At 54.3% G+C, this 69,884-nt stretch overlaps 1 protein-coding gene across 6 annotated transcripts; it reads right to left on the reverse strand.

Annotated features, from left to right (window-relative positions):
* Positions 1 to 7,011: 7,011 nt before the first annotated feature.
* On the reverse strand, positions 7,012 to 37,764 carry AXIN2 (axin 2). 6 transcript variants are annotated; one of them, XM_073883231.1, is made up of 12 exons: positions 36,101 to 36,408; positions 33,971 to 34,896; positions 26,175 to 26,315; positions 18,152 to 18,254; positions 15,585 to 15,725; positions 14,940 to 15,454; positions 14,459 to 14,650; positions 13,934 to 14,167; positions 13,395 to 13,490; positions 12,018 to 12,185; positions 10,589 to 10,680; positions 8,427 to 8,560 (listed from the first exon to the last, which is right to left on the reverse strand). In XM_073883231.1, the coding sequence occupies exons 2-11, from the start codon at positions 34,783 to 34,785 to the stop codon at positions 10,629 to 10,631; spliced, it is 2,457 nt and encodes an 818-aa protein (XP_073739332.1). In that variant the 5' UTR covers positions 34,786 to 34,896; positions 36,101 to 36,408; the 3' UTR covers positions 8,427 to 8,560; positions 10,589 to 10,628. The 6 variants fall into 6 exon arrangements, with proteins under 6 accessions (XP_025745766.1, XP_025745765.1, XP_025745768.1 ...); XM_025889981.2 differs by lacking the exons at positions 10,589 to 10,680; positions 36,101 to 36,408 and adding an exon at positions 37,645 to 37,764 and having other exon boundaries at positions 7,012 to 8,560; XM_025889980.2 differs by lacking the exons at positions 10,589 to 10,680; positions 36,101 to 36,408 and adding an exon at positions 36,986 to 37,441 and having other exon boundaries at positions 7,012 to 8,560.
* Positions 37,765 to 69,884: the final 32,120 nt, after the last annotated feature.

Genomic DNA, 69,884 nt, shown 5'->3' on the forward strand with positions numbered 1-69,884 from the left:
TCTGCTTCTCCAGGAGGGGCTGGTTCCCACTGCGCCTGGCCGGGGAGCGGGCTCAGATGGAAGGCAGCTGTGCCCCTCCCCCAGCACGCGCCCCTCCTCCTTCTCTCACCCCCTGGGCTTTTTTGGGGCTGGATGAATGAACAACAAAGGCCTGTGGCCATCTCAGGCATGCCAAGAAGTGGGTGTCATCTGGAGGACGCTGCAGCCCAAACCTTTAATGCTGACAAACCATGTTGATCAGAAGACTAATTGCTTCTTGCTGTCTTCAGCCCGCCAAGTGCTTGACAATGACTCACAAATCATTTACACGATAGATTGTCGCAAGAGATTTTACCCTCGTGGAAACAGGCACCCAGGCACCCACTGCCTGGTCCGGGATGGGAGCTGAGGCTCAGTAAACCAGTGAAGGTCCCTGCCAAGACAGAAACCCTCCCCTAAAAATCCGTAAGAACTACCCCTCATCACTGCAACCACCAACGACCTGGGAGCTGACCCCTTCCCTTTGGGATTGCAAACCTGTGCCACACTCAGAATCCCAGGGAGGAAGAGATTTGGACAGCTCGTCTAGTAAGGATGCAGCCTCCAGGTCGGAAGAGGTCCAAAAGCCATGGAAGGTATATTGGCTTTATATTCTCCACCTGGAAATCTTTGGGGGTTGAAATTCCGTAATATCTCCCAGTGACCTATTTCATGGTTTTATATCTTGGTAGCCACGATAGTTTTTGGAAAGACAGCTACATCTCCTGCTTTTCATTCTGTTTTACCCTGGGCATCGGGGGAAAAGGCTTAGATTCTGGCTTCATCTTCCGGTGGGCGAAGACTAGCAACCTGCATTCTCTGGTTTGACCCAGGCTGAGTAGAAATGGAAGGAGAGGTGTGAGGAGGAGTCAGGATGGAGTGTGCCCAGGATAATGGGCTTAGTCTGCTCAGGTCTGGGAAGGGAGGTGGGCAGGGAGAATGGAGTGATGAGGGGGTGTGTGTAGCGATGAAGTGATGGGTGGGCAGAGGGAGAACGGAGACCTTGTGCATGGTCACGGTGCATTTCTCCTTGAGGAGATCGTGGAAGTTTCTCTCATTGAAAGATTTGTGCTTCTCTTTTCCTGTTAGGACAGACAAAATGATAGGAGTCACAGTGTGATCAGCCAGGAGACAGACACCACCCTAAGTATGTGTTATGGGTTGAATTGTGTCCTCCCAAAGAGTTGTGGTGAAGAAGTCCTAACACCCAGGACCTCAGAATATGGCCAGAGACACCGTCAGGGGCACAGCCCCGTTGTCAGGAAGCTGCCAGTCACTACATATCCAGGAGCTAGTGTTGGGACACTGCAATGGGGTGTCTCCCAGCTCCACACCTCTCAGGACCCGGGATGCTGGGAACAGACGTCCATGTGGCTGCAGTAAAGCCCCGTGACTCCGTGGCTTTGCCTGTGGGCAAACAAAAAACAAAGGAAGACGCCCCTCTCTCCTAGTGAGTAGATCTAAATGATGGAACCCACTTGGAATCTGGACACAAAGCAGTCTGGAAAATTAGGGTTTAGCTTTCCCGTCTCTGTAGTATAAGAAAGCTCATGAGAAGCAAAGAGGAAGGAAGGTTGAGTGGGCGATCCAAAGCACCTACCACAACTGGAGTCTCCCAGATTAAATGCCAGATGCCCCGTGAAGTTTGAATTTCAGACAAACCGATAGGTTTCCAGTATAAGTATGCCCCAACTACTGCATGGGACATACTTATACTAAAAAATTATTCATCATTTATATGAAATTCAAATTTAATTGGGTGTCTTGTATTTTAATTTGCTAATTGGGGCAACCTTACCCACAACACTGTTCATGGCTGGTTTCCAGTGTCTTTTTGTTGAGATCACTGGGAGACGGTGGGAGAGAAAGCCAACCTCAAAGTCTGTGCCCATCGGATCCTCCCCCGATCCCCTCCATGTACCATGTCTGATACAAAGAGCGTGAAAGGCTGAGGGGCTCCCAGCAACATAGTGTGGTCCAAAGTTGAGTTTGGGGAAAATGCAGCAAAGTCAGATGGTGGGTTAAGAAGGGTCGTGTGTGCTCACAGGATATCTGGAGGAGTCTTACCCGGCACTCTCTGTATCACCCAGGGTGACTTTTTATCTGTAAAGCTCCTTATTTTTTTCTTTTAAAGATGTTATTTTTAAGTCACCTCTACACCCAATGTGGGGCTTGAACTCACAACCCCACGAGTCACATGCTCCACCAACTGAGCCAGACAGGTGCCCCTATCCGTAAAGCTCTTGTACATCAAAGTCTGAGACACAGACACAGACCCTGGCCTCAAAGTGGCTTACAACTCAGGGGAGGAGGAAGAAAAAAATAGAAGTGAGCACAGGCTGAGCACGGGAGAAAGCACCTGGATTCTGGAGGGGAGGCTGGGGCGGGGGCAGGGAGGAGCGTGGGGCGGTGGGGGGGGGCACACCAGGGTTTGCGCATCACCGGTGAGAGAAAGGAGGGGAAGGGCTGAGCAGAGTCAGTTATAAAGACTGGACGGTGGGGATCAGCGGGTGATCGTAGCAGCGGACGTGTACGAGGCCAGACTCACTGCCAAGAACTGCGTGTGCCTTAGCGACTTTCATCAGCCTGTGAAGGATGCTCGTGACTCTCCTCAGTTTACAAAGTGGCAGACCCAGGTGGAGGGATGTTCATTGCTCAAGGCGACCCAGCTTGAAAACGGAGATCATGCCAGAAAGGCAGGCGCGGCTCAGACTGGGGGGAGCCTTGACTGTGCAGGCTTGAGATTTAAGGGGCTGGTATAACCGTGGCTCGAGGGCCAGCTGTGAGTGAGGCACCGGAGAGGCAGAGACAAGCCAGTGTCTCAGGCCGGCAAGAAGCGGCCAAAGCCCTAAAAAGGACCTTTGATCCAGAAATTCTACATGGAAAACCTTCATCCTAATAACTGAAGACGATTTAGCTATGAATACTGAGTGAGTGGTTAGCTAGAAAGATTTCATTACAATGTGACCTATAATTGCAGAATTTGTAAACTATATAAATGTCCAACCATATGTGATTAGTTAAATAAATGCAGCCATACATTTAAGTCATGTTGTAGAGCAATGCAGAAGAACATTATGGATACGGAAATATGCCAGTGACATGTTACTGAGTGAAAAATACAGATTACAAAATAATGTGCACCAAGTGGTCCAATGTGTGTGTGTGTGTGTGTGTGTGTGTGTGTGTTTTAACCTGGAAGGATACCGTGAAGTGTTAATAGTGATTATTTTCATTATAGGTGATACTAAAATTGCTATTGGCAATTTCTATTTTCTTTTTTTGCGTCAATTCTATAAATATCGAGTGCCTACTAGGCGCCAAGCACTGTGCTGGCTGTTACATACGTAGTGGTAAATAGAAGCATGTCTACTCCCTGCCTCATGGGTGAATAAGTGGGCAACGAAATCCTTATTGTCTAGTGACAAAGGAGAATGTGCTGTGAACAGGCGAAGGAACTTCTGTATAGGGAGGACCAGATGAGGACATATGTGGACCCGATGGTCAGGGAGGACCTCTGACATTTAAGTCAAGACCTGAAGGCTGAAAGGCAGACAACCTCAAGAAGGGCTGAGGAGAAAGACATGTATCACATGACCTCACTGATATGAGGAATTCTTAATCTCAGGAAACAAACTGAGTGTTACTGGAGTGGTTGGGGGTGGGAGGGATGGGATGGCTGGGTGATAGACATTGGGGAGGTATGTGCTATGGTGAGTGCTGTGAATTGTACAAGACTGTTGAATCACAGATCTGTACTTCTGAAACAAATAACGCAACATATTTTAAGAAAAAAGGAAAAGAAGAAGATAACAGGAGAGGAAGAATGAAGGGGAGTAAGTCAGAGGGGAAGACGAACCATGAGAGGTGATGGACTCTGAAAAACAAACTGAGGGTTCTAGAGGGTAGGGGGGTGGGGGGATGGGTTAGCCTGGTGATGGGTGTTGGGGAGGGCACGTTTTGCATGGTGCACTGGGTGTTGTGAACAGACAATGAATCATGGAACACTGCATCAAAAACTAATGATGTAATATATGGTGATTAACATAACAATAAAAAATTAAAAAAAAAAAAAGAAGGGCTGAGGGAGGGGGTGTGTTCCCAGCAGAGGGAACAGCATATGCAAAGGCTCTGAGCAGCAGAGCAATGTTAGGGGAAGTTAAAGGTTGGTGTGGATGAAGCACGGGAAATTTATGTTTTCAGAACTGGGCGTTATCCAGCGGGAGGACCCCCTTCCTGGGACAAGCCATAGAATACAGTAGAGGCTCACTCTCATTATCAGATTTTTAGAAAATTGGGTTGATGACGTGGAATAATGATGCTAAGGAAGGTGTGAATCCCTCTTTGGAATCATCTACATTATTTGGGGAGTTCCTCTACAACCAAATGATTTTTTAAAGGTTAAAAAAAAAAAAAAAGGACTACTATTCTTTCCCAAAACGAACAACAAGGAAAACCAACAACAACAAATCTAACCTCATTATTCAAATAGACTGGAATATTTTCTTTGGGGTAATTGCCAGTTTCCTTCTTTGACAGAACAATCTTGATCCCCACATATTCGGGGGCAGGGGGAGGGTAGAACAGGATCCTTTCCCCAAAACCCCACATTTCAAGCCTCCCTACAGGAACCGTCTGTCACCCTAGGTGAGAGTCCACACAGAATTCCCAAGTACTGTATAAAGTCATAGCTTTAATGAAAACTTAAAGATGCTCTGGGGCCAAGGCTCTGCTCTAGCTGAAAGCCCCCCACCAGGCAGCCTACCGGCCCATTTGTCCACCACCCTCTTGGTTTTGTGCCAGGGGCAAGGGAAGTGGGATGCCAGAGCCCAGATGTTGCAGCAGGAATGGGGAAGGATGGAATTTCCAACTGAGGAGCTAATAATAACAGAGGCGGTAAGGATGGAGCCAAAGTACCCGGAGATCCAGAGAGAGATCCCGAGCCTCCGCACCTCACTTGGCCGTCACTGAGCAGCACTGGAAGTGAGCACATTTATTATGCCCACTTAGTAGAGGCAGAAACTGTGCCCCCCCCCCCGTCTGTGCCCCACCTCTGATTAGCTGGTTAACAGTTAATCTGAGAAATAAGGCCAGAGCACAAGGAAGCACCAGGGAATGAGCACTAAGTGGGTGATTCAGACTGGAAGCTGGATTTCAGGAAGGGGAGGATCTAGGAGCACCTGAGCAAGTGCAACTCCTTCGGGAGAGGCCGGATCGATGCAGGTCCTATCTGGTAGGTGGGACTGGGGTGGGTGGCTGCTGGAGCGGGGCGGGGGGGGGGGGGGAGGGGGTTTCTAAAGGGCGGGGTGGGGGGGTAAATGATTTGGGGGGCAGGGAAGAAAGCGCAGACAGCCCAAACCACGTTTTAGCTTTTTCTTTTGAGTCACAGGTACCTTTAAGAATCTAATAAAACGGGGCTCCTGGGTGGCTCAGTCGTTAGGCGTCTGCCTTCGGCTCAGGTCATGATCCCAGGGTCCTGGGATCGAGCCCCGCATGGGGCTCCCTGCTCGGCAGGAAGCCTGCTTCTCCCTCTCCCACTCCCCCTGCTTGTGTTCCCTCTCTCGCTGTGTCTCTCTCTGTCAAATAAATAAAATCTTAAAAAAAAAAATCTAATAAAACTAGCAACCTTTCCTCAGAGAAAAGCACAGGTGATTCCACAAGGAGCCCATCCAGGGCCAGGTGAAGCACGCCTGATTGTTAAAATGTGAGAGGCAGAGAAATGGGCCCTCTTAGAAGGGCTGCAAACGTGAACGGTCCATTGCCTGGGCTGGCTCGCTTTCTCGCAGATGCCCACGGTCCACTAGACTTTGAGCCGCAGGCCTGTGTTTTAATCCCATTATTTTCATGGGATGACTCAAAAGGCCTGAAGATTAAAAGCCCTAACGCCCCACCCACACCAGGTTCAATCTCTTCGTCCTTTCGGGTTGGAAAGAACCTTGCAATTTGGAAGTGGGTTTGGGATACCTCTGCTGTGAGCCCCCATTCCAGGCCGGGAGGGGCGGGTGCAGCAAGCTGCATCATTAGGACCAAGATCAAGGACTCTTGCAGCCCGGTGTCCCATTCCCTCACGCCCTGGCCTGCCCCGCCAGCAGCTGCCCCATGCCTCCTAACCCTGACGCCCTGAGGCTGGCTCCTTTCCAGCCGGCCCCTCACCCCACGCGGCCAGGACCCTGGCCTTACTGTCCAACGGGGACAGAAAGCTAGCCAGATTTGCTGCAGACCCCACCGCAGGAAAACTCCGTCCGTGAGAAGCCAAGTCCAACAGACCCCTTCTTTCTTAAAATGGGTTCCTTACAGGACTCTTTTAGGTAGCTAGGCCTGCTCTCCCAGATCGGAAACACAGCCCGACCTCCGAGCGCTCAGCACACAGGGAGGTAAACCAAGTTTGAGTGAACAACGGTCAGCCGACTTCCATGGCCACACGAAGTAAACAGTCCGGTGAACCATTAGGTTTTCCTGCCGAACCACCCTTTTTTCCCACCCCTTTTCCAGCCTGGACCCTCAATAATGCCAGCCCCTTGCTGAAGGCATCAGCTGAGGTCACTCGGAGCTACGGAGAGGGTGGCTGGTTAGCACTGAGCTCAAGGTTCACCAGCTCCACTGGACATTCCAGACCCACGCGCCATTTTTCTGGACATTTTCTCCCAGTATTGCTGGGACTAACCCACCTCCGCTCCTTATCTCCTGGACCTACCTGGCCAGATGAGACCTGCCTTCGGGGAAGAGGCTGCACGGGGGCGGCAGAGGAAAGGGGAGGGGCAGAAGAAGCTGTCTACAGCCCGCCCTAGGACAAGATCATCATCAGCCAGTCAGCCAGGTGACTCTGAAGACAGAGTTCTTCAAAAACCCCAGGGCAGGGCCAGGTTGGGCGAGAAGAGGTCAAGGTCAGCCAGAGATGGGCTCAGGCCAAGGTGGGAAAGCGCAGGTGTTCACACACAAAAGGCCACCTCTGCCCTGCTCCCACCCCGGGGGGACTCAAAGACGAAGCGGACATTTTGAAAAATATAAAATTTTAATAAAGGCTACATCTCTTAATTACAATAATTATTGTACCAAGTAATTTTCCTTAAATGAACTCTTTATAATGCATAATTTACAGTATAAGTAGAACAAAATGCCATGGCAAAAGTCATTGAGTACAAGACTTGTAGTAAAAAGGCATAAAATATATTTATACATAAACCCCTTTCAAAAAACAAGGGAAAGTTGGAGCCCTCAATATAGGGCGACACACGGAGCGGCACACCGTGCAGGTACAGGTACTGTACTGATTTCAAGTCAAGCACTAGAGATAGTGGATTAATACTCTTCTGTTGTACAATATATACAGACGTATAGTACAGGTAACAATGGCAAAAACAGAATGTACAGATTAACTTAACACGAAAACCCGAACGTCAAAATGGAGGTGTCTGGAGGAAAGGGTGCTGCTAGGTCTTCCCACAACTGTCCGCTTCTTTGCAGGGCAAGGGGGGAGGGGTGGTTGCTTCCAGAACAGCGGTGGTCCAAAGACTAGTTAAAAAAAACCAACCAACCAACCAACCAACCAAAACTCCAAGGAATTGTTTCAATGCAAGCACGAGTTGAACTCCAAGGTTCTGGCGGGCCTCAGCCACTGGGAAGTGGGCCTTGGTGGGGAGTTAGGAGTTACTGAGGAAATCTGGGGTCCCCAAAATGAGGCTCCCTCCCACCCCACAATGGATCCCATCCCACACGATGACCCCAAATGGCGGTGATGTTGCAACATAAATCACTCCTCAAGACCTTTATGACAAAATAGAGCAGCATAGGAAAAAAAAAAATGCACCAATTTTCTGCGTGTGTCAATGGTAGGGCACCATTTTAAAGTCTATCTTCACTTGGAGAAATGCAGGGCAAAGCATAATTAATTCCCCTTTTAATGAAGAAATCATTAATGCGCCCCTAGCTCAACTCCCAAGTTTGGACAGGACAATTAAAACTTCCCCTCTCCCCCTACCGTGTTTAAAGCAGCATATCCATAAACTGGGGACGGGGGTGGGGAATCAATTGTTCAATAAATAGCAGTAAGGATTCCTGTTCAGGTAAGCTATACACAGTTTCTCTTAGTTTATGGATTTCAGATCCCTAGGCGGTCATATATTATGTATGGCAGTCTCTCAAATACAGTCAGCATCTTCAATAGCCAAGAGTGGTCATGTTTTTAATAAATAGTTCAGGCTTTTCTTATCTCAGTACCCAGCTCGTGAATAATGAAAACCAACCTCCCTGCCCTCCCCACCCTCCCCACGTGGCCAGTGGCCAATTCTTCCCGAGCTTTTTGTCTTCTTCATTGGTTTAGTTTTCCTTCAAAATGTCTCGTCGCGGGCCGTCCCGGCCAAGGCCGGTGGCGCGGGCGGTGGCCCCGCACTTGCGCCGGGGCCCGGCCGCCGAGCCTCAGTCGATCCTCTCCACCTTCCCCAGAATCCTGCCTTCGTACATGGGGAGCACCGCCTCATCGTCCCAGATCTCCTCAAACACAGCTCCACAGGCAAACTCGTCGCTTGCTTTTTTGAAGTAATACCTTAAAAGGAAAACCCAAAGAGCATCTTGGTGAAAAGTGCGCTCTCCACTTTGCTTAGGAGAAAGGTGATGTCAGCACGGAGGGCGGAGGGGTCCTGAGGGTTCTGCCGCAGCAGGTGTGCGTGTGAACCTCTTGGCCGCCTCTGATCTGCTCCGGCCGCCAGGGCGCAACCAAGCGGCCTCCCACCTGCGGTCTTGGGCCCAGACTGCTGCCCCCTCCCCAACACACACTCTGCGGAGAACAGCTGCCTGCTTCCTCCTCCCCTTATGGGGAGGGGGGAGGGGGTTGGGAAAGGCGAGGCACACCTGGTCCATTTGCAGCAACAGTCGGCGGGGGGGCTCCTCCAAGAGGCCCAGCCACCCTGAGCCTGGAGAAGTCTGTGGAAGGCTCACACGTCTTCTGTCCTTCCCACCCGGCAGCACCCACAGGCCCGCTCCTCCGGCCCGTCCCTCCCACAGCCATGGGGACAGGCTGCTTCCCTTGCTGGCCGCGGCAGGAGGCTGGCCAGCGCCATCTTGCTTCCCAGGGTTGCAGACAGCCCCGGCCCTAGCTACTCTCCCCTCTTCTCCCTGTCCCCCCCCACCCCTCCCCTCCAGGGTCAAACACTAAAGACCCTTCTATTATGCCCCTTGATTAAAGGTTCCTTTTATCCCACCCCAGACTTCTTTCTTCTACGGCTGTTTAATTGTGTGGACGCAAATGACCGGCCTCTCTCAGGAGGGCCACATTCAGAAACAACTGCTGTCCTCCAGGCAGGCCCACTCCCCGGCCCCTTCCTTCGCCAGCCCCTTCCAGGGAGACCCCTCAGACGGATTCAACTCGCCCCTGCAAGCTGTCACCTTCAGCCAATAAAGGCCACTCGTGGAGGGAGGGTCCCGGTCCTCTGGGGGGAGGAGGACAGCTCTCTCAAAAAATCTGTGTCTCAGGGTTACAGTTGTTTTTTTCTCTTTTTCATTTAAAAGGAAAAAAAAAAAAAAAAAAAGAATTCCCCTCGGTTAGAGCTCAACTTCTTTCCTCTTTAATGAAAGGAAGCCAAATACTTTCATAGGAGATAAGGCTAAATAAAGTGAACCAGCTGGGTTTAGTCAAGGTTCCTTGTTGTTAGTGTTCCCAGCGGGGCCACAGCACCAGGGTGAAGGGCACGGCCCAGGCGGGGCAGCGGGGAGAACGCCTCCTATCCAGCGGGTTGGGGTACTTGGGGAGCCCGAGCAGGGACGGGGAGGGGCACGGCACACAGGGGACCCCGGACAGTGGCGGGGGGAGGCCCCCTCCTGATACGAGGCTCCAGTTCTGACGCCACCCTCGCTCGTGCCCCTCAGCCCCCCAGCTCCGACCCCTCGGCTCTACCAAGTCGGGCTTCCATGGCAGCCCGGAGCGCACATACAGTGACCTTCGTCAGAACTGTAACCTCTTCCAGAGAGGAGAGAGGCCACATTCCCTCGGCCCCAGCCCCAAGACTTCAAACGCACTGCGCTGCCCTCATCTTCTCCAAGAAACGGGCTTTTCCACTGCAACATGCTTTATGTGGCAAACTGCGCTTTCTTCTGACATCTGGCATCAATAGCGTCTGGCACGTCTGGATAGACTGTCCTCCTTTTGAACCCCTGCCATGTTGAGATTACTCAGTGCAGCCCAGGTCCCCCCACTCCGCGGCCCCATCCTCGCTGGGCTTTTTATTGGGGGGTGAGGGAGAGCACGCGGGAAGACAGGGCACCACCCCCGCTGGGAGGGGCAGGCCTGGCACCCGGTTGCCTCCACGTGCCCGCTCCGGCCGGAGAGCCAGTACAGAGCGATAAGACGGCTGGGAAGGGTCTGGCCACAGCCTGATCCAATCAGTAAAGAATTTGAGAGTCAACCATTTGTGCAAGTCTTTGTGCATTAAAGGGGAGGCCGGGGCTTCAAAGCCAGGCTTATTAAGTGTGCCTTAGGAAAAAAAATCAGAGCCAGATGTGGCCGGAGTGGCTGAGCGCGAAGCCCCCCCTGCAGCCTCCACTGGGCGCTCCAGAGCCCTTCTCCCCTGAAGGTCACCTGCAGTTCCACTCAAAGTCCAGCCGAGTCAAAGCTGAGCTCAAAATGAATCCCTGGAGGGGCACACTTGTGTAATTAGTTTCACCTTGTGTCTGTTCAAGATAAAAAAAAAAAAGAAGAAGAAGAAGAGGAAGAAGCAGCAGCATTAGGAGCCAGGCCTGCTCCCCAAACCCTCGGATACATTTTCAGAATCATCTCTGCCCTGGTGTCAAATGGAAAGCTCTAAAGCCCAGCTCCACGCCCTGCTCCTCAGTCACTTACAGGGTCTGAGCCCCCGAGCCCCAGGCTTTCCCTGCAGAGGGATCACTCTGGGCCCCTGGCCCAGCCAGCTCCCAGGTGGAGTGGCTGGGAGAGCCTCAAGGGCCTGCTCCGGAAGGGATGGGGTCTCGGGGTCTCGGGGCCTCGGAGGCGGGCTTCAGGGGCCGGGGCCCACCTGGCTGGTCGCTCGTGCTATTAGACCTCTCCCCTCCCATCTCGGGCTCGAGGTGGGGCGGGTTGGCACCTTCTGATCACCGACTGTGCCCCTCCTTAAAGTGAGTGCGCGGCACCTCGCGTGCCCCTCCCTGGTCCTGCACACTGCAACCCGAGATACGGCTGGAGCAGAGCCCACATATTCCCTTGGGAGGAAGGCCATCAAAAACGAGCAGCTAGGGCTCTGGATAAACGCAGGTGGAGTCATCACCCCCCCCCCACCCCACCCAAGTTCAGGGGGAGGTGACCAAGAAACGGTCCCCGCTCTAGAATCCTCTCTGGGGCCCTAGAAGACCAGGCAGGTGTCTCCACCGCGCAGACAGGGAGGAGGGCTGGGGGGAGGGCGAGTGTCCAGCCCCGGCCAGTTGGTGCCCACGCATGCGGCCTGCCCCCTCTCTGTTACGGACGCAAGAGCATTTCTGCTTCACATGACCCGTTCCACACCGCGAGGCAGCTCTTCACGGAGAAAGGCTGAGGAAGGAGAATGCTGTCTCCATTTCCAGGCCCTGGCCTCTGCCCTTCCCCAAGCCTTCAGTGTGGACACTCTCTCCTAAGACCCAAGCCTCCTCATCGGTCAGTCTGTCCGTCCGTCTCTCCCTGACACACACACCGCTCTCTGCCTTTCGGGAAGGGCCTCAGTGAGATGGCCCAAGCCCAGCTCTCCTGGTCAAGCCCCCGTTCTCCTTCAGAGTCTCGTTCACCTGGGTAGAAAAAGCCCATCCAGGTCCCCCCAGAGCCCTCCCAGCGGTCTCCCTGCTGCTGCTATTTCTGTCGGTGGCGAGGGGAGAGAGGAAATGAGAAGTAACAGAAGCGCCAGGCAGCCCAATGGCCTCCCTGAGCGCCCCCCTGAGCCCCCTCCCGATGGCCCCTCCGGGTCTGGCCAGGCCAAGGAAGCAACTCTGGCTCTTGGTTCTGGACAAACAAAGCGCGGAGCAGCAAGAAGCCGCAGGGCTCTTACCTATAATTTCCCTTTTTGCTGAGCTGCTCTTTAAAGTGGCCCAGGGTCAAGCTCTGAGCCTTCAGCATCCTCCTGTATGGAATTTCTTCTCCACAGAAAAAGTATGTGACGACCAACTCGCTGGCCTGGAGTGCATGGACCCCCGCCAGCTTCTTTGGCTCTTTGTGACTGAGAAGGAAGATGGAATGCAACAAGTTCAGCATTTGAAGGCGGCAAGCGCACACACCACACACACGCACGCAGGCTCTCGAACACGTTCTCCGGAGAGAAAGCAAGTCTGCAGCTATGAGCTCAAAGGGGGCCTGGGTGTGGGCCCCCACTCCCCCCCCCTTCCCATGTCACAGAGGCAGCTACTCTGGGGGCCCACAGTCCAGGTCATCTGCATGGGGCACCAGGAAGGGACAATCTCCTTTGGGTTGTACACACTGCTATTGTTCCCCTCACTACCACCAAATGGGGTCTCTTTCGGGATGGCACAAGTGGGGTGCTTGCCAAGGAAGAAGCAGGGAGAAGCTGCCACAGAGCCATGGGTTCACTCAGCCCAACAAGGGAATGCTGTAGAGACAAACCCAGAGCATCCCCTGGACGGCATGGATGCCAGAGCCCACTGGGATGGTTAGCTCGGTCATTTCGACCTCCCTCGTTTATTCCGAGTTTGCAGAGTGGCTTTAAATAAAAAAAAAAAAAAAGCTGCAGGCCTTTAAATATGGCTCATTGCTCAAGATGAACGAGCAAAGGAAGAAAAGTTGAATTATTTAGACCATTTTAGGCCCCCGTAGCCGATTTCTTTCTAAATACATCATCCTGGAATTCAACGGAGCCAGGCTTCTCGGCCCACTTGGCAAGAGCGTAACCTTATGGAAAGAATCATGGCACTACTGGGGAAGACACGGCGCTCTCCCCAAGCAAAACAACAAAGACTGTCCTCGGTCTCTGCAGTGATGGAGAAGCACCTTCCTGCTCCGTGCGACGACACGTTTCCAACTTGCTAGCTCACAAGCTGACTGAGGGCAACGTTTCCACTCGGGGTTGGGGACCCCCTTTTATCCATCTGCTCACGGCTGCATGTCTCAGCTTTTGAGGAGTGTGTACCCGGGAAGCCCGGGTACATCGTACCCCATCGTCCCTTCAGGAAGCAACACCTGTTGTCCAAGTCACAACGCATTTCCCAGCACGGGCAGGGTTCCAAGATCCTGATTTATGGCCAAGATCCTGACTTATGCAATAGCTGCGTTTACTGTTCCTAGTGGCTACTGTTCAAATCAAGGGGATTTTATGTACTAGGAAAAGTTTTCACAAATCCCAAGGCCAGGGAGTCAATGTCCTGAAATATAAACCATGAGGGGGCTCTCAGCAATGTCAGGTAAAGACACTCACTCTTCGGAAGCCAGGCTGGGGTTGGAGAAGGGCGCGGCTCCCGTCTGACCAGTGGCCGAGTGGTTCCTGTCCCTCTGCTGACCGCCTGCACAGCATCTGAAGACACAGCAGAAGCGGAGGACGGACAGTAAGGCAAGTGGGGAGCAGACAGAAAAGCCAAACACTCTGGGCCCTCACCACAGACCCAGCTTCCATCCACAGGGAATAGCCATCCTAAGCCCCCTGGGAGCCTGGGGCGGGGCGATGCCAGCCCAGGCAAAGGGCCGAGGCCCTGGATCTGCCATCTGCCATTGCCTCTTACATGCTCATCTACCCAGCCTTGTGCGATTGGGGCATTTTTAAGGAACAGATGAAAATTCACTCTCCTCCCGGGCCTGCCTTGCCTAACAAGCAGATCCTGGCTGGCTCTTCAGAACAAACAGAAGTAAGTAAAAGGAACCATTTCTAGCAGAGGGGAAGGAGACGCGCACGTGGCCAGAAGCCGTCCCTCCTCCCTGAGGAGCGCTCGGGACCCTCACCTCCGCACCGTGACCACTCACCGCTGCTTCGGGGGCTTGGACACCTCAGCCAGCCGGCGGCAGGCCTCCTCCAGCTGTGCCAGCGTGTTGGGCGGGGCCAGGGGAGGCATCGCAGGGTCCTGGGTGAACGGGTGGGCTCGGGGGGCAGAGCGGGGGTGCCCGTTGCTGCCCCCCAGCAGGTGGTGCCGGCCGGCTCGCTCGGCTGGGGACGCACGGGCGGACTCCAAGGGGTAAGCCTTTTTTGTGCTTTGGGCACTGAGCAAGGAGGGAGAGAGAGAGCAGAAGGAAAGAAACTGGGTTAGAAAAACTGGAAAATGTGACTTCAGTAGAAACTTCTCTATCCTGCCTTCAGAGAGAGAAGAGGAAAAAAAAAAATGACCCTATCATCACATGGACAGGGGGCGGTGCCAAAACAGGGCATTTTTGTGGTCTGCTCAGTCCGACGTTTACCGTCAAGACGGCAGGAGCAAATGGTCCCATCTGTTTTCGGCCGACTGCAGGAACAGCCATCCCCACAAGACCTCCGCGGCGGCGGGTGCTGTTTACCTAGGGGGCTTGGGTTTGCTCTGCCGCTCGCTCTCCAGCATCCACTGCCAGACATCCTGCGACCTGTCTCCTTCCTCCCCGGGAAGCTGCAGGGCCCCAGCTCCGCCGGGGGCCCCTCCTTCCCTGGCGGGCAGGGCCAGGCCCGGCTCCACGCTTTTCCCATTTCGCTTGGGCAGGGCACTGCCTCTGTTGCTGTGGGGAACCAAGAACCACACCCAGCCCAGAGGCCCCCGTTATAGCTCTGGGACGCCTCGAATCCAGACAGGTCGGCGAGTGGCGGGGTGACACGAAAGACCCATGCACCTGCTTCCCCTGCCCCGCCCCCTCCCCCCCCCCGCCCCCGAGCCCGCGCCAGCGCCTCCCTCCTGGAAGCTAAATGCCTGTGACCTCTGAACCGCCCCCCTCCCAACCTCGCACCTGCCCGGGGCTCTGGGTGGGAGAGAAAGCCCCACGGGGACGCTCTGGTCCGCCCGACACTCACCCAAACTGCTCGGCCTGCACGGGCTCCAGAGCCTTGGGGTGGCTCCTGCACTTTGAGTAGCAGTAGTAGCCAGCGCCCCCGGGACAGAAGCAGCGCACCCTCTGTGCGGCCTCTGCCTCCATCTCCTCCCTGGTCTTGGGGAGGCCGTGGTGGTGGATGTAGTGGTGGTGGACATGCTTCGTCGTCTGCTTGGTCACGAAGCCCCTGGCTCCGAGGAGGGGGCAACCGGCCTGTGGGGCTGCCACGGGGGGCAACTTGCCCCCGGGCGGGAGCAGGGGGTGGTACTGCTGCTGCTGGTGGTGGTGGTGGTGGTCGGGGGAGCGGGAGCGGGGGCTGTAGCGGCCCACGCCTGGAGACTGGCAGCCGGGGGTCTTGAGGACCCTGGACAGGTGGTCGTCCAGAATGGTCTGCGGGTCCTCCTCGTAGCTGCCAGAGGGCAGGAGAGAGAGGGGGTGCGGGGCAGGCCCCCCGTCCCTGGGGCTCAGCGCCAGCTCGGAGGCCTCCTTCTCTTCATCCTGGAGGGGGAGGCGGCAGAAGGGGCAGCGGCCGGGTAAGCAGGAAGGGCCGGCCCGGGCCGCCAGTGGGTCAAGGTGAGGGCTGGCGTGCGGACGCGGGGACTGGGGAAGGGCCAGGGCCCGGTGCTACCTCTCGGATCTGCTGCAGGCGCTCCTCCAGGCTGTGGCGGCTCTCCAGCTCCAGCTTCAGCTTCTCGAGCCTGGAGATGAGCTCGGCCGCGAAGGTGGCGGGCTCCACGGGGGTCATCTCCTTGGGCAGGCGGTGGGTTCTCTATGGGGCACGGGGAGGGAAGACATGAGGCATGTTAGGCGGGGCCGGCGGCGCCTCCGCCGGAGCTTCCCGGGCCTGGCGGCCTCGGCCCTAGGCACAGCCCCTGCCGCACGGACGGACAGACGGACGGACGGGCGGGCGGAGAGCGGCAGGCACAGCGCCCGGGCTGCTCAGGAGCTTTATGCGCCGGCGCCGCGGCCTCACGGAGAGCCATGGTCCCCACCAGCGTTCGCCTTGGGCAGGAGCAGTTGGTCGCGCTCCGAGAGGCCCCGCTTGTTCTCTCTGTGGTACGACCAGCCCATCAGGAGCTACTCTGAAGTAGAGAATCTTCAAAGACTGTTGTCAAACATCAAAAAAAAAAAAAAAAAAGCAGCCTTCTGCGGTGGGGAGGGGAGAGGGACCAACTCAAGGAATAAAAAGTAGAGTCTAAACAGAAAGGGAGCTGGAAATTTGAAAAAAAAAAAAAAAAAAAAAAACGATTGGAAGGGTGGGGGGGGCAGGGGAAAGAAAGGGAGTCACACGGCCGGATCAGAAGAAGTGGTAATTTATTTCGTGGCCGCACACTGCGCACCTTTGAGGTGGTGTTGTCTCAACACTGTCCTAGATCTGCCCGGCTCTCTGTGCCCCTCCTCCCCGGCTCTTTGTGCAGAAAATGAAGGAAGATGCTGCGGGCTAGCAGCAGAGCACCGCTGAGCTGGGCTGCCTGAAGCTGGTCTATCAAGGGAAAAGGGAACATCTCCAAATCAAGTACAGAATATAAAAAGGCATGGAGGGTGCCTGCCAAAAGCAGCCAACAGAGGACTCCCACCACCCGGCTCTCCGTCCTCCGCCAGTCCTCCGGCCACTCCCTCCCCTCGGTTGTCGGCTTCCCCCTGCCTCAATTTCCCTCTTGCTCTGCCCTCTCCTTCAGCATGGGTGGGCGGCGGCACAAAGCCGACCCGCAAAGGCCCGTGTTCCCCCTGCAGCTGAGCTGGGCTCACGATGGCGACCAGCAGCCACTGAGCCTGGAACTGCGTGGTGGGGGGGGGGGGAGAGAAAGCCCAAGCCCCCCCCCCAGCCCCCCCGCCCCCCCGGAGCCGGCTGCTCTCATGCAGGCTGGCTCGGCTCAGCCTGGATCAAAGCGCTGCCTTTTGGAGAAAGTCGATTTGCACACCCCAGGACAAAATCATCTCATTTACAAGCTTGGGCAGTAGAACTTTTATTCACACACATACTCCCCTGCACCCCCACAGCCCTGCCCAAAAACACTTGTATCCTCAATACTGCTGTATTTGCGGGGTAATATTATTGAGGAGGGGGATGCTGAAGGGCCCCAGGAAAGCACTGTAATATGCTAAATTTTCAGACCAAGTCAAGTCCTCCCTGGACTGTGTCAGGGGCTTTCAGAGGGGAGCTGCTCTAGTGAAAACAATCCAGTAATGCAACATGGGATTAGCAACTGGGTGTGTTAATTTTCTGAACGCAACGTCACTGATGGGCCAACTGAATCCTCAGAAGCCGGCCGGAAGGATTCGTGAGCGGAGATGCCGCTGGAAGCTGGGCACTCCCCTCCCCTCCCCAAGGAACAGTGTTCTATGCAATCTTGGGTGTCAGTGTATGGCAAGAAGCACAGCTCCCGAAACACAGACGAGGGGGCTCTGCTGAGTTTAGGGGGCCACACGCTGGCTGCCCTCCAGGACTTGGAAATGGAAGAGGAGATACCAGGAAAGGATCTTCACACCAAGCTGGCCTCTCATGTCAATCACAGGGGGAAGCTGCTCATGAGCTCCTACCTTCCAAAGGCTTCATTCATTCAGCATTCATTAGGTGGAGATTCAACAGGAGGTTCTAAGGCAAGTTCTGGGGTTGGGAACGGACAAGACGGGACAGCTGCCCTCCAGAGCTTTGGACGTCAACAGGAGAAACGTCCCAGGGATGCAATTTCCCTTCTGCGGGAGGCAGAGATTCCTCTAGCCTCCTCATTTGCTGATTCAATCAACACGTTTTAGTAAGTGCCTGTTACGAGCCAGCCACTGTTCTAATTGCTGTGGACAGGGCATTTCACAGAATAGACAAAACTCCCTGCCCTCAGGGGGCCTCCATTCTAGTGGGAACCCATGGAAGGAAGCACAGTTTAACTCCCGCCATTGCTTGGTTTCTGGAAGAGAACTGCTTTGGTCTCTTTTTTGAAAAGAATTTTCTTTTTTGAATTGAGAAAATGTAGAGGTTCAAGTAGGTCATCTTGAGCTTCACTCTGCTCAGCATCACACCCCAAGGAACCAGGAAGCACCTCTTGCCTGGTTCCTCCCTCTCTTCCCTTTCCCCTAGAACACCCCAGGCACCGCTGCTCCTCTTGCCGTAGACCTTCCCCCTCCACCTCCCATTCCTCTTCTGCAAGATTCAACATGGCCAAAAATACCTGCCTTCCCCCTCCGGACTATACTCACCGGGAAATGAGGTAGAGACACTTGGCCATTGGCCTTCACACTGCGATGCATTTCTCTCTGGAGCTGTTTCTTACTCCCCACACGGTAAGGAGGGATTCCATCTCTAAGGGAAGGGAAAAGACAGAACCCACAGCCTCGCGAGGATGCTTCCAGCGAGATCCCACCGACAGACGGGGCCCTTGCACGCCTCCATGCATGTGTGCCCCCGTCCTGGGCCCTATGGCTATTCCCAAGGGGAAAGACCAATCCAAGATCAAACTGCCAGACCCTCTGCTCATCGGTCACCTCTGTCAACTTAGCTCCCCCTCAGATTCAGGATAGACGGCTCGGAAAGAGCTTGGTAAGCTCCTCCCTCAAGCTCTGCCTTTGGAACTGGCTACATTCTAGCCAGCCCAAAGTGAAGGCTCCCCATTTTATCCTACAGGTAGCCCAAGCAGGAGAACCTGAGGCCCCTTTGGTCCTCCTTACAGTCGACTGTACTGCCCCAAATCAGGATGCCAGGGCCTTCTGGAGCACACCGGGGCAAAATACCACAGGAAGAGGAACCAGGCCCACAGAACGCCGAGCCAGGCATTAATGAAGGGGTGCGTCATTCTCCAACAGTCAAGCCCCCAACTCTTGCCAAATGTCTTCCTCTTATAAATCAGCCAAAAGAGTATCTTTGGGCTCCTTCCTTCCCTTGCCTCCAAACCCTGCCTCCCCCCAAACTAAGGAATTCCCAAGGACACATGACCAATGTGGGCATAAAGAGAAAGCCCCTACTATGTGGCACTCCAGGCAATTTCAAATATTTGAGTACCGACTATGTGAGACCTCGTTCCAGGTGCCGGGTGAGACAGCAGTGAAGGGAGGGGATAAAAATGCAGAAGCCTGCCCTCACCGAGCTTATATTCTACCGGGGGGTAAGTAAGAGGCGGAAAATATCAAAGCAAAATCTACAGCATGTTGGAAAGTGGTTAAGTACTGGGACAAAACACAGGGCAGGGAATGGGAAGAAAGGGTGGGGTGGGGGTGAGAGAGCTCCAGTTTAACATGGTGGGGGCTGCCAAAGAAGTCCTCGCTGCGAAGGTTACCCCTGAGCAAAGTCCTGCAGGCAGGGCGAGCCCCTATGTCCTTCACCATTGTATTCCAAAGAAAAAAAGGAAGCAAGTGGAGGAGGTAAGAAAAGTAAAGGAAAGCCTCCATCCACCCCAGCTTGTCTTTACTAAGACATGACCTGGAGTTGCCATGATTTTTTTAAAAGAAGAATTTTGTGCTTGAAAGCAGTCAAATGGTCAAGGTGTGACTCTTTTCCCACTGCTGTCCCTTCTAGCGGCCACTTATTGACAAAAGCTTCAGGGTTCCAACATTCCCACAGTGAATCATACTTGGAGGCTGTAAATATTGAAATTAGGTATTTGGTTATTTCCCTTTTCCTGGCGTTTTGTTCATCACAGAGTGGAAGGAAGAAAAACATCTTTGGCTCACCAGCCGTGGGTGAAAATCAGCAATTTCTAAAAATACCCAGGAGCAGCCAGGGGTAACTGGTTGACCTCTAGCTCCTCATCTGTAATGCCCTAGAATTCCAAGTGGCTGCATTTTCCAGAAATCTGTTGACCTAAGCCAGATCACTGGGCCACCATGGGGATGATATAGATCATGGTCAGTCAATACATCCGGGAGGTAGGTTTAGCCCAAGTTTGGCTAGGAACTAGCACAGAAAGGATCATTTTATTGAGGGTACAGGGGGAGAAAAGGGACCAATATCTAAAGCAGGGGGCGCCTGGGTGGCTCAGTCGGTTAAGCGCCTGACTCTTGATTTCGGCTCAGGTCATGATCTCACAGGTTGTGGGATCAAGCTCCGCATCGGGCTGCTCACTAAGCGGGGAGTCTGCTTGAAAGATTCTCTCCCTCTGTCCCTCCCCCTCTCCTTGCTTGTGTGCTCTCTCTCTAAAAATCAATAAATAAACCTTAAAAAAAAATATATCTAAAGCAGGAACATACACACGAGGGTGAGTCCTGTCCCAGAAAAAGGTCAAGAGGACCTCACATAGCACACCAGTTGACTAGTGCAGGCTAAGTCTCTCACAGCCGCCCACTCACTTGACCAGGCCCTCAAAAGCCAGGTAGGATAAAAGCGTCTAAGTCCAGAAACTTACTGAACCACCTGGTATACATTTACCAAACCTCAGTGTTTTCACCTTGGGATCACCTACAAGATGGAAGAAAAGTGGGTGCTCACGAGCATGCCTGGCTTGACCAGTAACCAGATTCCACATCAGGGGCTGAGTCCAACGTGAGGCTGCCCGCCCCGAGGTTATGTGTTCCCACTGCCGGTCAGACATATGTGACATATAATCCAACTTCATCCCAAATTCACCAAGTTTTACAGACGGTCAGAGACCCGCTGTAGCTCTCCTGGGGTCGATCAGTAGCAGTTAGACCCAGGATCCAAATCTGAGCCACTGCCAGGCTCCAGAACAGGTGTCCTTAACTCAGCAACCTACCCTCCCACCCCGCCCGGAGGAGCCAAGCTTCCTGAGGGTCCGGTTCCTAGGCCCTGTGAAATAACATGACATTCTGAAGGGGCAAATGGAAGATTTGGGGAAAATTCTGGAACATCCTACCCCACCACTTGGTACTCACCGGCTATGGGGCATGCCAGGTGGTTTCCAAGGCACAGTGAGGATCCCCTTTCCCTTGTCTCTTGCCTAATGTTCACTGTGGGGTGAGGGTGACCATGGGGGTGTCCCAGGTTGGGTCTCACACTGATCTAACCAACTTCCGTTGCCCCAGGGCTGCCCCATGAATAACGTCCATGCCGTTCTCCTCACCAGCAACACCTCTGCGGACTTCGAAAGAGTGGCTGGCCCCTGCCCCAGGGCTCTTCCTGACAATCTTGGGCGGGCAGTAGTCAAGCCCCCCATGGACTTCACTGTGACGCATGCAAAGCTTGAAGAGTCCTACAGGAGTTCCCCATCCACCTCCCCCAAGACTCTGTCCTCAAGTCTCTGTAGCCTCTTGCTCTTCCCCTTTCCACCCAGATGGAAAGCAGTGGGAAGGTTTTTATACCTCTTTTGCTTTTTCCATACAAAGCAGAAGAAAGAAGAGAATTGGGGAAGTCCGTATAGAAAGGGGGAGGCAGGGAGAAGCAGGTGCCTGGCCGACTGAAGGTGAAAGAAACAAATGATTTCGGCACCACCCGCAGGGCAGGTAAAGGAGCCAAGTGCGGGACAGGAGACCTGTGACCAGGGCAGAGAAGACACAGCTCAACCTGCAGAGGCTCAGCAAGGCGTTATTTAACAGGTGCCTTCATGGAAACAGGGCTTTACCTCCCCACCAGCCAAGAATCTTCTTCCAAATAGCCACGTGTGCCGGACGAGGGCCACTCTTCCTACTCAGGCTCTCGAACTTTACGACCTGTCTCCCAGACGCTCAGCACGGTGAGCTGCCGAGCGCCTGAGTTTTGGTCCCCATACCGTCCTCCTTTACTTACAAGCACTTTAGCTAACAAGCCCACTGCTGGGCCCAGCTGTGTTCCGGGGAGCACTGGTTTTGAAGCGTGGACTCCGCTTTGCTGCCATTAGAGCCAAGCCAATTAGCTTAGCCTTTGGACTCCGCTGGGCCCAGCCTAACCTGAGCACCGTCCTCCCGAGGCTTAGCAGTAACCGACTCCCTCACACACGTGTCCACTCCCATTCCCATCTGGCAAGCACTCGGAAGGCAGCCTCTGATCGCTGCCAACATCAAAAGCCTGGTTTTGTAAGATCAGATCAGATCTGAACTTCACCTGGGTGCCTTCCCTGGTGCCCAGAGTAAACCCATGAATAAGATATAAGGAAATACAAGTAAATAAATAAAAGAACCTGTGCCACCCTTCCGCAGGAACCTCAAGGAAGTATCTGGCGCTGGTTTTGTGACACCCGGAGCGGGAGAGACCTCCACGCCAGGCCGATCCTGACTCTGAGAGCAACTTTGCACAAAAAGAGAAGGCCGAGAGACGCCCCCTGCGTCACAGGCATAGCTTCCACGCTTCCTGGCTGCCCCAAACACAGGAGCCACCCTTGGGCAGCGCAGAACCCGCTGTTTGCCACGGTTTCTGCCCCCGGCTGCATCCTCCTGGGCCTGATGCCCTGGAATGGCCCCATGAGCCTCTGCGCCCAACACTCCAAGGGACTGGGCCTTAGGACTTGGCTGGAGTCTGGCAGCTAACTTCCTCCCCCCCCCCCCGCCCCCCCCCCCAAATAGAAAGTGATTTCTTCTGAGAAGGCAAGTTTCAGACTAACAGGCTCATAAAACAGCCTTCTCAGAGGCCTACTATGAAGGCCGGAATCCCCAGGCAGCTTTCACAGGCTTTTTACTTAGCGGGAAAGCAGAAGTCAGCAGTGGGCTTTGGGAGAAGGCAGGGATTTCTTTCGAGCCCCCGCCAACTCTGACCCTCCAGGCCTCCCGGCGCAGGGCTCCCTGGAACAAGCGAGTGCAGGCCGGCCCTGCCCAGCTTCGACTCGGGCCGCCTTGCAAAGGCCCCCGGGACTTAATTGGTCCTGTCGCAAATGGGACGATTGCTTCCCGGGCTTGTGTCTAATGAACTCCAACCTTCTGGAGTCTATTGAAGGCCGCCTGTGACCCCTTCTCCCCCTCCCCGGCTGGGTCCCCTCCCCAGCCCCTGGCAGCCCCCCTGGCAGCCAGAGCCGCCCATTGTGACGGGGGAAAAACAGCCAGGGCTCTTTTCAGGCTTTATGGGCGCTCCTATTCACTTGTTCAAGGAGATTTCAAAGGGGCCTGCTACCCTCTTATCCCTGCTAAGCTTCCCCCGAAGAACAATGGGCTGAAAGCGGTTCAGTTCAGCTTTTCATCCCCCCACACACTTTATTTCTCGCCTGCTCCGTGCTCTCATCTGTGCGAGGCCATTGGCAGAGCTGTGAAGAGGGGTCTAATCCCGGCCCTGGGATTCCTGGGCGACCCCCCGACACTGGGTAGATCACACACAGCCAGGGCCAGCCGGCCAGAAAGCGGCTCGCCCAGCCCGGGCTCTCGGTGCACGCCAAGCCTATGGGGCGGGGGCGGGCAGGAGGGCCCAGGCCAGGGACCCCCAGGGCCTGGCAGCCCGAGACCCACAGGAACCCCAGCCGTCCAGATGATGGGCTCTTATTCCAGAGACCTCTTTGTCCCCACGGTGGTCTGCAAGAAGCAAGCTGCCCTGGACAACCAACGCCGGAGAGAGGAGGATCCCACACTGATGAGAAATTCGCCCCGAGTTGGTATGAACCTGCCTGAGTGGGTACAGCTGCACCGGCCGCTCAGGATAACCTGCCCACTTGGCCGGGAGAAGGCTCCGAGACCCCCAACACTGACGCCAAGAAGGTCAGGCCCAACACTGAGGCCCAGGAGCTCCGACCCTTCCAGGCGCGCTCCCTCAGCCTTGATGTCCTGGTTTGCCCACACCCATCCAAGGCCGCTGACAACGCTGAGGTCCTGCCACTCGGGACCCAGGGGTACCCAGTGTGCCCCAAAGAGAAAGCGGCACATCGAGGGGCTGGCCCTTTTCTGTCTCTATAGCCATGTGCACTTTACTGGCCCCCGCCCTACCCCGGCGACCTAGAACGGCTGCCCGGCCAAGGTAACCCCCCCAACCCTGGACAGGGGCTAGCCGGGCCTTCCAGTCCACAAATGTCTCAGCTGACGCAGGAAGGGTGAGAACTTTAAAGTCATCTCTAAAAAGAAAAATGGAGCAAGTTCTTCTGGGAAGGGAATAATGAAGGGAGGTGGGGGGAGGCCAGTGCTGGGGAGAAGTTAGAACTTCTTCCCTCCTACCCCTCCCCCAAACCATTAAAAAAGAAAGCAGTGTGATTCCCTAATAAATAAAAGAAGCTCAAAGTGGCTCAAAGGTCTCATTCCCAACTGGTCCTCCCCACACCCCCTGCTGGAGATGTTCATGCCTGCGGGGCGGGGCGTGACAGGCCAAGGGGGAGGGCTTTGAGTGAGGGCTCCATCCTCCTGCGCCAGCACTGGGCCCCACTGTCCCAGCTGTGAAAGTCACAAGTGACCGCCTACCTTTCTGCCTGGCTCTTGTGAGGCTCACACACATGTGGGGACTCTACACCCAAGTTAACTCATCATGAATCCAGAACAATGCCTCAATGGTGGGGACCGCAAGGGCCTGAAAGCCAGCCAAAAACAGTCTCTAAGAAAACCAAACAGAAGCCTTACAGTCTTAACTACATTTGACCTAGGAGATTCACTCAACACCCTCATTCCAACCCAACTGACTCTCCTTTTACTCAAGACGCTAAGACTCCCCTCCCCACTGCCACGCAATCCAGATAGAAGCTAAAGGAATGATGTTGCTAGAAGCGAGCACACAGACAGGAGCAAAACAGGACAGCAGAATGACCAAGAGAAAAAAGAAGAACCATTTTTAAAAAGTGGGGGTGTTGCCAGTATGTCTGTGGAGGGGCAGACAACCTTACACGGCCTTGTATACTACAATATACATTATACTACGATAATGACTGAGATCAAGCAATAAATTATGCCTAATACTATTCAATTAAAATAGAACAAAAAGGTATTATTTTAAGGACCGTGACCATCAAAGGGTAATTTTTCTCAAGTATGGACAGAAAACTAACTTCCATGGAACCCCGCATTTCTGCATGTTGGATGAAAGAGGTGTACCCTTATTCTGTTTCCATTAATGCCAAAATGCTCTTCTTGTATTAAAATGGAAACTGTCACCTTGTGGCTCTCTCCCTTTACTGACAGGGGGGTCTGAGATAACACAAGGAAAGCCACTGGGAAAACCAACAGTAGAATCAATCCCAAACCAACCTCATCAACCTCCCTTCCAACTGGCTCCATGCCACAGGCCAAAACAGAGGATACTGGCCAACAGAAACCAGATCATTTCAAACGAACTGGAAGAAGAGATGGTCCAGTGTGAGGATCCTGAAAGGAACAAACTCTACATACACCATTAATACATGGCTCAGTGGGTTTGCCTTTCAAAACTGTCCCCTTGGCAAAGGAGATTCCTATGGCAAACACACCTGTGGAACATCTTCAAAGACCATTTCCAGAGTGGTAGTTCTCAACTGGACGTTGCATGAGCTCCTGGGGGACTTTTGCCCAACCCCAGGCTTCACCTCCCTTGGCTCTCCTGAATTAGAATCTCAAAGGATGGAAAGAGATGGGGATACCCCGGCTCCACACACACACACACACACACACACACACACACACACACACCCACACACACACCCACACACACACACACCCTTAGATGAGACTCAGGGAGAATGACTGTTCTCCACCCAGAGATCACCACTGCATGACTTCAAACGTGACAGGTGGGGACCACACTTATTAGTTGTGAACACTGAGTAACATACAGAATTGTGAAATCACTATGTTGTTTACCTCAAACCAATAGAACACGGTGTCAACCATACTTCAATAATAATTTTTTTTTTTTAAATAAAGGAACAAACTCTTAGTATGCCAGATGCATTTGTCTTCAAAAGATCCAAGATCAGACGACTTTGGAGAGAAGCCCTACTTAGCGGTAGAACCTGACACAGAGCAGGCACTCCGCCAACACTTAGTGAACGGACTGCTGTCCACCTGAAAACTTCCACGAGGGAACATTATGCACGTGGACCCAGAGAGAACTCTGGGTTTCTGCCCCTCACCTTCAATGCCTCTTCCTTCAGAAACAATGCACACAAGCCCTTCCCACGCCACCCCGTCTCCCACCTGCTGGTTCTGCAGACTGGACACCTTGGGGTTCAGGACCAGCCACGCACTTCTATCCAGGGAAGAAAGGCAAAAGGACAACCAGAAGATGGCTTTCTAAACTCAGGACCCCATCGCCCTCCCAACCCTGCACCACAGCGCTGGCACACTCCCCTCCCACCAAGCAAATGTACGTACACACCCGGATGGGGTTTGTGAAGCCAGCAGAGGAGGGCTGAGGACTCTGCCCAGCTGGCCGGGTGGGTCACACTGCCAGCCATATACATGATGGGGATACCAAGATACTTACACGCTACTGTCCGTCATGGACATGGAATCATCAGTCAGTGCATCGCTGGATATCTCGCTATCGTTGGCGCTGGTAGCTGGCGCAAAGACATAGCCAGAACCTACATGGTATGGATTAACAGGATCGCTCCTCTTGAAGGACCTGCAGGAAAAGTACAACAGCAGTGCATCACGGCTTCGCACCAGGCAACCCGGGGACAAGCGCGGGCATGATCCCGCCGTGCGCGAATGCCAACCTGCTGCCCGGGGCCAGTCGCTCATCTGGGCAGACAGCTGGGGCTACTTAAGGGAGGGCAGCTGAGCCACCAGCTCACCCTGGGAAGAAAGCAGGCTCGGTTCCCCTGCTGCCCAAGGGCAGGTCTGCCAGGGGACAGAGGAGGCCACAAGCAGCCCAGGGGATCCTACCAAGGGCTAAACACACACTCAGATAGAGGAAGGCACAGGACTCTGTTCTAGGAGGGGAGGCTATCAAATCAAAGAGGAGAGTAACTCTGTAGAGGCGAAGGAGTCTCCCTCCCCTCCACCATACCCAAGCCTGCACTAGAACACGACGGTTTTAGGGCCCCAAGAGGTCTTAGGCATCCAAACTCCCCATCTGGGGTCTGTGAGCATAGTTCCAAGCTTCAAGCAACCCAAGGCCTGGCATCGCCTTCTCATTTCCATCCCGGGCCCAGGACACTGGATGGAGGGGACAGAAAAGCTCTCAAGATGAGGTTCAGGACTTGCACCCCACCTGGAGCTGGGCCTCCACTGGGCCCTGTCCCCCCACCCCACGCCAGGCTAGGCTAAGATCAAGACCAGCTGGATTCAAATGAGCAGCACAGCTGTTTCAAAGGAAGGCCCAGGCCTTTCCTCCGGTGTCTCCTGCCCTTTGTTTCAGTGGCCTCTGCCTCCCCATTCTGCCCTCCTGATCACCTCCCAGAGCCACCAGTGTGCCTGTCCCCTGCTGGGCTGCATTCCTCCTGTGTCACCAGCCAAGGACGTTAAGTGGGGGGAGGAGGAGGAGGGGGCCACTGTGGTTGGCGGGCTCCAGGAAGGGGCCCGTCAAGCCCGAAGTCAGAAGAGGCCCCGCTGACAAAGACCCCAGCATACTCCACTGGGCCGACCCACTCTAAGCCCACAGCAAAGAAACCACCTGGGGTGAAGGGGAAGGCCTAGAAGAGAGAACCCATTCCATCAGGCCATTGCACAGGTCTCTTAAGATGGCGCTGGGGGTGGCAGATGAAAGGGACTCATGAAAGGTCAAAGCAGCCTCTACATGCCATCGCCAAGCTCCTATGCAGCTCCTCTGTGGGTAGCACGGTGCTGGGCTCTGGATGGGCCCCGCCTGGGTCTCTGGTCTCCTGGCACTAGTGGCCTGGTCACCATAACGGGGGGGGGGGGGTGTCACTGGGAAGACACAGGCTCACAAAGAGGGGCGCACCTTCACACACATCACATCCTCCCGAGCTTGCAGCCACCTGGGGGAGGAGGTGTCCTGGGCACACCTCACCAGAGCGCCTGGGGTGGCCCCACAGGACAGCAGCCTGCCCGAGTCAATACTGGGGGTCATGGCAAGACACGGATTTCTTTGGCTTTCATCCAAACTCTCTCTGCCTCCTAACAGAGACCAGCCTCAAAGCGTCAAAACATTCTAGCAGCATGTGGGACCCAGGCTGTGCCACCAGATTGGATAGGAGGAGGGTTGGGTGTGGGCAGGAGCCGTGGCTACAGTTTGGTGTGAGGGCCTCCTCAGGGGGCAGCTGGGATGGGAAAGCCGGGGAAGAGTCGGGCCCCATCTCTAAGGCCTACACTCCAGACAGAGTGAGAACACAAACGAGGAAAGTCACATCCAGAGTCTGAACGTTTTAGGGCCAGAACGAACCTAAGCCAACCTCCTCAGTTTAGAGATGTGAATAAAAATCAAGAGTTGCCTTAGACAGGACACTCAGTAGAGGCAGGCTCTCTGTTTTGCTTTGGGCGCAGCTGCACCCTCAGCACATAGTAGGTGCTCAAGGGACGTCTACTGCCCAGTCACCTTGCAGCCTCACAACGGTGGCAGGAGGCGCAGAGCCCCAGGTGGGGACCAAAAGCCTTGCCAGAGGCCACCTGGCTGGAGACGTGGGAACCCACATCCAGACTCCCATAGGAACTCGACGTCAGCAGGGACCACGATGCTGTTCTACTGAGCTAGACTAGAACATAAAGCCAGGTGCTGGAAATGGCCTATGGGCACAGAATCGACCAGAAACTGCAAATGAGGAATGTCCTACTTGAACCTGTTGAATACCTTGGACCGGGTGACCTTGAACTGTCCTTGAGACCCTGGCCCCGTCTTTGGTGTAGAGGGCAAGAAGTCTCCCCACCTCCCAGATATGCTGTTCCATGAGGCCTCAGCACTGGTCCCGTGCCCTCAATATGGGATTTCCAGACACCCAGGCTGGAGAGAGAGGAGTCATGGGAGCAAAGGAAGGGCAGCTGACTTTTTCTGAGAGAGGAGATGGGAAGAGGGATGCCTGAGTAAAAATGTGTCCTCGTTGATAAGGTAAGTCAAAAGGAAAGAGAGGATGGCCGTGGCTGGCGTTGCCACTAAAGGCAGAATAAGAGGAAATGGGCTTTTAAGTCCGAAAGAAGAAAAGCACTGCCTGCCGGTCCGAGGGGACCCATGGAGTAGATGAGGTTACGGACTCACCCAAGTCTTTAGAATAGTCCAAAGTTCCCCGCTCTCTGGGGTGCTTGGGCCGGGTTGCTGCCTCAAAGCAGGGCGGGCGAGGAAACTTCTCCCGGGTCCCCTCCTAGCTTTCAGAAACCCGGTGGTAAGAAGGCGCCCTAAGCCCTTCTTGGCAGGGACAGGCATGGGGAGGCCGAGCGCTGGTGCCGGCTTAGCTCCCGGCCAGCAGGGGGCCACGGTCAAGGCACCGCCTCCACGGACATGGGGTGTCCACCTAAAAAACACCCGGCTCCAACATGGCCATCGGCAGGAAATTCTTCCATTCTCCGAAGAATCAAGGGCACCGTAATTTGGGGAGTTACTAGTAATCCTCCAAAAAAACCAGCTGCCGAGGAAAACAGAGCTGTCGGGGGGGGGGCTCTTCGTTCTTCTGCGGTATTCACTGTGACTTATCAGTCATGCGGCGTTGGGGTGTCTACACCTCGAATGCCCGTCCTGTGCAGCCAGACTGGAAGCTCCATGAGGGCAAGGACCTGGTGTGTCTTCTCTGTGAGCGGCTCCCCAGGTGGTGGAGCGTGGCAGAAGCTCTAGGCTTTGCGGAACTTCCTTAAAAGACCTGGGGCCATCTGATGGGTGGCTGAAAAGTGTTTTCGTCTAAGAGGCATTCGTACCAGATCAAAAGGGCCCAGTGGCCCTAAAGAGCATTCAGACACTGGCTGCTGTCTCCGTGGTAGTCACTCAGTGACCAATGTCCTGAAGTCAACCACTTCGGGGAGCAAATGACTCAGTAGAAATCCCTCCTCCCTCCACAACCAGAAAGACACCGAACTCAAATCCCGTGTGTGCTCACAGCTTTGCACTCCTTGGAGTGGATCACAAAACACATGGGTCCCAAAATAAACCTGTCCTCCCTCGCTTCCAAAATAGAGGGCTCCCTGTGTGACCAGTCATTAAAAATGGAATATACTGCCCTGAGCTCGCTTGACTGCAATAAAGCACTCGGATTTTCCTACAATCGTAACAGAGGAGGGAGGACGGAGCAGAGGAAGGAGGCAGGGTCGTGGAGAGAAACAGAAACTCAATTTTTAAGAACCCGGAATGTTGTCAAAATCTCTACACGATTTTAAGAAAATGGATTAGAGCTCTTTTCTTGTATCTTAAAAAAAAAAAAAGAGAGAGAGAGAGAGAGAGAGAAACGACCATGCTGGAGTAATTGTACCCAGATGCTTTGATTATTTTCTTCGGGACTGTTGTGCTCCCACAGTTGCTGCAAGGATTTTAAATTCCTACAGAGAGTCGAGGCCTACGGTACTGATTCTGAACTAGGCAGGCATCCACAGACCTCCGTTTGCAAAGTCCATGTGCAAAGAGCTTTCGGCTGTCAGGTAGCAGAGGCTCCTGGCAAGACCTTCAGGGAAGGGAAACTGTTTGCTGGCTTTTTTTCCCCCCTCTCCCAGCTTATTCTTCTCTCTTGTCTTGATGCCAGTGCTATGGCCCCAGCCCCCTCCCCATACACCAGGGCCAAGCCGCCCTACAGAGAGCACAGCAGACCTGACCTTTGGGGCCTCCTTCTGGGCCCCCTCTCCAAACAGTGCAACTTGACAAGTATTTGTTTCTAAAGCTATGCGCTTAGGGCTTGCCAAAAGCCCTCTGACAATGTGCTCCAAAGTCACTGCCCAAAAGGCAACCTTCTCCTCAAGAAGCAACTTCTAAGGCAAGATGGGGGGGGGGGGGGGGGGGCGGGCGCTCAGTGAGGGGTCCAGCACTCAGGTGGCCCTGGGCAGCTGAGCCATTAGAAACAGGCCAACTCTTACAAGTGCATTTTTAGCAAAATGCCTTCCTCAGAGACCCCAGCCTCTAACCGGAGGATACTGCTCCCAGCATTCTCTTTTCTGTGGCATCATTTTCTTTGATAACTGAAGCCAAGCTTGATTCCAGTGGCTTCGCACAAAAACGGGCCTCCTCAGCGAGTTCTTTCAGAGAACAGGAAGCACTTGGAGCCGGCAGAGGGCCATCTGCTAGGCCCGACTTGTTTGAAGGGAGACCAGAGGAGAGGGGGTGCAACGGGAGGGAGAGGAGACCCGCTTGGCGGAGGATGGCACCAGGGCCAGGGCGGACAGGGAAGGACACAAGGGAGCACTCTGTGAGCCCAACACGGTCTCCTTCCCAAAATACATGCCGGGCTGAGCTCCTAATCCCACAGCCCCTCCACATACACCTCGACACTCTGTGTCCGTGTGCTGGGGCTCTGACACGTGCTTCTACCAACGGGTCACGCCGGCTCTAAGTTATTTATAGAGCCCATCAAAAGCCCAGGCATCCCACTCAAGCACTCACAAACCAGAGCCCTTCCCTCCGAGGATAATTCCTGCTCTTCCGTTCCAACTATTTATATTAAACCTGACACCAAATCAGCGAGGACACAAACAAGTCATTAAAAAGGAGGCCTCCTCTGAGTGCCCAAGGTAAACACAGGGCTTGGAAGACGGGCCAGCGCTCCTGGTACCCAGCTGCCAAGGCTGCCCCTCCACAGCTAAGGCAGGCAGACCCCCCCTGGGCAGGACTCGAGTGTTCGGGCTCATTCATGTTACTAACTTCTGAAGCCCATCCTATCTGCCACGTACCTTGCCTGATGAGTGAGTGTAGTGGAAGGGGAGGCAGACCTGAACGAGCTGGATGGGATCCCTACATCCCAAGAGCTGGCTGAAAAGACAGGCTTCAGTTAACACCCAGAGAAAGTGGAGGCCTGGGAAGGCGGGCGGACCACTCTAAAACCTTACAGGGAGTACGGGCGAGAAGCCGAGAGGCACTCTCCGAAAGTGAGATCCTAACCTGCCTGCCCTTTTCACATATCCTCTCCTTAACATGATTAAAGGATACGAATTCTAATGCTTTACAAGTGTTCAGAACATTTTCCTTTACGCAGGGCTTTCACGTCCATTATTTTGATCCTAAGAGCAACCTATGACATGAGCAGGAGGGATGGTGACCAGTCATCGTACAGAAGGACACGTGGGGCTCAGAAAGACTTCCACCCAGGTAGTGATGGGTAGACAAGGCTGGAACCCAGGCCTTGGGATAATCTGGGACACCTCCAAATACACCCTATGTACACTTGAAGATCCTGCGTGCTCAGATGAAATGGGATAGGTCGTAAGTTCCCTGTGATGATGCCCAGTTAAGACGTGCGGGCTCCGCGTAGTGCAGGTAAAATACTTCATTGCAATCCAACAGTGCGAAAAAGCGCACACAAATAAGAGCATGGCGACTCCAGGGGCGGATGAGAAGGTGTCACCTGTAGATCAACGAGGCCCACAGTCCACAACCAAGAGGGCAAGCACTGGAGACACAAGGGATCTCTGGCCCCCGCCCCCAGGATCTCAAAAGCTCCACAAGAGTCATCTCGGGGAAAGTTTAATCCTCGTACTATCCCAGTGGAGGCCTCTGGAAGGGGGAGGGGCACACCCAGGCGGGCTCTCTGCTGCCCACCCACAAAGGGGAGGGGTCGCAGCAGGGTCCGGCCTGGGAGCACTTTCTCTTCGGTGATATCCCAAACCACACACAAACCCCGGACGGTGCTGCTGACAAAGGGGACACTGTTCACAAAGGGGGCACTCTGGGTCCTGACCCTGGGAGACACAGAAGCTCCACTGTCGGAAAGCCCCTGGAGTGGCAGCCTTACCACAGGCCTTAAGTAGTCTCAGCTACGGGCTGCCAAACTGGAGAGCAAGGAGACCAGCACACGTTCACCGGAACATTCACCTAAATGTTACGGGGCAGAAGCAGCAGGTGCCCGGTGACTGCCCGGCCCAGTATCTTGAGCCAGAGGCTTAAAGATGCTGAAAGAACTCCTTTCACGTGATCCTCTGATTCCTTTCAAAAGCCAATCAAGTTCCACTTGGGTGTAGACCAGATGTCTGAGTGTGGGTGGGTAACCGGGGTGCGCGAGGCTGTAGGAGCGCCCTCTGGTGGCTGGAGAATGAGCTCTTTGCACCCAGCGGAAAAAGTCAACTCTCTGGGCCACCCCTACATCACGGCTTCTAGGCTCAGCCGCGCTGCCCTGCCCCTCTTGCTCCTGCGGGACACTGGAGGCCTGACCCTCCAGGGGGAGGGCAGTCTCCACAGAGGCAGCCACCAGACTGCAGCCCCGGTGCCAAACACACGAAGAAATACACGATGGAGAGAGCAAGCTAAGCCATTCGAGAGCAATCAAGTACCCACCACCCCTCCCAAGCAACGGATCTAGACGTGAGAGGCTCAGGTTGGATCTGGAAGGGGAGGGAGAAAGACAGAAAAACTCATTCTAACAGGAGGTCTGAAGTTGCTGCCCAAGGTCAAGAATCTTAAGACTTGGCCATTCTGTAAAGGACCGCTGATCTCTGAAGCCTCAAAAAGGGAAAGTACTCCAGGGCCCCGTCCTCTCTGTCCAAGACTCTTCCCCACCAGCACTAAGCAACACAACAGTCAACGGAAATCTGACCCTCGGGCTGCAAGCATGTAAAACCTAGATGAATATACCAGCGGACTCTAAAGCTAAGGGTCCTTTACTCAGGAAAGTCACAGGACCTTCCCTAGTTAGGAGGGTTTCTTGCCGGGCAAATACCTAATGCTACAAAGAGAACCACAACCTCAGTTGTGAAGCCAACTGCTGGCTCTTACCTTAACAGAAGAGTTCAAAAGATCCCACTTACCCCCCCCCCCCACGTCCAGTGGGTGCGCACGATATTCCCTGTGCCTCCCCAGCCACGTTCATTCCTCTGGCTACTGATCAGCGGCGAATGACCCCTTCCAAAGCTGGTGCTTAGTGTATTCGGTGACTCAGAGGCATCAGAAGCTGCTGTCCTTTCTCTCTCTCTCTCTCAGCCTTCTAAGACTGGTCCAGGATAATAAGTAACCCGCATTAATGAATACTGCTTGCCAGTTTGAAGTTAGTCCTGGAAGCCCGCAGGTTTAGACTTAGCTGTGTGTGCAGCACTTCTCCCCACTTTAAACAACGAAAAGCCAAGATCAAAGGGTGCATGGCCAGCAGTCGTAGCTCTCAACAGACCCTTGTCAGCCTCAGCAGCCTCACCATCCGCCCCACTTAACTCAAAACATCTGCAAAGTCCGCACGGCCCCCGGCCCCCTCCCCGGACGGACAGGCTTACCTGTATCCATTTTCAACAGCCTCGGTGGACCTCACGTTCGCTGTCGCCCTCAGGGTTTTGCTGGACAAGCCAACCACAGTGGGTGACAGTTTGCACTTGAAGTCAGCACAAGCCCACTCCTCTTCCTCGTTCAAGGTGGGGAGATAGCCACACACGACCTTGAGGCTCCCCAGTCCCCCGTTACTCATGAAAGCTGTGTTTTCTCCCCCACTCCTCACATATTCGAGGTATATATCAGAAGTCAAAAACATCTGGTAGGCATTTTCCTCCATCACCGACTGGATCTCAGTCTGTGCCTGGTCAAACATGATGGAATCAATCTGCTGCTTCTTGATGCCGTCTCTTATGTAGGTTTTGGTGGCAGGTTTCAGCTGCTTGGAGACGATGCTGTTGTTCTCAATGTACCTTTTGTAGATCGCTTTGGCTACCCGTAAAGTTTTGGTATCCTTCAGGTTCATCTGCCTGAATCCATTGCAGGCAAACCAGAAGTCTAAGGTATCCACGCATTTGTCCCTTTCCAGGAAAGTGCGGAAGAGATAAGCACCATCTTGATCGCCCAACAAGGAGTGCAAAGACTTGGTCCACCTGGTCAGAGGGGAATCCGGGGACGCCCGCCCCTCGGGCTCCCCCAACCCATCCTCGTTCCGCCTGGCGTTGGAGGACACAGGCATGGGTTTGGTGACCTGGCCCTTTCCTACCCCGGGCTGGCACGGCGGAGTCTCTCCTTCTTCCCCCGGGACCGGGGGCCGGGGGGCATCCTCGTGGAAGCCGCTGCTGGGGTCTGGGAGGCGCGGCACCAACACAGCACTGCTCATGGTGAGGGAGTCCTCCGCCCGGAGTTTGTTCTCTTCCCTCAGTTCCTCTCAGCAATCAGCGTGGTCTCTCTTGCTCTCTCAAGTCAGCAGGGGCTCATCTGAGCCTCCTTTCTGGAAAGAAAAGGAAGGGGGGAGGTAGGGAGAGAGAAAGGGGTATTGATCTAATCAAAACCAGATCTACCCAACATCAAAGCAAGAAAGTAAACAGGCTTTTCAACTCCTCAAATTCAAATCAAGCAACCCAGCTATCTGCGAGGTGCTCATCTAAAGTATCAGACGCTGCTTTTTCAAAGGCGAAATCTGAGCTCCCTGCACAATTGGGGGGGAGGGGCGGGGCAGGTGGGCTGGGAGCGCGGAGGGTGGGAGGTGGGGGCGGAGGGGCTTGGAAGGTGTAAGACTGGATCTTCCAAAACCCCCCTCGGCCGGGGCGCACGCAGGGCAGCCTTGGCTCCGCACGGGCTCCGCTTCCCTCCCTTCCCCTCCCTTCCCCTCCCCTCCGCTCCCCTCCCCCCGACAGCATCAACTCCAAAGACGCGCACACGGAGCCGCCCGGCTGTGTGCAGGTGAAACCAATTTCGGTAAATTTCCCCACTCGGCTCTCCGCACAGATAACTCGAGCTCCAAACGTGCCCTTCCCCGGCATCTGGTTCCCATTCCCCCCACCCACCCCTTCCCTCGGCGCTCCCCCTTCCCACTCCTTAAAAATTCTGAAGATCCTCGACCAAGAAAGAAGCCCGCCCAGCGAGGGGCGGAATGGGCTCCCAGCTGGAAAACGCCCCCCTCCACCCAGATGTAAATGTTCGCTGCGCCCCCGCCTCCCGCCAAGAATCCGGCTCAGTCTACACCTCTGTGTTCCCCGCTCTCCAAAACCAGAAATCAACTCACTCAGACAAGACTTTGATCTTCAAACTTTGAGAGAGAAGCAGAGAAGCCTCGGGACCCGCCGCCCCCTTCGCCCCCACTCCCGCCCCCAGCTCACCTCCCGGAGTCACCAACCCTACAAAACCGGATCAGAAACCGTCTCAAGCTACCACTGCCTCTGCCAAGAATCCCAAACTCTACTGACCTCAATCCTGTCTTTTTTCCAAAAGAAAAAAGTCTTATCTAACCAATAAACAAGCCGCTTTTCCTAGCACGGGAAGGATAAAACTAAGGAGGGCAGGGGCGGGCCGGGGGGGTGGGGGGATGGATGGGGCGCGACCCCGAACGAGGGGCCTCTCAGGCCGCGGGGCTCGGAGGCTCGGCCGGCGGAGTGGCGGGGCCGCCGGCAGCGCCGCGCTGCCCGGGCGGAGGGAAGGTGAGGCGGCCCCGTTACCTGGAAGACGAAGGCGGCCCGAGGCCGGGCTCTCATCTCCGCCGAGCCCCACCGGCCCGCCCCCCCCCCCGGCCCAAATCCAACCGAACGCGTCCAGAGCCCCGGCGAGCGGGTGCCTAGCGCGGGGCCGGAGCCCCGGGAGGCGCTCGCGGCACCCCGAGTCCGGGCGCGGGTCGGTCCCCGGCGCCGCCGCTCGCAGAAAAGGCACGGAAAGCAGCAGCCTAGTCCAGAAATGGCGACGCGCGGAGTCTCTGCCTCTCCGCAAAAGGGGCCGGGGTGGCCGGGGGCGCGGGGCCCGGGCGGGGAGGAGGGACGCGGGGGACGCGGGCGACCCAGGCTCGGGCCACTCCTGCGCGCAGACTGAGCCTGGGCCAGCGCTCGGGGCCCCTAAGCGCGGACCGGCGGCCGGGAGGGGAGGAGTGGAGGGGGGGTAGAGGGGCGGGGGGGGGGGGGGGGGGGGGGGGGGAGGGGGGGGGGGGGTGGGAGGAGGCGGGGGGAGGGCAAGCGGGGGGCGCCGCCAACCTTTCATCCCACCTTCCAAAGGCACTCCCGCGCACACTCACACTCCGACTCACATCCATAACAACGACAGCGACGCGACCCCCGGGGGGGGCGGGGAATCTGCCCCCTCCCCGCCCCCGCCGCAGCCGCCACTTGCAGAAGTCTCTCCGCCGGGGGCCCCGCCACCCCGCTGGGGAGGGGGCCGCAGGCGCAGGGCGCGCGGGGCGGCCCGGCCAAGCCCCCCGGAGCGCCGGGCGCCGGGCCCGCCGCTCCCCTCCGCGCCCGCCGGGAGAGCGCCCCGAAATAGCCGGCCTGCCAACTTCAAAGGGCCGCCGGCACATCAAAGCGCGCGGGCCGCCCGGCCGCCGCGGCCTCGGCACTCACCATTGATTCGCGCGCGCACTCCGCGGCGAGACCTCGCAGGCGCCCCGGGCAGGGCCCCGGCCCTGGCCCCCGGATCGGCTCGCAGCGGCAGCCCCGGGCCCCCCCGGGCCGCTCCCGGCGTCGGGGAACATCGGGAGTCGCGCGGCAGGGGAGGGGGGTGCGGGGAAACAGCAATCCCGGGATTAGAGCGAGATCCACCGGGAGGGAGGGTGAAGCGGCGCGCTTCGCCGCCCCTTTTATGCAAAAGACCCGAGTGGGCCTCCGCCCCCGCCGCGGCCGCCCCCGGCCCCTCCGGCCCCCGCCCGGCCCGGCTTTCAACACAGGTCCTGTTTCCAGCAGTCACTCCGCGCACCAAATGTCCTCCGGGCGCTTCCAACAAAAACTGCGCTGTGGATTTAACTGTGCACTTCAAAGGCGCGAGCCGAGCGCACGGTCCTGAAAGGGAGGTACGCGCCGGCCGCGCCCCGGGCCGCCCCCGGTGCCCCTGCCGCCCCTCCCCAGGGCCGTCCGGCTCACACCGCCCCTCCTGGCCCGGGCTCGGCCCGACCGGGCCCCCTCCCGTCCCCCGCGCCCGCGCCGCCGCTTGGCGCGACCTCGCCCCCGGTCCGAGGGGGGCTTTCTTTGAAGCGGCTCCGCTGGGGCCGCGCCTCCACCCCCACCTTTTACAGCAGGGCTTTCGGCGGGGGAGACGGGCGCCTCGGACGCCGGCCGGCCCCGAAGTCCATTGCAGTGAGGGGTTATTTTTATTTCCCGGCTCTCGGGTTGTTACTGAGTTGCCAGGACCTTATCAAAGCGCAGCCGGCTCCAGCCGACTCCCCCGGGCCGGGCTTGGGGAGCCAGTGATCCCGCCGCGCCAATCACAGCCGCGCTCGGCCGGCCCGCGCCGCCCGCCTTAAAGGGCCAGCGCCCCGCGCCGGCCCGGCCGGGCCGAGCCGGCCCGCCCCCGCCGCACGCTCGGCTCCAGAGTCAATCCTTCCCGTGTCCTTCTCCGCCCCCTGCCAGGCCCCCGCCGCCCCGGGGGCGCTCTCAGCCGGTGTTCCAACTCCGTCTTTCAAGTTCTCCGGCCTCTTTGCTCCGGCTGCCTCCCCCTGCCTGCCCTCGCCCTCCCCAGCCCTGGAAAGCAACAGTTTATTGTAGCATTCTGGCAGTCGCAAGAACTGCAAGCAAGCAGATTTTTTTTTTTTTTCCTATCATCAAACACTTTTCCACCTCTATTCAAGTTTCCCTGGGAATTTGGGCCGCGAGGATCTTGTAAAGGGAGTTCCGGTCCTGGGATCCACTGGCCAAGTGTCATAGGGCCCACGCGGGCCTGCACACAGAAGGCATGTGTGTGCCCTTGCGCGCGTGTAGCTAAGTGTGGGTTAGAACCACGGCGCGTTTGTGGATGTGTGAAGATGGGGGTGTGAATCCGCCAGCACAGGCCTGAGGCCTGCAGATGGGCTCTGACACCTCGTTAGGAAGCAGGCCTCAGTTCCCTGAAGATTTAACTACAAATTCTCAACCTGGCCACCAGAACCCTTTTTGCGCACATAGAGAACATCTTTCTGTAACAACTGCATTCCCAACACGCTATGGCAGGCATCCCCCATCCTCCCATATGTTCCATATTAAACAGACACGGAATGTCTTTTTTTCTCCTTGATCCGCAGTTTTAATGTATTGAAAACTCTTCACCCGCTGTCTCCTTTGAATGTCACCTCCCCACATGCCGCCAGTAATGTTTATGAGGCGCAACCTTCTCTTCTTACTTAATGGAACAAGAAAATATGCCACAAACCTAGACTAGCTCTTGCCATAGATTGGTCCCTCATTTGATAAGCTATTAACTTTTCTTCCTCCTGAGAAACTTAAAGGTGTCAATCAGATTGTTTCAGTAAGTGAAAAGAGGAGCCCAGCACTGAAGGTGATGGGCGAGGCTTGGGGTATCCAGCTCTACTCCCTTTTTCTTTATTTACTTGCTTGTTGAACAATGGATGACAACGCTTTTCAATGCAGAGGTGCCCCTAACCTATCATTAGGCCTTCAGAACTTTGAAACATGCAAGAAATGTGTCTATTTAGGTTTCCGTAGGAAAAGAGAAGGAAGGTGCAACACCCATGATCTGCTGGAAAAGGGCAAGCAGTAGGGACTGTGCTCTTCCTCCCCCCAGTCTATGGGGCTGTGACAAGGGGCTAGAGTTCTTTGCAGCAGGGGCTGCCAGACTTTTTGGAGCTCCTGAATGGCGAGGTGGGTGGCATCTCACTTCCCAATACCTGCCTGTCTGTGTCCACGTTCTGCCCCTCTGGGTTCACCTGCCCAGGCAGCCGGGCTGGCTGCAAGCCCACAGTCCAGGCTATGAAATATGGCCACCTCCGGGCAAATCGGGAGGGCCAGTACGAGAGTGTGGCGGGATGACTCATCTTTGCCTTGGGACAACTGCTGGGTGTGAGGAAACTGGAAGCCAGTCCACTTCAGGTCGGCTCCATCTAAGCGCCCGGCCTTCCGGAATGCTGGTATGTGGAACCGTGGCCAAGGACACGCCCACCCCCTTCTGCGACCCCACGAGAGCCAGGAGCCAAGCTGTCCCTGTGGCTCCCGGGAGTCTTTAGGCCACAGAGGGTGTTATTACAGGAACAGAAGTGTATATTGAGGGGAATAAATTGCCAAAGAAGTGTCTACAATATAAACAACAGCATCCATGTGCGCGCACGCACACGCACACACGCACACGCACACACACACACAATGTGGGGGAGGGGAGATAGAAAAATCAAAACATCCAAAATCAAAATAAACAATGATCAGAAAGAGGAGGCTTTAAAAAAGGAAGTGGAAACTTGGTCTTCATGGGTGGTTTTCCTCCCCTCCCAGCTGTCCCCACTGACCCTTCACTGCCCCCCAGCCAGCCCTAATCATCACAGGCTCGGCTTAAACCAAAGGCTCTCCTGCTCCCTCATTATGCCAGGGCTGCAGCAGCAGGAAGGAGGGAAGGGAGAGAGGGACGCAGAGACACAAGGCCTGGTTTGGTTTGGATTGTCTCATTAATGACCTCTCTGAGAGCCTGAGTTCCAGAACAGGTGCTTGGCCACCTTGGGCCAACGGCTCCCCCTCCATCTCACTCCTGCTCTTTCGCCTTCCCCCTCGACTTCAGATCTGGTCCATTTCCCATCCAGCAGGAGGCTGGGCCAAGTGCAGAGAAGCCAGGAGCCCTCTCAAGCCTCCAGGTCTTTGACTACTTGTTGATAGTGTTTCTGGAAGAGAATCCAAAGTCCTTTGCTTATACCGAGCCCCTTTCTCAAGATAGCACAGTTTTCCATTTTTCCCTTCTCCCTGGCAGCAGTGATATCATGTGACTTGTAATCCTGCACGGTTGCCTGGAAACTGGAAAGCAAGGTGATGGATTTCTGCACATGCTCACTCTTCCCCCCTCCTTTAAAAGAAAAACCTTACAGAGGATAAACAGCCTACTCTGCCTAAGTGCAGACAAGTTTAATAAAGCAGGGAAGATAATTCTTTTCTCTGGGAATTATGTATCAGATTGAAATCCTAGATCCCAGAAAACAGGGACTGGGGACTCCCTGAGAAGCATCTGGCCAGATCTCCAAACTTTGGTCAGCCCCCCGCCTCAAACCCCTCTGGCGTGGAAGTCATACCAGCTGTGAATTCAGAAGAGCTCAGACCCAGGACATGGTTTTCTAAGATTCAGTGATTTTGTCTTTTATTTCTTTGGGAAAGTGCCATCTTAGACAATGTACCTTTGTTTAAGGAGGGAGGTGGAGAGGGACACAGGTAACCTTTCCTAAGACTGCAGGTCACCTAGCCCTTCTGAGACTCCCATGTGTTCACCTGTAGAGTGGAGGAAACAACCCTCAGAATCCTGTTGTGGGGATAAGCAATCAGGTAAATGTCCAGCAAGATGCTTGAGATACAGGAGGCCCTCCAAACTCTTCCCTCAATAGTCTGTTTACCCATTCTGAAGCGAAGATGCCCTCCAGTTGGGAGACCCACTCCTGGGGGTGGGGGCCTGGAGGCTACCACAGAGGTCCTGCAGAGGTGAGCCACCCCTGCCATCTTCCCTGCAGGGAGGAGCAGGCTGGGAGGGAAAGGGGGGGGCAGTGCTGTGACTTTCTGCAGTCTCTCAAAAATAGTCCTCTCCTGTACCCAAAGTGAAACATCCAAATTTTCTAGCCAGGACTCTTCAAGTGTTACCTGATCCAATCCGCCTTTTAAGATGGGGAACTTAAGCTAGGAAGAGGTGAAGAGAGTTTTCCCAAGATCACTCCGCCCTTGCTGGAGCTGAGCTGAAACCTCCGGAGAGTTCTGACTCCCCATCCACCCTCTTTTCCTCCTCCCGGTGGGGAGAACCCAGGGTAGGGCTGGCTAAGAGGGGGGCCTGAGCTTCTCAAGTCCCTGACTTCCAATGCAGAACTAATAAACATGATTGCGGATGTTTTCCTAAAAGAATCACCCCAGGGCTTCAGCCTGAAATTCCACTGAAACACCCTTCCTTCTGCCCCTGCTTAGGGATCGTCTTGACCCTTGGAACTGGGCTATCCACCAAGTCTTTTATGGTGGCAGGCGTTTCCACGGGCATCCCAGCGGGGTCGGTTCACCTAGGGGAGAACTGACTTTCACAAAACCTGAGAGGAGAAAGAAAAGAGGAAAAGGCCGACTCCACATCCCTCCGGGCGCCCCCCCCTTCCTACTTGCTCTCCCCTTAGCCGAAGGCGGACTGGGACGTCAAGGTGGAAATTTTGAAGCCACAAGAGAAAAGGGGAGGTTTCTCTAAGAAATCCTATCCAGAGAAGTGTTGGGGAAACGTATTTGTTAATAAAATGAATGATAACACATCATTTAAATGTTAAATTTAAAACAGAGCTAATAGTGTAAAACTTCCTAATCTGATTTACTTTCAAGTGCTTTTCCTATTTATTATAAATGGAGCTGCAAACGGCAGGGCCGTTGGCATGTTGCCATTCATCATCTTGGAGTTTGGCTTTTTAAGAGTTGGCCTGAGCTCGTAACCAGAAGAGACCACCAATACTACAACAAATCCAGAAAGAGGTTCTGAGTTTTGACATTTTCTTCTCCATGGTGTCAAGCAGATGTGCACACGGAAAAGGCTGTTCGGGGGAAAGGAGGGGAGAAAGAGAAGAGACGCTGGAGTAGCACGCCCAGTGGCTGCACGTGAAACGTTGCTAATAAATAGGTCTACGTTGCCAAGCTCTCTCCGTAGACATTGTTTTCTGCTCCTGATGTTTCATCCTGCTCCTTTGAAACAGCTTCTGGAAAGTGAAGGTTTGCCAAGCTTGGAATGGGTTCCTTTCTTCTTTCACGTTAGTTTCTCCATTTGCTCGGAGCATTCCCACAAGCTGACTGAGCGCTTTCTCCCTCTGGGGGGGGTGGGGGGGGGCTGCGATTTGCCCCCAGGGGTTGGGGGGTGGCCAGGAGGCTAGGCAGAGCCACAGCTGCCCCCGGACACCTGGAGATGTTCTGGGTATTGCCTCCCCGTGGAAGAAACGGCCCTCTGTCATGTCCTCCCACATGCTGCTTTATTATTATTATTTTTTTAAGATTTTATTTATTTGTCAGAGAGACAGAGACAGAGAGAGCGCGCACAAGCAGGGGGAGTGGGAGAGGGAGAAGCGGGCTTCCCGCGGAGCAGGGAGCCCGATGCGGGGCTCGATCCCAGGACCCTGGGACCATGACCTGGGCCGAAGGCTGACGCTTAACGACTGAGCCACCCGGGCGCCCCAACGTATGCTGCTTTATTATGTACCCTGCCTTCGGTGCTGACTCCAGGGCCCATCCGGCAGGCACCCTGCCAGCTTCAGAGCACCCGGATAATATTGCTGGCAAACGTCTTTCGAGAGGAGTCTACACTTGCTGTCTACACTTCCTCCCCTCTCATTGTCTCCTCAACCCACGATAGTCTTTCCCCCCCAAATTCATTTTCAGCCCGGTGAAAGCCACCCTATAGGTAAATACCGTGGGATGATCTTGCTCTGGTTCTGGCTACTATCCCCTCTGCAGTTCAAGCCTCCCTCTTACAGGACTTTCTTACCAGGAAATCTCCATCTCCTGCTGCTCCACAGGCCTCCCCCCCCCCCCCCCCCCCCCCCCCCGGGCCCTCACAGGCTGCCCTTCCTCTGGGTTCCTTTCCCCTGAAATGTCTTCTGGGCAATCTCCTGCCCCATCCATAGGTCCAAGCCGCATTCTCCAAAGACGGGGGCGGGGGGGTCCCCAGACCTCTGCCCTCCCTCGTCATCCTCACCTTGGACGGGCGGCAGGCCACAGCTGTCTCCAATTTGGAATCTTAAAAGGGAACCTACTTTGTCCCTGTTGAAACCAGCCATCCTCCTGGTAGGCAGTGACATCACCAAGCCCCACTGCCTCAGTTAGAAACCTGGACCATTTCTAGATCCTTCTGCTCCCTCATCCATCCCCATTCAGTCATCCAGCTCTGTCGATTCTGCCTCCTAAAAATCTCCTAAAGTCACCACCTTCTCCCCAAATCCACAACCACCGACCAGGGCCCCGGCTCTTCTCATCTCTTGCCAGGAACAGCAGAACATTCTGTTCGCCCAGCCTTCAGTAGAGCCCCCCTGCCCCTGGGCCCCCCGACATGTTGGCACCACAGACAGCATTCTGTACTCCAAAATGGACAGTATCGTCCCCGGCTTCGAATCCTCTCTGGGCCACATATATCCTCCAGGACAAGGCCCAGAGCCCGTTGTCCGGTGCCCAAGGTGGTCGGCCCTGGCCAGTCTCCAGCTCTGCCTCCTGTTGGCTCCCCAGGCCCCTGCCAAGGGCAGTCCCTCATGGTGGCTCTTGTCCTCTACTCCTCTGTGACTTTGTGCTGGAGATTAGCCTTGGCCAGCAGGCCACCTTCTTCGGCTTCCTCACTCCTCCCCTGCCTAATCGCCCCCAGACTGGGAGACACTCCTCTCCGTGGTTCCGTGGCACCTGGGCCTCGCCTCTAGCAAAACACTTCGGCTGATCTACTTCTCTGTCCTATCCACCCAACCGCAGACTCAGAAGAAGGGGCCATGCTTTTTGATATGTGCAACCCTTAGCCAGGTCCACGGCTGAACCACGTTGTGGCCACAGGTGATACGTGAAACATTGGACAACTGGTATGACACGGACACGGACGCACCAGCACAAGACGCCCGCCTGGGTGCTGGGGCTGGGTCATGAGATCCTCGCAGCAGAGTGAAGCTTTTAGCTGCTGTGCCACGGGCGTTGTGGTTGGCATCCTCGAAGTGGACCTCCCATGAGCCCTGTGTCCGGGCACTCTGCCCCATGTCATTGCCTCCCTTTGAGCATGGTGGGTCTCACTGACTTGCCTCGAACCAACAGAATATGGCAGACGGGACAGGATGTTCCTTCTGAGATTGGATTATAAAAAGATTGTGACTTCTATCTTCGGTGCTTTTTTAGGATCGTGAGGCAGCCCTGTGGAGGGGCGAGGCCCATGTGGCAAGGGACAAGCCCTGCCACCCACCAAGTGGGTGATCCTGGAAGTTGATTCCTACCCAGCCAAGCCTTGAGATGCACGTAGGCCCAGCTGGTAGCCCCCCTGCAATGGCGTGGACCACGTTGAGCCAGAGGTTCCGGCTAAGCCATGTCCAGATTCTGGACCCACAGACTGAGAGGCATCCTTTCCGAAGGGGCGTGGCGAAACCAGCCCCGTTCCTGAGACGTTTGCTCTGTCGACTCACGTGGGTCAAGCTGGGCACCAAGTGGCAGTACATACGGTTACAGGAGCCTTTTCCACGCTTACACACAACAGTGCATTGAGGGGGCATGGCGACAAGCGTAAGCCGGCAATAATTATAACACGTCTGAGGTTCTTCCAAGGTTACTGGATGTTTCTGTAAAAACATATCAGATTTCTCCAAATAGGTTATGAAATGCAAAACCGAAATCGTTTTGAGAGTTTACTGAGTTCCAGGCTAGTGACATTTGATCACACTCAAAAACAACATTTACTTTGCTCCCACCTTTCCCAAAGTTATTGGGGGATTCCCCCCTCGAAATGGAGAGACGGGACTTATTCGTCTAGAAGGTAAATATGTTATTTGTTAGTTATTGCTTCAGATTTAGAAGAGGGAAGTGAACCTTCCCCTTGGAGCAGGAGGGAACCTGGAGTAAAAGTTGCTAATGAAGGGATCTTTGGGATTCAAATGTGGTGCCCAAAGTAGGAGGAGCTGGGGCTCGTTCTTTGAATGATATTTGTAAAGCCATCTTCAGAATTCCTATCACGGAACTTAGATATGGGGGGAGAGAATTCCTGAATGCGCTGGCCCAGAACAACTCTGGGGAGGTCTTTTTTTGTTTTTGTTTCGTCGATGTGACCATTGTCTGCACATGAGACAGGACTTAATGGTTTTCTTAGCAAAAATATGAGTATCCCCAAATTAGAATGTGTGGGTTGACCATCTCCTCCTGTTACTAATGTTCTGTTAATAAATATTCCCCAGTAATACTTTTCGAGTGTAGAAAAAAGATACAGTAGTTATCGAAGCTGCAAAATCTGTCTTGATAATCTCAACACATCACCCCAACACTTAGGGGATGTTAGGGGAAAAAAAATTAAGTGGAAAAAATCCGCCGTGAGCTAACCCAGTTCTCCAGACAAGGAAGCCTGGGGCATGGTACCAAAAGAGACGCCGCGACCAGAAGGCCAGTCTTTTAGCTGGAAACACCATTTCCCCTCTCCCTGAACTGAGCATTTCTTTTTTTGCAGAATTAAATATTTTTCTCAAGGTCAATTTGTTCACTGCGTTAAATCCGTCTACCTGTGTACCACTTTGCACCTGAATCCATTAATTCACAAATCGGAAAATGACTGAGACCTGGTTGCCTGCCTTTGGGGTCACAACAAGTGAGGAAAGGGCTTGCTCCTCCTCCCCTTCTCAAAGCCAAGGTCAGAGAAGCCGGGAGCACAGGGAGCCCAGTGTGACGGGCAGGTGTGAGACAGCTGCCTGCAGAGTGGAGACGGGACTGTCTTCCCCGTGGCCGCTCGGAGGGAGCCCTGGAGAAGCCCCAGTTGCAGGACAGCTTCCAGAGGTCAAGACCAAGAAGCCTGCCCCGAAAAGCCCTGCCACCCGGTTAAGGCGCAGGGGTCCCATGCTCCCCCACTCCCCAAGTCAGCTTTCTCAGGTGACCACCCACTTCCTGTAGGTCTAGCTGCTGCTTCACCCGAACTTGGCTTTGCCCTGACAGACAGGACCCCCCTAACCCCCACCCCCAAGCTTTAACCTTTTCCACTCCGACAAAGGCTGCCTTCCTTCCCCCTCTCCAGCCTCTGCAGGGAGTCCCCGCTCTGAATTTCCCCGTGAAAAGGTGTCAGCCTTACACTCTGCAAGACAATGGAGGGCCTAGTGAGCCCTTGGGATGGTGCTCACCACCCCCCACCCCGCAAAGAAGGGACCTTTTCCCAGGGAGCCGGGAGGGAAGAGGAAGACGGGGCGTCCAATGCAGTGGGCACCAGGGCCCCAAAGTGGGTCCAAAGACCGGAGTGCCCGACCTCTGCAGCCAGCTGTCTGGGGGAGGGGTGGGGAGGAAGAGGGCTATTTGACTAGGAGGGCTCAAGGTGGGGGCTCTGATCACCTGGGGTGAGGAAGAGCCTGGAATCCATGCTCCGTGCTGGAACTGGTGAACCACAGCCCAGGGGTAGGGGGTGGGGGGTGCCGGGGCTGTGGGTGGCTGGGAGCAGGAGCTGCACAGGCCCCAGGCAGGACCAAGCTGTACCTTCTCCAGAAACGCAGGAACACTGAGAGCCAGGGAGAAAGGCAAGGTGGAGCAGACTGGCCTGGGGGGCTTGGCGGAGCCTTGTGGGCCAGGGGAAGAACACGTTTTCTTTATCCTAAAATATAACTATGAGCCAGGGGAGTGTGGCATAGTGGCTAAACACGGAGGCTCTGAAAAGGGATGGCTGGCTCCCTACAGAGAGAAGAGAGAGTCTGTCCTTGCTCTGTGCCTCAGTTTCCCCAAGTATAAATTGGGAGGAATGGCAGCCCCTGGCTTGGGAGTTGGTGTGAGGATTAAATGAAGTAATACCATAAAGCGGCTGGGACCCGTTGGGCACCTGGTAAGGACGACTCACCTTGGGCAAAAAACGGTGAGAACAACCCAGGCTGGGGCCTGCCTCCCCCGCGAAGGACACCCCGCAAAGTCTTTTGGGCTCTTTGAGACTCCCTTCCCTTCTCTATAAAATGGGAATAAAATAACGGTATGTTTCAGATGGAGTTGGGAGTGGAAACGTTCTGGCCAGTAAATTCAGTTTCTGGCACCAACCGTCTGCCAAGGCCAGCTGGGGTCTTGGCACACGTTTTATCTCCTCAGTGCTCACTGCCAGTCTTCAACTAGGGGTATAAGGACTACAGGCAGCTAACCTCATTGTGAGTCTCCTCGGAAATCACCCCCAGCCCCAAGCCTTGCTGCTGCGAGCCTTGCCCAGCATCCCCACCCTTGTCACCACCACCTCCCGCCCTCCCGGCCTGTCCCCGGGCTCGGATATGAACAGCCTTGGTGTGTTTTATGATCCCACTGCTCCTCCCAAGAGCCATAAGATGGGCCCCACGGCGGGGGGGGGGGGGCGGTCAGGAGAAGGGGTGCCCATCCCTGGACCCCTTATCTTCAAAGCCCCCAGCCGCTCCCTGTCCCTCAGAGCCTTCCAAGGGAGCTCCCCATAATTGGCACCAGACGCACCACACGGCGTGCTGCTTCTCTTTTTGTTTCCACAATTTTTTCACGATCCAGGTGTAGACTACCAAGTTTCTGATGCCTTCCCCGGCACATTTGTTCCTCTCTTTGTAAATCCTGCAAGATGCTGTGTTATGACAATTTTTCTCGGTATAGATTCCAACCCTTATTCATATTCCGCGTCGAAAAAAGCCTTGTTCAAAGCCGGTCCTCGAGGTGCGTGTTATGATGGCCGCAGACGTGTCAAGGTTCCCTGCCAGGGCACATGTTCTGTTGGTAGCCAGGGGGCTCCTGCTGGTGTGGGCCACGCGGACTGTCTTCCTCGCCGACAAGGCTTCTGTGTGTCTTCGAGATACAACGAGCTGGGGTGGGGGTGATGTCGGGGCAGCCCCCCCGCCGCCCCGGGCGTGAGCGGGAGCTTCAGGGGGTGATGTCAGGGCAGCCCCTTCCCCCCGCCCCGGGGGGTGAGCGGGAGCTTCAGAGGATGACAAGGGTCCAGGACTGAGCCTCTCCCGGCTGCTCTCCAACCCTCTGGCACTCTGCACGCTGACTCAATGCTCCCTCAACATGCCATGCGGGAACCTTTGCCCTGCCTCGTGCTGTGTGTGCCTGGCACGGGGCGACTGTGCCCTGGAGGCTACTTTCCCCGGGGTCCCCAGAGCCCTCCTGGCACGACCGCATCACGCGACACTAAAGGCGCACGCGAGCCCACCTGTGTCTCCCACCGGCTTTGAAGCCTACCGAGCCCACCGAGTGGGGGTTAGAGTGTTGCAGGCAGCAGGAGCGAAGGCAGAGAGCAGGGAGTCTGGCCTTCCTGGCAATCCTGGCCCCTGGCTCGGCTGTGCTGCCTGGACTCACGGCCGGCACTTTTCAGATTTCGTTTTTCCTCCCTGGTGGGACCTGGGGGCCAGTGAGGGAGGCTGGACAACCTCACTAGGTGCAGGTCACCCGAAACAGGGCCCCCGAGCCTGTTTCCCGAGGCTGGATGAGTGTGCAGGGGCCGGAACGGGCAGTGGGAACATTTTGGGGCTTTCCAGCTGGACCTTCCCTGCTGGGCCTTGCCCACTTTCAGTAGAGGGAACAGAGACTCCACGGGCTTTAGGAATGGAGGCCCCCGGACACATCTCTTCATGGACCACCTCCTCCGACCACCCTTCACGGATACAAGGCTGTTCCATCCTCTGCTGCTTGGCTGGGGAGCTGGGTCCTCACCTGCTGGCCCCAGCGTGGGTGCATGCTGCCCTCCACTCCTTTAGCTCCCACGAGGGGGGGGAGGGCCCCCTGGCCCCAGAAGAGGAGGAGACGAACCAGGGGTGCGTGTAACTCTGCCCATCCCTCTTTGGAGTTGGCCTGCGGCGTCTCCCCATCTCCATCAGCTCCTCGGAGCCCTAAGTGTCATAGGGCAGACCCCACCGGGGAGATCCGAGGTCGTCCCTCCAAACCAGGGCCAGGTAAGCATGTCTACTTAGCAGGTCTCAGCTCTAGGGAGCCGGATTGCTGATTCCTGCCGGACCCTTCCTTGATCAGCAGCAAACCTGATGTATCATCACCACGTGCCTGAGCCCTGTGTGTGCTCTCCATTAGCTTGACACTTGGGCAGGGAAAGGAGGTGCTATTTATTAGCCCCCTCCCCCAGAACCTCAACACCCAGTTTAGAAGTTTTCTCTATAAACGTACTTTTTGAGGTGGGCCTTATTCAGGGGCACCCCAGGCTGGGAGGGGAAGGGGACAGAAGAGAGAGACAGACACAGGAAGTCACAGTCACGCCGCTCCCAGGAATACCCTCTTTTCCACCCTTCTGCATGTGGCCTGGGCTGGGCTCCTGGTCTTGCATATATAAGATGCATGTATCATGGCCAGCCTGACCTGCACAGAGCTATCGGTTGCTGGGACCAAGCCTACCACTTCTTTGGTATCGGGCACCGTGTAATGAAGGAAGGAGCAGAAGAGTAAGAATTCATGCATGAGCAGCAACACCACTCTTTGGAACTCTGGAGTCAGAGATACATCAAGTTTCAAATCCCAACCCCACCACTGACCTGGAATAAGTTGTATATCCTTTTTAATACGTTGTGTATCCTTTTAAGCCTTAATTTCCCCATCTGCAAAACAGAGCTAAGGATAAATAACCACTTTTAAGGGTTGTTTATGACTGAAGTAACTTTCAAGCTATCCTTCCTTAAAAAATGTTTAAATAATTTTCAAGCTATCCTTTAAAAAAAAAAAAAATGTCTCCCACTTACCAGGCCCCGGCTAACAGGCCCAAGATGCTGTGGGTATCAAGACAGTAGATGCCAAGAACCAGCCATTGTCACTGGCATGAAGAAAGCAGAAATGACCACGGTTCACTGTTAGGATTAACATGTGTCCGGTCCAGGAAGCTGAGCCCAGAGCCCTGGGCAGGATGACCACACTCAGGCTTGTACGTGTGGCTTCTGGGCCCAGTCAGACATTACTGTAGACGTTTCCAGGCTGACCCTGCCCCGACCACAGGGAATCCAAGGCCTGCGCCCAGAGGGAAGGTGGGTCCCTGTCTGGGGAACCACCACCACCAGCGATGGCGCCCTTCTTGGCGCCATCTTCTGTCACAAAGAGCGGCTCTGTCTGAACCCCCAGGGCCCAGGGCAGTAAAAGGGCCATAAACAGAGCGAGCTGCCATAAACCAGAGACAGAGTCGTTAGCAGTTTCCTTTCTGATAAGGGCTTCAAGCGCTCCGAGGAGACGGCTGTGATTTCCAAGTCCAGTCCTTGTGCCCTAGATATTTGAGTCCTTGGGTCAGAGTCCACGGAGAGAGAGGAGGTTGAGAAGAAGTCCTCGCAGGGCACAGGAAAGACCAGGAGGGCGAGAGGCAGGCTGCAGAGGGTTTCGGGTAATAACAGTAGCAAAGTGGCTGAGGTGAGGAGACACTTGCCGTGGGCCAGGCCCTCTGCGAAGGGGTCACCTCATTTACCCGCACCAGCAGCCCCCCGCCCCGCCCAACCACTCCCCGTGGCAGACACTACTGTGACCAAGCTATGTCACGGGAAACACAGGCCTGGGGACAGGACCTGCCACACCATGAGCAGAGCACAGTGTAAGACGTGAATGCAGGCCCCCCGTCCAACTGTAGGAATTTCAAGATGGCGACAGCACGGGCCCCTCGGAGCGTGGTGACTGTGTGACTTGCACTGATCACCTGCCCGAGGAGCCAGCCTGTCTAGAGGGCTCCAGATGCTTGGCAGGTAGCACACGGCAGTAAGTAGGGCGCCCACACGGGGGTGGGCACAGGGCAGTGGGTAGGGACGAGGCTCTGAGTTGGTTCCTGGACTCTTTCCAGCCCTCCAACCCCATGGACAGTGCTGCCACCGGCTGTCGGCGAAGGCTGAGAAGGTAAGTGAACAGTTCAGGGCCACCCAGCTCTCCGATAGGTGGATTCTCCAGAGAAGGCAAGAATTTCAAGGCGGGCCATTGCCCTGGAAGATGGCAATCTTCGCTTGCTTAGACACCCTTTTGGGGCAGTGGAAGCACCCGGCTGGAAGGAGCCGCCACGTAAACATCCGTTGAGGACAGATGCGTGGACTCTGCCACGCCTCGGGATCCAGGGCACAGGCCTGGCACTTTAGTTGATGGAGTTTTCTCGTAAAAACTCCGGTCCAGTGTCAGCTTCCCATTCTCTGAATGACAGCCGTCAGTTCTCAGAGGCCTAAATCTCTGAAGGCGCCTAGTCTGAACTGCTAGTTTTAAGAACAAGAGCCATCAAATTGAAGAGGCATTTATTAATTTTCCGGTTGGCCCTGTGTTCTCACCGATGGAACGCATCATCAGGGAGGGTTAGTGGCCGGCGCCCAGACCTACATCCCAGTCCTGGATCTGCGTCCAGCTGGCTCACTGGCCCAGGCCACTCTGGGCAGTGCAGCATGCCCACCTGCACAAGAAGGGGCTTGGAGACGGGCATCTCTGATTCTTACACTCCAGCTCCTTCTACTCCATTCTCCTGCCTCACTGCACGTCACATCCACAGGAGGCGGCACGGCCTCGCCTCAGGTATGGCTGGACTCATCGGCTAAGAGTGATGAGGCTGCAGAAGGCAGCGGGTTGCCACCCACTTGCTCCTCCACCCCGTGTGCAGCCTGCGTGGGCTTCCCAGGAGGGAGTGGAGGGGTGCCAGGCCGTGACCTTTGGTCTTGGCGACAGGTCCAGCATTCAAGGATGATAACACGGACGCAAGCAGATGCCGAGAGGTCGCGACCCACTTCTTCCTTGGGTCCCTGTGGCCTCTTCCAAAGAGCGATCATAGCTCTGCTTTGGGAGGAAGGGCCAGGTTTCCCAAACTCTCCTAGAATTAACAATGAGTCTAGGATGCCATCTTGTGCATTCCTGACACTATGCCAAGCATTCAAGGTTATGTATAATTAGAGGGATTTGTAAACCATATGCCCGGCGCGGGCAGTACACAGGAACATTATATAGTCATTTAAAAGGTTAATGGGGTAGGATGCCTGGGTGGCTCAGTGGGTTAAGTGTCCGACTCTTGAATTTGGCTCAAGTCATGAGCTCAGGGTCATGAGACTGAGCCCGAGTTGGGCTCCTCTCTGGGTGTGGAGCCTGCTTAAGGCTCCCTCTCTGCCCCTCCCTCACTCTCCCTAAGAAACATAAATACAAGGTAATGGAGTTGTCACGATATTGGAAGTACATACGAAGTTAACTCCAAAAAAGCTAGAGGCAAAAGTTGCGTCGGACATGTATTCAAAGGGGCAAAATGTATAGAAAAAAGACTTGAGCTGTAGATGGCAGAATTATGGGTCATTTTTCTCTGGCTTTTTATCCTGTGTTAGCTGGCTTGCATTGCCAGGCCTAGATGGTGACATTCTGTGCCATGTGACCTACCCCTTCCTGGGCACCGCTGATTGAACTACGTGCCGCCATGTCACTCATGGGCGGCCCATTGTAGGCTGGCCAGCGCCACAGGACTGAACTAGTCAGGCCTAGAAAGAGGAGCTGGGTTGTTCAGTTTTTCTCTTGAGCTCAGAAATTTGAACCGAGAAGCAAAGAAAAAATTGTGCTCCCGGGAGCCAAAGCTATAGAAAGGGGCCAGAGCGAGGCTGAGGGGACGGTGGTCATGGCCAGGGAGCTTTTGAAATGATGAGGGGCCAGAGGGAGGGGCCGTGCCCCGAGGGAAACCCAAGCCCCTCCTGTTCTTGCAAACGCACACTTATTTTCCCTTGGGGTCAGTCGAGTGGGTCTCTGGTCCCTAAAATGGAATAATATTATTTTGTGTTTTCCAAAGCTTCTACAATGACATTGGATGACTTTTAATAAAATAATTCACTGCCAAAGAGGGGTTCCATTGCATCCTTGGCAACCCCGCCATTTCAGAGTGCCTTCTACTGGGTCAAATATTTTAAATAAGCTTGGCCTCGCATCATTTCACCAGGGCTACGGAAGAGCTGGAGTTCAAGGCCATTTGAATGCTTTGCGACGCAGATCTCCATCTGGGGGCTTTGGCATCAGACAGCCCTAGCCAGGGCCTGCTGGGGACACCCCGACAGGCCAACAGAGCCTCGTCCTTCTCAGAAACGTCAGCTTTGAAAGGCAGCTTGGGCATCGCTGGTTCCGTGCCGACCCCATTTTTAGACAAGTGAGTGCATCCGCATTTGCACAAGGGGCTCTATCTACAACGCCTTGCACAGCTACTCACGCGCACACACGCACACCGGAAGCCGGACAGCCTGGAAATGGCAGGCAAGGAGGCAGAAGAAAATACGGCATCAGTTTTATAGAATTTGAAGTCCATTTCCTCAGCAAGGGGACTTTTGTTCGGGAGTCTGAACAGATAAGGGTGATAAATCTCTGGCCCTGTAATCCCTTAGCATTCCCATTCCACTCACACGCGTCTCTCCTTGAAGTTTTTGTCGTGCGCACCTCCTATCTCGGACTCTTGGCCAGATCTGCTCACTTGAACGGGGCAGCAGAGTGGTCGCAAACGTTCTCTGCTCCTGGATAAAATGCACAAGACCACGTTCACCTATCAGCCTTTGTGGGCCTTCTTCCTACCTGCTTGCAATGCAGACTGCTGGGCAGGAAAGGCCCAGAGAGGGCAACATGGGAGAAGGGGCGGGCGGGGTGTACGGGCTCTCCAAGCACCCCGGACTCCCGGGGGGGGGGGGGGGCGAGGATGGTACAGCCAGACGGAAGCTGCTGGGGACACCTCGGTCCTGGGCTCCTGTCCCCGTTTTTCCCCTTAAAAGCTGTGGGGCTTGGGCAACATTTTTTTTTTTTTTTTTTTTTGCCTTTCCTGTGCCTCAATTTTCTCAACTATGAAATGGGAATGAGCTGTTAACAGGGAGGGCGGAATGAGGAAAAGGCCATAAAGGTCCACGTGTGCAGTAAGTGCCTTCTAAATGCTTGCTGCCCTTCAGCTGACAGAGCCAGGCTGCCTACAACTGCCTCTCCTCTCCCCGCCCTGGGGCCCCCACTGGAAAATGTCTGAGAGCCTCTGGAGAGACGGGTGGGGGCTGGGCATGCTGCGCACCGGGCAGTCACCCCAGGCCGCGGCACCTTTGAGCAGACCCATTGCTCATTTTGCAGACTGTGTCAACACGCAATGCTGTCCTGGCTCAGGGAAGGGTGAGTGGCTGCAACCAGGTTTAGAAACACATGTCAAACCCAATTCCAACCAGATGAGGCTGGCCTGCTTCCAACGGCCACTTTCCATCCCAGTCCCGGCCAGGGACAGGCTTGTCCGGATCCCATCCCCATCCCCAGGCAGCCGGGCCTGTTTGTTCCTCCAGAGTCCTCAGGTCCAGATGGAGAAGCTCACCTCTCTGCTCTGGAGGCTCCATTCAGAAGGTCCAAGCCATGAGTCATGGAGCTCAAGGAAGCAGCAACCTTCCGGAGAACCCACTGCCCACCCTCTAGTTAAACAGGCCAGTTCTCTCCCTGACACGGGGAGGAGCTGGGCAAAGAAAGAGGCTAGGAGATGCTGTTTAGCCACCACAACAAGGGGGTTGCATGAGCCAGTGGCTCCCCCAGGAAGTGAAATAGCCCATATGTAGCGGATGGGCCTGAGCCAATTGGCCAGGAAGCCACTGGCTTCCCTTTGCTGGGTTAAAAATGGTGGCACCACCCAAAAAACCAACCCACGAGAGAATGCAGCATACCAGCAAAGAGTCAAGAAGGAAAGGAAATCCAAATGTTTTGCGTTTAGCTATTAAGCACAGTTTCCAGCGAGTGTACTCATGTCTTGAAATGAAACAGATGAAAACAACATGTGTCAATGGCTGGAGGAAGACAGCGGTGTCATGGGCAGGAAGTAATGGAACTGAACCCTGAAGCCTCAGCCCAGAACTTAACTCCTCTGCTCCAGCCCCAAGGGCTTTCTGCGCCGAAGGCTGAGGAAGTTTCTTGCACCACCGGGGCTCTGCCTCCGTGGGCCCTGGGAGAACCCTCTGCAAGGACCAGGAGCACCACGGAGGACTTGCTTTCCTCAGGGCTGATGGCCTTGGAGGGAGGGGAGCCCCCCAGGCCTAGGAAGAGGGCTGCGGGCACCAAAGAGGAACCACACAGCCTCTGTCCACGGGGAGCAGCTGTAAATCCTTGGCGCTGGGACCACAGTGAAGAGCTCTTGGCAAGGGCGGTGCCGGATGCTGGCAGAGGCGGCCGAGCAAGGCCAAGGTGCTGGCACTGAAAGGGTGGGTGGTGCCCCCCCCAAGCCCCGGGAGGCCCCCAGGCCCCAGGAGGCTGTCAGGGCAGCCCTGTAGCCAGGGGTGCAGATGGAACAGGCTCTTCTCACCCGATCCCTCCGCTCGAGACACAAGAAAGAAAGTGCACACCCACCCCTTTGGCCCACCCTCGGCGTCCCAGGAAAAACAGTGACTCTGGGCCCTGGGAAGGTGAAGCCGATGTTCACCTATGCCTCGAGAGGAGAGAGAGTGGTGTCCCCAGGCCTCCCTCCCCGCTTTCATCTCGGATGGATTGATGCTCTGCAGCTTTGGGGATACCTGCCTCGCTGGTGCCTCTGCATACCACGTGCGGGTAATACATACAATTGAAAAATGGAAAGAGTGGAATAAAATAGATAAAAGAAATAAAGCAGGATCATAGACTGAGAGCCTTTGTGAGTCCGGCTTTAGACCTGGCCTTAGCCCATGAGCACTGTGGTGCCCAACAGCCCAGTAGGCTGCCCCTGTCACCTGCACCAGAATCATTACTAAACAGTTAAACTTCTAACAGGTCTCAATGCTGGATTCCAGTATAGGTGCTTTGGTATTACTCAGAAATGTATATATTCGGATTTTCTGTGCCCATGTATATCGGTCTGCTCAGGCTATCATAACACAACTCCATAGACTGGGCAGTTTAAACAACAGAAATTTACTTCTCACAGTTCTGGAGGCTGAAAATCCAAGATCAAGTTTCCAGCCCATTCAGTTCCTGGGAAGAACTCACTTCCTGGCTTATGGACGATCACCATCTCACTATGTCCTCACATGGCAGAGAAAGAGAGAGAGATCTGTTCTCTTCCTCTTCTAATAAGGACACGAATCCCATCATGGGGGTCCCACCCTCATGACCTCATCTAACCCTAATTACGTCCTACAGGCTCCATCTCCAAATACCACCATCTTGGGGGTTAGGGGTTCAACATGTGAATGGCCATAGGGCACAGTTCACTGCATAGCATCATGTTTCAAGGACCATCGATCGGCAGGTCGGTCTGACCCACATCGGGAGGTGTCTGCCCCGTGTCATGAAAAGTCTTAGGCTCAGGGACAGTGTCTGCGATGGCCAGACACTGGTTTTGTGCTTTAAGAGCTTGAGAGGGAAACAGAGAAGCTGATGACATAACAAGAACAGGGGAAGAGCCAAAGCCATGACGTCCACGGGGTGCTGGGAGGAGAGGTGCGGGGGGCACAGGGCCCGCCCTAGACGCAATGATCAAGGGGCAGAACCAGTCCAAGGAAGCTAAGCAGGACAGCCCTGGAAGGCAAAAGAGCATGAGCAAAGGCCCACAAGCGAAGCACAGCTGCCTGCAGGATCGCATCTTAGGAACCCAAAACGTGCCAGGCCAGTGGCAGTCCAGAGTGGAACGGGCGTGGCCAAAGGAAGGGGAAACGGAATGTTCTGGTATGGAGTATGGCCTTGATGTTATAGAGAAACCAGCTAGCAGGGGAGCAATCATCGAGCTGTGTTTTAGGAAGCATCTTCTTGTGCGAGTGCTGGGGGGCGCTGGGTCTAATGAAGGGTGGGATGCAGGAAGCAGGGACCCCAATGGGAGTCCACGGTAATCTAAGAGGTTGTATTTAGTTGGATATTTACATTTCATTTCCGTGACTTTCTTAGGTTGGGCTCCCCAGAAGCAGACCCTGAGATGGGAATTCAGGTGAATTACCAGGAAATAGTCTCAGGGAAAATCTGTAGGGGAGGAGGTGGTGGCCTGGGGAAGGGAGGGAAGCCAGTGGGGGCATGGTGTCCATCAGTGTCCCCCAGAGGGTAACTTGGGTTCACTGTCACCCTGGCTCGGAGACAAAGGAGCTGGGCTGTTTCTGCCCTGGCACGTGTCCGTCGCTGGTGAAGGGCTCGGGGGCATAGGAGAGGGATGCAGGCACTTTGTGCTCTAGGAGCTTGTAGGCAAAGTGGGTGCCCGAGGGAGGTAGGGGTCGGCGGAGGGCAGAGTGTTGAGTTTTAGTTATCTGCTTCGGTTGGTTATGAGACCTCCCAGGGAGTCCCAGTGTTTCCCGTGAGCATCAGAATTAGCCAGGAATTCCTGCTTCGGAGGAACTTAGATGGTTCAGATCTAGAAGGTCAAGAAAAGTCCAAACCAGGACTGCAGCATCAGCTCTGTCGCCAGGATTACGGGCACCCTGTGGCTCTAGAAGATTCCTTCCCACTGTGGAAGGGGCAAGGGACACGGCAGGGAAAGGAATGGTGGCCCCAGATTGAGCCAAGAGCTAACTATGAACCTCATCGTTGGCTACACCAGGGCTGCACAGCAAGAGTTGGGGCTGGGTTCCCATCCACAGGCTGCCACTGACTGGTTATCTTCACATGGGGCAAGGGCGCGTCCCTCTCCATCGGTGACTCAGTGCCCTTTATTCCCAGAACCGGGATGGCTTTACCTGCCCTGCCCATTTCTAAGATTGTTATAGGGATAAAAATAGGAATCCACCCTGGGAAAGTTCTCCAAGAATGTTCAAGCATACTCCACTTCCGAAATGGTGAGTAATGTCAGACGTGGGCAGGCAGGGAGGAAAGCGACACTCACTGCACATCCCCTACAGGCTGATGGCTGCCCTCACAGGCTTCATGCAAATGAGAAGGTGCACGGGGCAGAACTTTGACCCTCAGGCGGGATACCGACAGATACCGACAGAGATCTCGGTCTGCCCCTACAAGCCACAGACACCACAAAGTCACGTGAGCTCCACCTAAATGCGATTAATCACCGAGCATCTGAGTTACCTCTTCAGACTTGAGGCTAGAGATCAAAGCAGGCCAGCCAGTGAGGCTTTGATAAGTTTAACCAGGTCCAGACCAGCACCCTGTTCTGCCTCCAGGGCCAGGCCAGACTTTGACGGGGCTCCAGACCAGTTAGCTCCAAAGGGAACCTCATCTCCTTCACAGTGGGGCTGGGAAGACATTGCTTTTCTCTGGGAAAAATCAGCGCTGTGGGTGATATGGATTGGGGACCCCACCCTGTTCCCTCTTTCCCTTGAGGATCCTTCTGCATCCTCTTCCTGGGAGACCCACAAGCAGAGCCACTCCCTTTAAAACATTAAAGTCTGTGCCCCAGGCCCATTACAAAGCCTACTTGTCTTGGACCCTCAAGGCTGCCGGGGGGGGGGGGGGGGGGGGGGGAAGTCAAAACTGTGACCGTAACATCTGAATGGTTAGGGAACACCTGTAGAATCATGGAGAACTTCTCTGTTAGAACTTGTGCCCCATCTCACTGGGGGAACCCTGGTGAGTCAGGCTCTCCAAGGACGCCTGTGTCCACATCTAAGTCCCGATTCCACTGGGCAGCAAGGGAGTCTGGACCCATAGCTCTGGACCCTAAGCTCTTTAGGGGCAAGGATGAAATGCATTCACTTTTACGCCCCCAGAACGTCACCCAGGCAGGTGCCCGGACCGGGTAGGTGGCCTGACGCCCAGCTCACAGGTGGCTGTGTTTCTTTACACCCAAGGAAACCGAGGATCTGAGCGGCTGCGGGGCTTGTCCAAGCCAAGCTGGTCAGTAAATGTCTGTCTGACTTCAAAGTCTGGGCCTTTTCCAATACACCTCACATGTGTCTAAACGAAGACATCTGGGTTGCAGCATCATAAAAATCAAAGGTTGGCGATACTCACAGTCCCAGCATCCGGTGTCACACATGGACTTGTTCAGTCGCAGAGCCAGGGACTCGGGACCCTGACCTCAAGCACAACTTTGCTGACAAGGGGTTCTGGGTAAGAGAATGCAGACAGTGTCCATGCAGCGCCCCCGGAGCAGGAGGGACAGGCCACACTAAGCATGTTTCCAGTTTCCTCCAAGGGCTCTCTTCTATAGCCGCACGCAGCTATGCATACAATATCGAAATTAGCAGATGATTGCTTGAAAACTTTGGATTGGAGCAAATCACATACATCATTTCCCCCTGTCAGGCTATGCTGAAAATTCATCATAATTTTCCAAGAACAAACCCCATGCAAAGAGCTGGCTGCGCGATCCTCCCTGGAGTAACTCGGAGGTGCACCACCCCTCTGTGGTCACGGAGAGTCTCTGGGGGGCCGACTGGTTAGGGCATTTGTGTCATAACTTCGGGGCACAGCCGGCTCCTGTCCCCAGTCCCACATGCTGCCCCATCTTCTCCTAGGTGGTCTTTCTGGAAGGGGGTGGCCGCTGCCCAGGAGGTGTGCCCGCAGAGGTGCCAGGAGGAGCCCCCCCCCCGCCGCCCCGCCATCTCCTGTTCTACCCAGATGCTTCCACCAGAGGCCTGAGCATGCACCTCCCCCTTCAGGAGTTTGGGGTGCAGCTTGAGAAGCTGCCAACCCTCCCGCTGGGGTGGCATTTCCACCTCTCCAGGGAAGGTTTTTGCAAGAACTGGAATGAAGGCTGCAGGTGGATGAGGCTGCAGTCGGGTGGTCTCAGGCCCGTGAAGACCACTGCCCCAGAGCCAGGGCTGAGCCCGCTGTGCTGCGTGCACACCGAGGGAACTTTGCAGGACCCTGGGGGGGCAAGCGCTGTGTCGACCCTGGGGGGGCAAGCGCTGTGTCAACGCTGGTGGCCCAGGCTGCGTTTTCTGGTCCTTTGGGGGACACAGGTGGCTCTCTGTTCGAAGCCCAGGAGGAGGAGAGGGGCCGGAGTCGCTGAGGGGTGCTGGCAGGGGTGAAGGGATTCCAGCAACCTCCTCCCCTCTCCCGACCCCGGGCCCAGCCTCCCCACGGGCCAGGCCCAAGAATGCAGTCAGAGAGCCCTGCCCCAAGTTGGCCGCTGCGCAAGTGTCGATCCATTTCAAAGGCCTATTGTTAAACTTCTAACGGCCAAAAGGACAGCCGGCAGCCAGCCACGCACAGGGAAGTCCTCCAACTGCAGTGACCTGGAAGGCCATCAGGCTCCCCTCCAACCCAGGGAATGGAGCTGGGCGCCCGGCAATCCGTGCCATGAATCAGGGCATGGGTCCGAGTGGCTGGCGTGACCAGGAGGAGACCCCTTCTGGCCTCTGCCGTTTACTGACGGGCCAGATGCAGGTGCCCAGAGCTAGCTTTTGCACAAACGCTATTGAGGGATGTTGCAAATGTCTACATTGAATGTAGAGTCGAGTCTCCCTTGGACGATCTGCTAGTTCATTTTCCCCAGGTCTTGTCTGCTCCTCCATCAGTAGCTATGGGAGTCAGAGCTCTTGGTTCTGCTACTACCAGTTAGCTGGTGGTTTCAGGGCAAGTCACCCCACCTTTCTCACCAGAAAATAGGTGTTGGCCTGGTGGCTGGGCCTGATTCTCTCCGAGAACGCCAGGGGCTTCTCAGAGGAGGCAAGCGAGGTTGAGAGGTTCAGCTGAGGAGGGACAGACACCCACAGGGGGCCCTATTCCACCCCCAGAGGCCACCCCCCGAGGGTTCCAGCCCTCCTCCCACCCGCTGCCTGCCCCCCAGACCAGCACTGAGTGGATTTGGGCTCCAAGCAGACCGGGCACCCCCCCACCCCGGCCTCTGTAAAGCCTGCCCCAGTTTCCATCCCCCACCCCCCTGAAAACCCTTGCGCTTTTTACATGTCTTCATTTGATTTGAATTCTCAATTGCCGTCATGAAGAGGTGGGGGCCAAGTGGGACCTTTGATCTTCTCGCGCGCCCCCCCCAAGTTTCTGGGGTCTGTCGTTTGGCAGAGAGGTTCGGGGTTAGCAGCCGTCACTGCCATCCTGGGAGGGGAGCGCTCAGGCCCAAATTGAAGTCAGGTTCCCGGCCGGGCGGAGTGTTACCTGGAGCTTTGAAGCCCCGTAAGGACTCAGACGGTCTTCTCAAGTCAGGGGCTACAAATGTTAATAAAATTAAAGCCACCTGAGAGCTCGCCCGGCGATCCTTTGAAAGCGAGTCTGTGATGGGTTATTACCCTCAATTATCTAGTTGTCCACTCTCTTAGCTTGGGGTTAAACTCTTAACTCTTCCCTTTGAAGTCATTATCCTTTTATCTATGACTGGACCAAGGAATCTCAGGACAATAATCAATGGAAACTTCATAAGAATAGAGGAGCCGGGAGGGAAAAGGTGTGAATATCCCTTTAACTGCTGGCCTGCCTGGGAGGGTGGGGGGTGGGGCAGGGACCGGACTGCCGCCCCGACTTGGGGAAGGGAAGAAACAAAAAATGGGGGGGCCCCCCAAAACAACAGCCCAGCAAGCAGTTTTCAGATCCTCTGGAAAATGAAGAGAAAGGGATGATTTGTGGGGGGGCGATCAGAGAGGTGCAGCCCTCATCAAAGGAGGAGAGAAAGTAATTGAAGGAAAAAGACACAATTAAAGAATGGGTTTAATTAGGGCTTTGATGTCTGACATGGTGCACAACACTGTTCAGGGGGGAAGGGGGACCAAGCCATTCATGCGCCGGGAAATGGCTTGTTAAAAAGATCTGTCCCCCAAAGGGGCGGTCGGAGAGGGGAACCTTCATCCCGGCTTCTCCCACCGAGCAGGAAGGTCGGTCTCACACACAGATCCTCAGCATCGGAGGGAAAACAGCACAACTCCCCCCCCCCCTTTTTTTTTTTGCAAAAGCCTTTCTGGGCTCCCAGAGGCAGCAGCTTTTTCAGGATCATTATGCTGCCTGTCTCCCTGTTTAGAGAGAGAGAGAGGAAGAAAGAAAGGAAAAAGAAAAAATGGGGGGATGCTAACTAACGTTGCAAATGCGTGTTTTATTTCTCCATGTCACTGAGTCCCATTTGGAAGGCTCGTCTGCCCGGGAAGATGCAAACACAGGGAAGAGCCAGCTTCTGCCGGAGCCAGGAGTGGTCTCCTGGAGCGAGAAGCAGCCCTCGCCCGGTTTTAAATGTGACATTTGCAGCGTCTGTCCCTCCACCGGGCAGTCTGCACCTCTTTTTCTGCCCGACTGCACACACACCGCCAACCAAGGATGGAAAGCTCGCATTTTGCCCTGGTTACACCTCCCCCTCTCCTCATTAAAAAAAGAAATAATAAAATAAGCCCCTGCTTTATTGTACGCCACATCTGGAAAGCCCCCTTCTCCATCTGCTCGGCCCTGACAGTGTTTTCGACCACAGGCCCGACCTCTCCCCCTGCTGGGTGTCCTGGGGTTGGGCGGGGGCGGGGTGGGGGGTGGGGGGGCAGCCCAGGCGGCAGAGGAAGGCCCCGCAGGGAGGAGGTGGGTCGGACCAGCCTGCCCTCTGACTGGGAGGTGCCGAAGCTCTCTGAATCAGGGCCAACGCTGGACCCCGTGGCCTGGGTTCTGGGGCCTGGGTTTCACGGTGCTCCCCGGGTAAGGGAGGCAGCCGGTGGCTCCCTAAGTCTGTTCAGACAGGAAGCAAAGCTTGCACCTTCTCGTGTTCCTGGGAATGACTTGGCCGGGCCCTCGAGCCAGAGCCGGGAAGGAGGACCTACTGCTTCGAGACCCTAGTACATATGCTTCTGATGAGGTTTTGAAAGGAGCCTGTCTTGGGTTTGGTTTCAAAATATCTCAGCCTTGGGTTTTCATTTCTTCTATCTTATTTAGACACACACTTCAGCTAGCACTCTGGGAAAGGGGAAAAAAAAAAAAAGCAACAGCAGAGGTTTTGAAAAGTAAAGTGGTTTCTGTGCAAAGATCAAAATGTTTCTCATACTTTCTCCAAAGGCCTAGGGCCCTTCTCTCCCAGGACTGAAGCCTTTTCTGGGAGAGAGTTCCTCACAGCCCCAGCCCTCAGTTCTTCCAGGTCGCTCTTTGGCTTCTTGGGTTTAAAGGAACCGGAAGGGTCACGAATGTGGGCAGGTCACCCGTGGCTTGGGCCATTCAGCTTTTGCGGCTGAGGGTGAGGAACAGGAACCTGAGGCGGGGACCCTAAAGCTGACAGGGACAGGTGACGCCAGCCCTGACAGGGAGAAGTCATAGAAATGTGGGGGTGCTCGGGCCACTGCCATGTGGGGTGGTGGATGCCCTGAGCGAAGCTTATCTCTGACGTGCTGCGTCCTTGCTGACACACACACTTCTACGTGAGCGAAGGTTCTCTAGCCTGGGACGTTGCAGTGTGCGTCTGCTCCCAATTAGAATCGATGCTAAAGTTAGCTTAACAGAAAACAAACTTCTTCAAATCAAGTGTAATTATTCTGGATACATAAAAGCTGCTTTATAATATGATTTGTGCAGACCCTGGAGGAACTTCTACTTGAATTGGAGGATTTCATTTGCATTTTTGCCAGAACTACAACGGCTTAAACTTTTCTACTGTGAAGAAATAAAAGATTTAAAAGGCACTGTGAGCCCAAATTGGCCCACATTAGGAATAACCGTAATCTCCCATCCTTACTTCAGGATTTTCCATTTTATAGTGGTTTTCTGATCTTTGCACATTGGAAAGGAAGATGCTTGGGGATGTTTATAATGGGGGAGGAAGCTTGTGGAGGACCTGGGTTTTTTTTTTTTTTTTTTTTTTAAGAGCTTTAGTACGCCCTGGGCTATTCTAAAATACTTTTGAAACATTTCTCTCAGTGTTCTTTCCTCAAAAAACGAAGATAGGATACGAGGTCTATTTTTAATAGTTGGTTTTGGGCAAGTCTCGTTCGGGCTCCTGATATGTAACTCAGCTGGTTGGGGCTGGGCAGTCAGGTGCGGGGAGAGGGCTCTGGGCTGGCACAGAGACCCTGGGAGTCTGGACCGGCGACCCTGAATGCTTTGGGGGGTTGGGGTCAGGGCTTGGTTTGATCTCCCTTTGGGGTATGCCAGTATTTCCCCTGGACACCTTGCCTTTTTTTTTTTTTTTTTTTTTACGTGACAAACATTTCTGCAGCAGGAGAAAATGGATGTTCATTATCAAGAGAAGCTAAACCTGTATTTACCAAGAAGGTTCTCCAAAAAAGGCTGCAAAGGCCACAGACAGAGTCTTACTTCAGGAACCAAGTAAAAGGCTGTTTTTTCATGTTGCTTTCAGAGGGGATGGCTTCCCATGTGATCAGAGTAGGTGTCAGGAACAAGCTCTATTAGAGGTGGCTTTGCTAGAGGCAGAAGAGGGCCCAAAGCCAGGGACATTCTTCTTAATAAGCTTCCACCAGGCTCGGCCCTCAAAGCAGAAACAAGCTCCAGGTCAGCTCTCAAAGGACATGGGGTACACGTGTGTGTGTGTGTGTGTGTGTGTGTGTGTGTGTGTGTGTTTGCATGAACGTGGGGGAGGGGAAGTGGGAGGAACACTCCAGAATGCTTTTCACTTCTGTGGAAGTAAAGAATAAACTTCAGATCCGGAGACCCAGAGTGAGTCACACCCGTGGCCCCAGTAAGCTGGCTTTGTGGAGTATCGTGTGCGCCCGAGTCTACACCTCGCTCTGCTGCATGTCGGGCTGAGGACATTTCTTGGAACAAGTTACCCGACTTCTCTGTGTCTCAATTTCTACCCTGTAAGATGGGGTGGGGGGGATGAAAGCCCTGTCTCATAGAACTGCTGAGGTTATCGGAGGCGGTGGGAGTGCCTTTGGCACATTGTAGCGAGTGCTCACTACACCCGTTATTATTTTCCCAATAATTGTTCTGTGCGCACAAAAATGGGTGAGAATGAATGGACTTCACGTAGCCCTAAAGACGGCAAGCTTCTCAAGAGTAGCAACCGCATCTCCCTTTGTAGCCTCAGTTCTGAGCCAAGAACATGATGGGCCCCATGACGTGGTCATGGTTGCGGCCACAGACCTCTGCAGACTTGCTGTCGGTCAGAGGGTGGGGGAGTGAGAACTATAGTCGCCTTTGCTTCACAAGAGCCTAATCTTACAGGATTATCAGAATTGGATGCTGAGTCTTTTTATTGAATGGAAGTGGCCAACCTCAGGTGCAAGTTGAAATCCCCCATGTGTTGAACGGGGGCACCTACTGGGAAAGCCTGGAAATGCAACCGGATTCTGTCAGACATGGCCAGCAATTAGCCCAAAGGGAGGGGAGGAGGAGGAAGTTCAGAGTTGGGGAATCCTCGGCCCTAGAAGCAACAGAAGAGGAGACGAAAGTGCAGGAGACATTCTTAACTTAGAAGAACCAAAATGCCACCAAGTTCCCAAATTGCTGGCAATATGCCACACCCAGGGACTAAGCACTCCCAACATGCCACAGACCTTCCTTCCGGCGGAATCTGATCCTTACCGAATGGCTCTGTTTGTCTAGCAGTTGTGAAGAATCTGCTTCCATCCACCCTCACTAGCTTGTCTGGGCTCCATGGCCCATTGCAAACATAAGATGACTGACTAGGGCATAATATTGAATGCTGGCACAAAGAAGTGGGGTGAGCCAAGAGGGCATCCGAGCCATGGCACTGATGGATGCTCTAATAGACTGAACACATCACCAGAGGTTCTCTGGCCCCATCTGGATGCCAGTAACTCTGGTCTCACAATGGAAGCCAATGGACTGACTTTATGGTGATCTTCGCTGGAACCAATGCGTCTTGAGCACTTGCCTTGGCCTTTGCTCTTGGTGGGAGCAGATGTGTGGCTCATCTGATGAGGTTGTCCACTACTTATTTCCATTAACATTCATGGAGCCTCTACTGCATGTTGGGCGCTGTGCTAAGACCAAAGCCCCACTATAGGAGGGTGAGGCGCCCTATCTATCACAGTGATGCCCTGTGTCCGGGGCCGGATGACCAACCCAGTCGTGTGTATCGCTGGCTGGCCCCCTGGCCTCGGCCAAGCCATATAAATTCTCGGTATCCTGGTTTCTTCTTCTGTGAAGTGAGGGGTTTGGACTAGACCATCTCCAAAGTCCCTTTCAGTAAAAAATCCTCTGAGCATCGTTGATCCATGTGGAAAAGAACAGGTAACTGACATCACTCGGTACAATGGTGGTGTCGCTAGAGTGTGCTGTCCATCACCATCATGTCCTGCCGCATCGTCTCCCTCCACACCCGATCAGAAGCCAGCTTGCTCCCGTCCAAGGGAGCACTGGCGGTGCCACCCACTTCCGGTGGGCTCCTTACTAGAACTGCCAGAGCACTAAGTCCTTGATGCCACCCTGTCCCCTGCCTCGAAGGGAGACCGGTCCGATACCTGATAGCTCATCCACTCTTCCCTGAGCACCTCCCGAGGGGGAGGAGGAAATCGGGCCCTTGGAAGCGGAAGAATAAACACAGGCAGAGCTCCTTTTCGAGAACAGTCGTGTTGATGGCACAGTGGCACCTCTTCCCTGAAGTTCCCCTATTGCTTGCCTCACATCTGGGGGGCGGGGGGGGGGCGGATTTCTGGGACCAGCTGAACGGCGTATATTTCCATATCTTTTGAGAAGATTATCAGGCGTGAGCCTGAGCATCTTAACATTTTTGTAATTATTATTTTTTCATTGAAATGGAAATGTCTTCCCTCCTACCCTGTTTTACTGGAACATTGTGTAGGGTAGGTCTTCTGTTGTTCAAAAAAAAAGAGAAACTGTTTGGAACAGTTTGAAATATCTTTAAAGGAACAGTCAAATCATCCATTCAACTAAATAGGAGTCAACTCCCCTAGAAATAACTTACAAAAACTTCTTTGGAGTATGACATTTTCAAAGCAAAATTCTTTTCTTTTTTCAAAATACCACAAGCAATGCATTGAGTTCAGGGAATACTGCCTGCCAAACTTCAATTTTTATATTTAACCTTTCTTCTTTTTTAATGTCTTGCAAAAACATGCCTGAAACTCTTCAAAAACCTTTTCAGCTTGAAAGTTTGGGAAAGAGTCTTAACTGATGAAACCTTCAGTTCTTAGCTTCCCTGTACCTTCCCTCCCCACCCCCCCTTCCCTGGTTAGGGAGAAAAATTATTACTGCCTCTTCACCAAACAAAGTTAATTCTAATCAAGCTGGGGAAGGCCAGGCACTCAGTGCTGGTTGCTGACTTTCGATGTCCACACTGCCTGAATGACTCTTAATTAACACACAGGCTCTTGGGCAATTAAAAGTGAGAACCCCCCTCCCCCCCCCAAACTGTAGTGACGGGAGATGAATGATATGACCACCCCCCGCCCCATTCTCGTGTCAGGGCAAATCAGCATTGTGTAGTTCTGCCAAAGAAATTGAAAATAGATCTATATAAATATATCAATAACTAGGGGAACTGGTGGGCTAGTCAGTATGAGAATTGAACTTTTAAAGAAGTGTTGATCAAATACTTGTTAGAGCAGGAAAATTGGATTAGTGGTGGTGTTCTGGGCATGACGTCCTCTGGGCCGAAAAAAAATAATCATCTTGTTCTATTTTTCCTGGAGCCCAGAAAAGCACTCTCAGCCCAAACATCAGCCCCCTAATCTTATTTTCTTTTTCTCTAGCATGTATTTTATTAACCCATTTTCTCATTTACCCACGCTGAATAGCGCAGTGGGTAGCATCCTTCTTAGAAAGTGAAAGCCTCCTTGGAGATGCTGTGTTGGAGCAGAAATGCACACAAACTCCCAGGCCTAGTGCAGCAAAGAAAAGCCCCCTCTGTAATCCTGTCTGGTGAATCCACACATTGTATTCCAGCCTGCCAGGAGTGCTCAGGCCTTATTAAAACATGGGCCGTCAAGGAATGCTGCTGGCAACGGGCTGGCAGTTTGCAAAGTGATTAATATCTAGGTGGGGATGAAAAGCAGCCGTTCCAATCCAGGGCCCAAGGCAAAGGCAGCTGCTTTCCACTTATCTGCCACCTGGCAACAGGCTACTGTCCTAAACACAACAGTACCAGGGTGGATGGTCTTTTGGAGGCATCAGGTGGAGCGTGCCTCTGACTCCGTATCTTAGATCAGCCAAGAGTTTCGATTCAGCCAGGTGACCTGACTTCTCACCTGAGTTGTTGCTACCATCTTGATGTAATCAACTGGGAGCCACTTTCCTTCTTGTGGCCAATTTATAGGGCTAGTCCCCAGGGATCTCACTGCCCAGGGAGGTTGTGAAATTCTAGGACAATGCCCAGTACTAGTTCCCTTGGAAGAATGATGAAGACATACTGTCCTTATTTCCAAGGCAGAGCCTCAAGGCAGGGGATAGTTCTGTTTCTCCCCAATCTCCCATTCTCACTCCTGAAAAAGTCTGTCCCAAGGTCTCTCTGTGGAGTTATAGGGTGAGGTGGAGGTTGATGAACGCAGTACAGGAAGTGAGCTGACTCAGCTTAATCCAACACACACAGTCCCTACGCTCTGCCTCAGTCTGCGCTAGGTGTTGGGATGACACAACATGCACATCATTACTCGTCAGGGAAATGCAAATTAAAACCACAACGAGCTAACACTACACATCCACCAGAATGACTTAAGTTAAAAAGACTGACAATAAAATGTGTTGGCAAGCATGCGAGGCAATGGGAACTCTCATCTATCATCGAGAGGAGTGTATTCATCCACCTTGGAAAACTGTTTAGCAGTATCTACTAGGGCTAAATGTATGTCTCTCCTATGCCCCGTTAACTCCTTTCTGGTACATATCCAGAGGGAATGTTGTTGATGCCCACCAAAAGACATGTATAATAATATTCACAGTGGGGCACCTGGGTGGCTCAGTTGGTAAAGTGACCGACTCTGGATTTCGGCTCAGGTCATGATCTCAGGGTGGTGAGACTGAGCCCCATGTTGGGCTCTGCGCTGGGCGTGGAGCCTGCTTAAGAGTCTCTCTCTCTCCTTCTGTTCTCCCTCCACCCTCCCCACTCTCTCAATCTCCCCCAAATAAATAAATCTTAAAAAATAATATTCATACTATTTTTATTCTTAATAGCCCCAAACTAGAAACAACTCAAATGTCCGTCAATAGGTAAATGGACAAATAAATCGTGGGATATTTATACAATGAAATACTACACAACAATAAAAAGGAAATGAGTACTAATACAACAATAGCATAGCTAAAACTCACAGATGTTTTGTTAACAAAAGAAACCAGGCACAAATTTGCAACGACGTGGATGGAACTGGAGGCTGTTATGCTGAGTGAAATAAGTCAATCAGAGAAAGACATGTATCATATGACCTCACTGATATGAGGAATTCTTAATCTCAGGAACAAACTGAGGGTTGCTGGAGTGGTGGGGGGTGGGAGGGATGGGGTGGCTGGGTGATAGACATTGGGGAGGGTATGTGCTACGGTGAGCGCTGTGAATTGTGTAAGACTGTTGAATCACAGATCTGTACTTCTGAAACAAATAACGCAACATATTTTAAGAAAAAAGAAAAAGAAGAAGATAGCAGGAGAGGAAGAATGACGGGGAGTAAGTCAGAGGGGGAGATGAACCAGGAGAGATGATGGACTCTGAAAAACAAACTGAGGTTTCTGGAGGGGAGGAGGGTGGGGGGATGGGTTAGCCTGGTGATGGGTATTGAGGAGGGCACGTTCTGCGTGGAGCACTGGGTGTTATGAACAAACAATGAATCATGGAACAGTACACCAAAACAAATTATGTAATATATGGTGATTAACATAACAATAAAAAAATTAATAAAAAAAAAAGAAACCAGGCACAAGAGGACATATGGCACGAGTCCATTTACATTAAGTATAAAAACAGGCAAAATTTAGCTTTTGTGATAGGAGTTGGACTACTGGTTACCTCTGGCTGTGGGCACTGACTGGGAGGGGGCACAAGAGG

This window comes from Callorhinus ursinus, unplaced genomic scaffold, assembly GCF_003265705.2.
Source record: "Callorhinus ursinus isolate GAN/ISIS: 27379988/994484 unplaced genomic scaffold, GSC_fseal_2.0 scaffold50, whole genome shotgun sequence".
NCBI classification, from domain to species: Eukaryota; Metazoa; Chordata; class Mammalia; order Carnivora; family Otariidae; genus Callorhinus; species Callorhinus ursinus.

What these genes read in the sequence shown, in the direction of transcription:
- AXIN2 (XM_025889981.2), bottom strand. Translation starts at nt 34,785, where the DNA reads ATGAGCAGTGCTGTGTTGGTGCCGCGCCTCCCAGACCCCAGCAGCGGC. An exon ending in GTGCAGGCCGAGCAGTTTGG is followed by an intron (nt 14,651 to 14,939) that starts GTGAGTGTCGGG and finishes GGTTCCCCACAG; the next exon opens with CAACAGAGGCAGTGCCCTGC. An exon ending in AGCAAACCCAAGCCCCCTAG is followed by an intron (nt 14,168 to 14,458) that starts GTAAACAGCACC and finishes CTCCTTGCTCAG; the next exon opens with TGCCCAAAGCACAAAAAAGG.